At 48.8% G+C, this 50,660-nt stretch overlaps 2 protein-coding genes across 2 annotated transcripts in view; both read right to left on the bottom strand.

Moving 5' to 3' along the window:
• Positions 1–312, bottom strand: part of ZBTB44 (zinc finger and BTB domain containing 44) — a 62,062-nt gene extending 61,750 nt beyond the window's left edge. The window contains exon 1 of the mRNA XM_034754396.1: positions 162–312. The gene's annotated coding sequence lies outside the window, so the exon portion shown is untranslated. The remainder of the gene's footprint in view (positions 1–161) is intronic.
• A 19,292-nt stretch (positions 313–19,604) lies between these two features.
• ADAMTS8 (ADAM metallopeptidase with thrombospondin type 1 motif 8) lies at positions 19,605–48,391 on the bottom strand. The gene is made up of 9 exons (XM_034754751.1): positions 47,264–48,391; positions 33,532–33,771; positions 32,515–32,647; positions 31,331–31,498; positions 30,300–30,598; positions 27,254–27,437; positions 26,532–26,704; positions 26,245–26,420; positions 19,605–23,418 (listed from the first exon to the last, which is right to left on the bottom strand). The coding sequence occupies exons 1-9, from the start codon at positions 47,870–47,872 to the stop codon at positions 22,686–22,688; spliced, it is 2,715 nt and encodes a 904-aa protein (XP_034610642.1). The 5' UTR covers positions 47,873–48,391; the 3' UTR covers positions 19,605–22,685.
• Between the last annotated feature and the right edge of the window lie 2,269 nt (positions 48,392–50,660).

A 50,660-nucleotide genomic window follows, 5' to 3' on the forward strand; every position in this document is an offset into this window, starting at 1 on the left:
GGGGGGGCTAGTGCCCGTGGAAGCGGGTCTCTAAGGAAGGGGGCTCCGGAGTGGGGGAGGGGCAGGTGGCGGAGGCGGCCTGTGGCTGCCCGGGGACGAGGCAGACGCCGGGCCCGGCTCTCGCTGTCTCCCGCCGGCCCCGCCACCCCCGGCCCCGTTACCTGCAGTGGCTGGGCCCGGCGCCCCGGGCCGCGCGGCAGACCGAGCCCCTATCTGGGGCCGCGCCGGGGCCCCTGCTGGGCCATGGCGGCGGCGGGCGGGGGGGCCGCCGCTGCCTCCTCCCTGCTGGGGGGCGGCTCGCGCGGGCTCTCGGGGCGGGGGGGGGCACGCGGGGCCCGGGCGCTCGAGCTCCGCGCTCCAGCCTGGCCGGGCACTTTGTTTGTGTCCCACAATGCACCGCGGCCGCGGCCGTGCGGGCGGAGGAGGGGCCGCCTGCCATGCGCAGGCGCAGTGCGAGGCTCGCTCAGCGCGTGCCCGGGCCGGATGCTACAGCCCCCTGCGTGCCAGGGCCTCAGCCTGCTGCAGGCGCACACAGTGCAGCCCGGTGCACGCGCGGTCCCCAGCCCAGTGCAGGTACTGCAGCCTGATGCATGACTGGGCTACAGTCCAGTGCAGAACTGCACCCCGATGCATGCATGGTTCCAAGTTAGTGCAGAACTGCAGCCTGATGCACGCTTCAAGCTCATGAGGGAGGACACAGTGCAGCCAGATGTGCATGGTCCCCAGTTAGTTCAGGTACTGCAGCCCGATGCATACACGGTCTCCAGTTTGGGGGCAGGTACCCGATGCATGCACAGTCCCCAGCCTAATCCATATGATACAGTTCCCAACCTGAATCTTAACTGTCATTTCCAGCTGCCACTCCCATCACTTCAAATGGCCATTCCCAGGTGCCTCCTCCTTTATGCCCAACTGCAGCAGAACCATCTGATACTTCCAGTCCTTTTGGTGCTAAAGGAATGTCAGCCCAGCCTTGCTGTGCAAAGAGCAGGAGAGAAAAAGAGACTATCATTTCACATGACATGCCTGTTATGTAGGAAGTAGTGTGTAGATTTGCATCACCCCAGGGTCAGCTCTGAAGGCAATTGTGGTTCACCGCGATAAGCCAAGGGTAGCTCTTGGGAAGTGCAGCCACTACCTGCTCCTTAGGATAGCCCTGTTTCTTCCCTGTCCTTTTGGGGAGACTGTCACCTCACGTGGTGCTCAGGGTTCTCAGGTGAATGGAATGGCATCTTGTCTCTGCTCAGGGCATACAAAGCAAGTGAGGGAAATCTTGCCCATTCTCACACCAATGTGTATTCACCCAGGGGCCAGATCACAATCTCTCCCTTGGAAATGTATTCTGTGTTCAGCCGCTCCTGATAGTATAGAAAATGACCGAACCCTGCTTAGAATGAGAAGTGTCTTAGAATTTGGCAGTGGCAGATTAGATAAATGGTTGACCAGATTAGCCACATGTCATGCTCTGAAGCACCCTGGGGCCTCTCCAACTATGGATTTAAGGAAGTACCCTTCCTCGCTCCTTGCATGTGGAATTATTTTCTGGCAGCACGCTTCCATTCCCCACCTCCCAAAAGTCACTCTGGGTGGCTGCATATTTGATCCATCCAGGTCAAATCTTCAGTTAATTCCTCCCTAGAATTTGGTCCACATCAGTGCTAACCCAATGTAAGCATGGCTTGATTTAACTTGAGTAGTGCAACCATTTGCTACACGTTTTTGTAATAAATTCAAACTAAATTGCAGCAGGAAACAGAGTGAAAGTCCACAATCCAAAAGTATTAATCAGCAGTAAAAAATCTAAGTCATCTGCTGGAAGGTGACACACTGCTCACTGTTTTAAAGATAAAAAACAGGAGCAAGCTCTCAGTGTTGTATTAAAAATACTGGGGCAATTGGAATAGGGTCCCAGCAAAACTAGTGAGCCTTGCTGCAAAGCAGTGTGAGAGTGAGCAGATTCCAGGAATGCTCTTCCTGCTTCGTTTTTCACTTCTTCTGGCTTTACACCAATGTACAGCAACTACAATGGGAGTTTGATTCAAAACTGCCTTGCATGTTGTGTTGACATTTACACCTCTGCAAAGCAGGAATAAAACTTTCCCATGCCAATTTGGCAGCGTTAAATAAAGACCCACTCTGCATAGGTGTAAATGGAGACATAAATTGTGTGGCAGTGAAGAATCAGGCCCTGTCTGCCATGGAATATTCCTGATTTACACTGATATGAGTTGATAATCAGACCTACTTTATACCAGCCTCTACATGCTGATGCAAAAATTGCCAGGCCAGTGCATCAGCCGATGTAAACTGGCGTAGTTCACCTGATTTCCGTGGAACTACAGTTAAGGATCATGCCCGCACACGTTGAGCCTGGTTCTTCTCTCACCTATACCCTTGCAAATCGGGGTGTGGCAGATGTGGAGCTGCTATGTACTAATCTAAGAATACTATAATAATTTATGAATGCTATAGGTGACCTGATCAGTGAGGCAAAGATACTGTATAGTTGCATTGGATTATTAGGCTTTCCTATATGAATGTATTGATCTAACTTAATAGGGGGCTGTTGGCAAAACAAGCACACACTTGAAAGACAATGGGGAAAATTTAGAGGATCCTATATCCCAGGGGTCGGCAACCTTTCAGAAGTGGTGTGCCAAGTCTTCATTTATTCACTCTAATTTAAGGTTTCGGGTGCCAGTAATACATGTTAACGTTTTTAGAAGGTCTCTTTCTATAAATCTATAATATATAACTAAACTATTGTTGTATGTAAGGTAAAAAAGGTTTTTAAAATGTTTAAGGAGCTTTATTTAAAATTAAATTAAAATGCAGAGCCCCCCGGACCGGTGGCCAGGACCCGGGCAGTGTGAGGGCCACTGAAAATCAGCTCGCGTGCCGCCTTTGGCACGCGTGCCATAGGTTGCCTACCCCTGCTATATCCGGTCTCCAGCAAAGGTACAAGCCTTGTTTTGCCCCTGCTGGTAGGTAGAGATCACAAGAACAGCAAACGCTCAAAAGGGCACTCTGGCGAGAGAAGAGCAGGGACCTGAGGATGCTGTTCCTGGTGAGAACAGACTGAGATGAAAGAGAGAGACACAGGTCCAGCAAGGGTGTCTAAAAGCAACTGAGGCTTCTGTGGCTTCCAGGGAATGGTAAGTCTTAGGGAAAGACAGGCATGCACGTAGACTTTCCATTGGTGTAAGTGTTGTAGCTGTGTTGGTCCCAGGATATGAGAGAGACAAGATATCTTTTATGGGACCAACTTCTATTGGTGGGAGGTACCAGCTTTCAAACTACACAGGTTTAAGACCTGTTTTCTATTAAATGCTTTTGTTCTGAATAAATAATCATGTGCTTTAAGGAGACTGCCTGGCTACCGCTGCTCCCAGAGGAAACAGAACTGCAGGTACTGAACCCAATTCAGATCTGCCAAGAATATCTTGACTGATATCTGGGGCGCAAGGCCCAATCTGAAAGTGAGAGCATCATGTGATTCCACCCTAACGAAGGTGATGGCTTCAGGCCCGAGAGGGGGTACAGTCCAGCAAGGGATCAGAGGGGCAGTTAACCCAGATAAGGGGTAACTTTATTGATGTCCATGGAGTTACACTGTTGTAAAACCAGTGTAGAATAAATCAGACTCTCACTGCTGTGTAGTCAGTCAACCAGTTTGACAGTGGAATGCAACATATCCTAGCTTGGTACAGTATCTTCCACACAAAGTGCATCTAAAAATGCTGTACAGAATCAAACAAAGACACTGGATAGTGTGTGGCATAAGTTACTGAAAAAGCAGTGCTGGAAAGCTTGAATGTATGGTGAACAAATAAAGGATTCTAGTTAGAAAGCGATAACAATGGGTAAGGGAAATTAATAGTCATAGAGGAGAGAGAAAAGGTACATCTTCAGGTGAGATTTTAAATTAGCTGGAGCGTGGGAACATATGAAGAGTATCCCAGATAGGCGAATCTGTAGAGAAGTTTCTCACCCAAAGTGTGGCTTGTGGGAGAAGGACAATGAACTTCTGATCTATGCCATCAGTAATGATAGGTAGGTTCAACTTTGGTGGTCAGATAAATAGGGATATAACCTGTGTGAATGGTGGCATGGACTTGCCCAACTCCATTCGGATAATGGGGTTCCAGCTAAGAATTATGGCAGTGACAGAAATGCCATCACGTTACAGGGGGGTCAGAATGACCTGTAAATAAATAAATAGGACTTGTCATACTTGAACAGACCAGAGGAGCATCTCAAGCAATACCCCACCGCTGATCAGATATTTCAGAGAAAAAGGATTGAAATGCCAGTAAAAAACCATTTACATCTGTCCTTGTTTGTACATGTGCAGGCTGGCGATGAGCTATTAAAGTCAGTACAGAAATGGGAACAAAAGTGTCATGTCATTGCATGAAACAAGACATTGACAAAATTATTTAGTGAAAGCACCTGGAGGCCGCAGGCAGGCACTGTACAAACATATAGTAAAGGACTGTCCCAGGCCCAAATGACACAATATATCATAGGTAATGAGCTATCATCTTATAAAATGAGGCATGAGGAAATGAGAATGGACAAAGACTATAGGTGAGAACCTCAGTGGGTGTAACTGAGTATATTTCCATAACTTTGGAGCAGTGCTGATTTACACCAGTGAGGATCTGGCCCCATACCTCTAGGTGTTCTAGTCTGTGCATGGTAGGGAGGAGTGTGAATTATCTAGGGCCTGATCCTGCAAACTCTTACGCCCACAAGTAGACCCTTGAATTCAAGTGAGGAAGGACTACTCCTGGGAGTAAGTGGCTGCAGGATCAGAAACGCAGTTTTCTATGTGGATGCACTTGGCTTTCCACAGAAAACTCCATGAGGGTTGTTAGCACCCCCAGCTGAATTAAATCAACCAACTGTGACAGTTGCCTGAACTCTGCCAGGTCAATTAGAACGGCCCACTGACCCAGTACAGTTCAGCAGGATCTGCCAATTGCATGATGACCCCCTTGCGCTGGATTTTTCAAATCACATTTTTAGTTCTGCTTTCCCAGCCCTCACTGATTCATTTGCTCAGACTTTGGCAGATGTTTAGGACTGAAGCAAAGTGAAATCATTAACTTAACATGCACGCAGATGCCAAGCTGCACAGGTTTTAGCCATGTGACACAGTTGCTTGGTATTTACCACGCAGTCGTGCGGGGACATGACCAGCGTATGCAGTCATTCACGGCTCCCTCTTTCAGCTTCTCCCAGGTCTGCCAAATGCCCCTCACAGGGAACAAGCCTGGTTGGGAAGACAGGCAGGTCAGCATGTTTTGTGCCCTTCGCCTCCCCCCCGCCCATAGTTCTCTCCACAGAAACTTGCTTAAGGAGAAGGATTTTGATTGACTTCAATAGGCTTTGGATAAGACCCCCCAGTGAGAACAACCCCTTCATTTGTTTTCTTCCCAGTTTTCTCTCTCGTTCTTGGTGAATCCTGAAATGGAATTGTGACACCAAGGCTCCTTGGTGCCAGCTGGCAAAGGGTTCACTGCTCCAGTGGTTCTTGTCCAGGGGGCCATGAGCAGGTTTCAGGGGGTCCTCCAAGCATGGTCAGCATTTGACTTGCTGGGGCCCAGGGCAGAAAGCCGAAGCCCCACCGCATAGGGCTGAAGCCAGGGGCCCTGAGCCCCGTCACCAGGGGCTCAAGCTGAAGCCTGAGCAATGTAGCTTTGCAGGGGCCCCGTGGCATGGGGCCCCAGTAGGGTGACCAGATGTCCAGATTTTATAGGGACAGTCCCAATTTTTGGGTCTTTTTCTTACATAGGCTCCTATTACCCCCCACCCCCGTCCCAATTTTTCACATGTGCTGTCTGGTCACCGTAGGCTCCAGGCAATTACCCTGCTTGCTACCCCCTAACGCCGGGCCTGGCTTTTATATGCGGAAAGACAGTTATTGTGGCACAGGTAGGCTGTCAAATATCAGGTAGGCTGTGCAGTTTTTATAGCATGGTGGGAGAGCCTCAGAAAGAAAAAGGTTGAGAACCCCTGCACTACTCTGTGTCAGCAACTCTTAAGAGGCCTGACAAACTCAGTACACCTAACACACTACTTTCATAGTGTCTTGCAAGGTACAAATTAAAGCTGGTGTCATGTTAGTCATTAATATCATTGTGAAATGTATGGTTAATGACTTATGGGTACCTACTAAAACTATGTAGCAAGGCAGAGTTGACAAACAGGTTTTCTGTCAGTAAAAGCATAGCAATTCACCTACCACCGTCTCTGATGTAAATTAAGCATTGTAAATCAAACACAGTGGCAGCTGCATTTGCATTCCAAGTCAACATGAGGCTGTGATGTCAGCATTTGATCAGCACGCCAGGGACTTAACCACAAGTGGTTGTCTGCTCTTGGGTGCAAAGACAATTAACTTTGCAGTATAGGAGGAAGGCAAAAAGACCCTGGTTTTATCCTGCCCGTAAGGAAGGAATTGTGCAGTGCAGTATATTCATGAAAATGGGATCCCAGCCTGTCCTGTCTGGAAACACTGCAAAGATGCTTTCAGTGAGAAACTGCTTTAGAAAAAAATTTTACCCAATGAAAGTGAAGTGTAAACCCTAAGGAGTGTTATACCTTATGTCCTACGTGTAACCACTTCTGTTTCCATTATCCTTTCTCAGCATCTCTGAAATCTTTGTCTTCGATACTCAACCTCTTCAATAATAAATATCTTTAATAATAAAGGTTTCAGAGTAGCAGCCGTGTTAGTCTGTATCCGCAAAAAGAACAGGAGTACTTGTGGCACCTTAGAGACTAACAAATTTATTAGAGCATAAGCTTTCGTGGACTACAGCCCACTTCTTCGGAAGTTTAATAATAAAGTTACAATTGTTACATCTCTATGCCGTGGTGGTATCAAGGCCCTGATGCTGAGCTGTACCAATCAAGCTGTGTACATACACTGTTCCCTTGGGAATAGAAAAACCGGTAGTAACTGGGAGTGTCAGTGACAGGTGCTGGACACTACAGGGGGGCACTTCAGAAGCGCTCAGGGACTAGGGTACACCCAGTGTTACCCTGCAGGGCGAAGTAAGAGCTGGCAGAGCTCTGGGGAGATTGGCTGGCTAACAAACAGGGGGTGTCAGGGTCTTCTACTCCTCCTGGTCTCCTCATCCAACCTGCACTCTCAGATTGCTGGCTCTCCAGACTTTCTTCCTGGCTGGTCAGTTCCTACCCAAACCACTGACCATCAGAGCTTCTGTCTAGGAGTCCTTCCCCCTGGCTGGGTCCATATACCCAGTCTACCTCCAGGCCATCTACCTGGAGGCTGGTCTTTTCCCAGGCCTGCCACAAGAACCATCTTCTCTCTGATCACCCTCTTGCTTCAGGACCAATGACAGGAAACAACTTTTCTCCTCCCCAGATGGGATCTTCCAGCCCTTTATAGCAATCACCCACTCTTCCCCACCTGGGCCAGATAATTGAATGAAGCCACCCGATTCCCCAGCCTGATCAGGATCAGCTGGGGTGGTGGGATGGGAGCAGGGGATTCTGATCTGTCACAAGCCAGGCAGATCCAAACTCCCCTTAAAGAGCCAGGCAGCATGTGACAGTTCTAGAAACATTACTCTAAAAACCTACCTAATTAATAGAGAATGAGCTCCTTTCTTTGAACCATCCTATCCACCTCTATAGCTGGGCTATCGTGTTTGATTAAAATGCTACAGGATGGTTAAAGAAAGCCCATGGGAAAGCCATCATTTTCTACAGGACTTTTCCATAAAGGGTGAGCCTGATTTTAGTCTCATACTCATTTCTCAACATTACGGGCATGAGTCGTTGACATTATTGAAGTTACACTGGCATGAAACTGGAGTAGTACAGTGGTGAATCAGGCCCTGTAAATTCACTGGAACTAATTTTGAGCTCACTTAATTTGTACATCTGGAGTAACATCACCAAAGTCAATAGAATTTTAAAGGTATAAACTGGTCTGAGAGGAGAATTATGATACATTTTTCAAAAGCCCTGAAGTAACATTCAGGGGCGGCTCCAGGCACCAGCACAGCAAGCGCGTGCCTGGGGCGGCAAGCTGCAGGGGGCGGCGTGCCGGTCGCCGCGAGGGCGGCAGTCAGGCAGCCTTTGGCGGCATGGCTGTGGGAGGTCCGCCGGTCCCACGGCTTCAGCGGCAATTCGGCGGCGGGTACGCCAAAGTCGCCGGACCTGCAGATCACCCGCAGAAATGCCGCCGAATCCGCGTGACCAGTGGACCGCCTGCAGGCATGCCGCCGAAGGCTGCCTGACTGCCGTGCTAGGGGCAGCAAAAAACATAGAGCCGCCCCTGGTAACATAGTAGCCTAAATCTCATTGATTTTCACTGGAAGGCTCCTAAGTGCCTTAGTCCTGTGGTTCTCAACCGGGTACCCATGGCCCCCCTGGGGGGCCGCAAGCAGGTTTCAGGAGGCCCGCCAAAATAAACCAGAGAGCAGGGCCAGCGTTAGACTCTCAGGGCAGAAAGCCGAAACCCGAGCCCTGCCACCCGGGGCTGAAGCTGAAGCTGAAGCCTGAACCCCACCACCCGGAGCTAAAGCTGAGCCAGGATGAACACTGACCATGACATGCGCATGTGCCTGTCGAAGCCACCGCCATGTCTTGACAGAATTGGGGTGGGGGAGGGGCTCAGAAAGAAAAAGGTTGAGAACCCCTGCCATGGTCCCGTTTGAAAATAAGACCCAGGTGCTTTTGAAAGTTTTACCCTTAGGCTCAGAGGCGTGGATCCACAAAGGGGCTGTCGCATTGCTTCGCTCAGTATGCTGCTGGTGGTGACCAGCGTCTGAATGGGATTTGATGCAGGCGGCCAAGATAGGTGCAGGCAGAAAGAGGAGATCACAAGGTAAGCTTGCCCCCTTCCTCCTGGGGGGCTCCACACATACTCTGTCCCCACCCACAGCCCTCTGCATCCCCACAGCCTCAAGCAGAAAGAGGAGATCACCAAGGGAACTGCCCCCCTTGGCAGGCAAGATAAGCGCTCCTCGGCCTATCTTCCCCCTGTTCCCGGATTGCACTGGTGTTTAGGCAGTAGACAGGTGTCTGGAAGTCTAGAACCAGGGAGCAGTGCTTATGGTCCGAGGCAGAAACTTAGGCCTCTAGAGAATTTTTTTACCCTGAACATTTAGGTACAGAACAAGTTTAGGCACCTACCATGTTAGGCAGCAGCTAAGTGTGGGTTGCAGAGTGGTGCCTACAACTGGGGCTTAGGGGCCTAAATATCTTTGCAGCTCTGGCCCAGAGTTCCTCTAGCCCTTTCACACCACACCATATATGAGTTATGGTGAGGAGGGTGTTGATTCTTTGCTACCTTGCACCTGGCATATTCTCATACAAAACTCTACCGGTAGTGTAAGGGAATGCAGAATTCTGATCTGGTAACATTTTACACCATGTTGCATTCCCTTTGTGCACACACACGCAAACAAGAGATTATGTGTAATTTAAACAATTACTTTGCAGATCCAGTAGTCCCTAGTGTGCACTGCCAAAGAGTCTCTTGGTTTTTTCCCAACAACACAGCAGCTACATGCCCAGTTTTCCAGGATGCTGCTTTCTAATGAGTAGGGCTTTTGCTCTACTTTACCTAAGGGCCCTGTTTAGCTAGAAGAACTGCTAATAGCTTATCTTCTCTCAGAGCCGTTATCGGGGGGTTGCTGCTGTTACAGCATAAAGATGTGAGAACTTTTTCCTTAGATTTCCCCGACAGTGTGGCGTGAAGCTCGGGGCAGTTATCAGCGCTGTCTTGTATCACTTTCAGCAGCTTGTAGTGCTCCTTCCTGTGGAATGCTCGTGGCTTTGGGGCAGAGTGAACATTTTGTGCCACAAATCCAGGGAGCTGATTTGTTGGGTAGATCTTTGAAGGGCCTGCATCAGCGCAGTTCACTAGCGATGACACTCAAAGCCCTCTCCGTCGGGCGATGAGATTCCGGTTTCCCATCTATGCAGAAGACACCTAGGTATATCTCTTGGCCCTTTCGACAGCCGGCACGGTGTGATTGCCTTTCTGATAGCAAGGTTTGGAGGAGATGACTAATTTTCTCAAGCTGAACACTGACAAGCCAGAGCTGTGACTGATTGGGCTCTGCACACTGAGACCTCGTTTCCCCTCCTGGGCTGTTTCCTTTCATGGCAGTGCTGTTCTTCCTGCTGCCAAAGTTTCTCATACTGGAAATATTTTTGACCTTGGGTGTTTGGAGCTGCATTTTTAGGCAGGCAGCCTTAGTACGATGACAGGAATTATTCCACCAGGATGTCGCTTTTGCACTCGCTAGTCTCCTGGCTGTTTCTTCCTCAGAGAATTTGCAACCCATGCAGAACTTTCTCCCCACTTCCATATATTTTCCCCTAGAAGATCTCAAAGCACATTACAAAATGTTCACTCAGCCTCAGAGTTCTCTGCACACTCAGTGTTATATTCCCCTTTTTACAGATGGGGAAACTGAAGTACAGAGAGGTTAGGAATTGCCCACAGTTGCTCCATAGGTCTGTGGCAGACCCGGGAGCACTTCCGGCTCAAAATCTCATGCTGTAACCCTAGAGGGTACCGCCTTTCCCTGAATTGCTCACCAGTCCCCGGGTAGTGGCCTGTGTTCCTCCTGATCAGATACAGGGTGGCAGGCACGCTACTGTTGTCCTAATAAATTAGCCTCATGAGCAATCCCTTGTAGTCAACGGGACACTGTCCATTAACTTCAGTGAGGCTTGGATCAGATGCGATTCCCATTTTGATTCAGGTTCTCCGGCATATTTGAGTCCTGTACATCATTTCCTACCCAGGAACTAAGTCAAAGTCCTTACACACAACGCTCAGCGTAGGCTGTCGCCCTGCCACACTTACCCAACCTCTTTGATCTGGGTAGTTCCATAAGGAAACCCTTTTGCGGCTACCCTCAAGAGACTGCTGCCTATTTTTTGCTTTAGCCCTCAAGCTTTTAAGGCTGCCTTGTGGTTCTTCAATTCACCTCCTTGTTCCTGCCCATATTAGTCTCTAAAGGGCCATTAACTAACTTTAGATCAAGTCCACTGACTTAGTTGCTTGGCAACTGCCAATTTTTTTCTCCAGTTATGTTTTATTTGGTTTTATCTTGTGCGTAGCATGGCAGGCCATTCCCGTGCAGGACACTGTGTACGTGTGACTGACTAATTGCCCAAGGGGAATACAGTTCAGTCACCGGGCCCTGCTGCGAAAGCCATGCTGCGGATTTGGACGCACCCTCTAGTACCTGAGGGTCTGATCCTGTGAGTGCTGAGGGATCAGCTGCCATTGAATCACAGGATTGGGTCCTTAGCTGGCATTTGATAAAGAAACAACATGAGATAACAGGCAGGCAAAAACATGACGGACTGTTAAATGGTTCTGAGCCTGGACAGAAGGGGGTGGGTAGAAGGGGACTGTGTAAAAAGCCTGTCAGAATAGGACGATTAGCATTTGATTCCTGTTAGGAACGGCTCTCCAGACACGAGCGCTCTGTGTTGAACTCTCAGGCAGTTATTGGGAGACAAGATTTTCTTGAGAGTGGACTCTTTGGGGATGAAAGAGAGCCACTTGCCCCAGGCCTGTCGGATTGCCACATAGTTCAGATTGGCTTTTGAGGAAGCAAGGGTGAGAACACGGAGCGTTTGACTCAGGCAAACAGCTCTCATTGGGCATATGAAAAGAACGGCTCCTGCAAGGGGCCGACGTCTCAGCTGCCACGGACTTCATTGCTTTTCAGCCCCTTGCAAGATTCCCTGAGTAGGATTCCCTCAGAACATTACCTGAGGCCGAAGAAACAAATAATTATCCCTCTGTGATGTCACACCCCATATTCTTTATGGAAATATGCTTATGATATGGGTATGGCATAACTGAGATATATTTTATGCAAGATGGATCTTTTGTATCATCAGAAAGGTTATAATTTACTGATTGTGATTATCCAATTTGTATGCCTGTGTCATTTCTGAATCTAAAGTTAGGAATATTGACTATGTAACAATGACAACTGTGTGTGTATTTGGGAGACACCCACCAGACAACCAACCAACAGCCATGAGGAAGAAACAATAAGACTTTGAAGATACTAATCTCTCTCCTTCCTGAGAGGCATCCTGGGACATAGCTGTGACACTACTAGGTCAAATGGTCCTGCCACCTGGTACTAAACTCCATCTTGGACTTCTAGTAATTTTCCACTATAAAGGAGCGGGAGGTCAAGACTGGGCAACAAAAGATTCCTGCCCTATGTAAATCTTATTTAAGGCTGGGGAGTAAGGCAAACAGGACTCTTAGAATATCAGGGTTAGAAGGGACCTCAGGAGGTCATCTAGTCCAACCTCCTGCTCAAAGCAGGACTAATCCCCAGACAGATTTTTGCCTCAGCTCCCTAAATGGCCCCCTCAAGGATTGAACTCACAACCCTGGGTTTAACAGGCCAATGCTCAAACCACTGAGCTAACCCTCCCTCCATTACCTTCTTACCTATGAAGAAAGACGGCTGAAAGTACTTGAAGAGACAAAGGAACTGAGCAGTGGGAAAGGCAAGGGCTGAGTCCAGACTAAGACAGGAGTCTAGGCTATAAAGAGAAATAACTGGAAGTCTAAGCTACAGAAACTCTGCAACTTGCCTAAAACAACATTTAGGATGAGAAATTATTTCTTGAAACCAGTCCCTTTAAGATCTTAAGCTTAGTATGTGTGTTTTGTTTTATTTGCTTGATAATCTGCTTTGTTCTGTTTGCTACCCTTATAAGCATTTAAAATCTGCCTTTTATAGTTAATAATCCTGTTTCTGTTTATTATTAAATCCAGTTTGTGCAATTGCTAACTGCGGGGCAAGAAGTTGTGCATCTCTTCCTCCACATTGAGGGAAGGGGCGAATTTATGAGCTTACGTTGTATAGATTTCTCTACAGCGCAAGACAATATTATTGTGGGTGTACTTTCCAGAAGCGAGCTGCACTTGAGTGGTGGGTGATTTCCTAGATGAGTCTTCTCGGAGAGAACTGTTTGCAGACTCTGTGTGATTCTACAGTTGGTGCATACCTACCTGTATGTGTGCGCTGCCAGAGGCTGGAGAGCCTAATTCAGCAAAAAAAAGGGAGAGGGAGCCCAGGCAAGTGGAGCAGGCAGATTCATTGAAATCCCAATACATCAGGTGGCATCCTATAAGGGGGTCCAACCCATCACACCCTCTTCCTTCTGACCCAGGCTGGCTCTATAATGCTTATTCTGACCCCCACTTTTCCTTTGGCTTCAGTAGCGTTATTCCCCCATTTGCACTGGTGGAAGGGCGATCAGACTTACGTCGATATGGCCAACTTTTGCAAACCTGGGTGCTCAAATCCTTATTTAGACACCTACATGAAAGTGGAGTGATTTTCAGAGGCTCTAAATGCCAACAAATCCCACTGAAGTCACGGGAAGTGCAAGTGTCCAGCACCTTTGGAAACCAGTCCACTTATTTAGGGGATAGTAAGAGAGAAGGAAATCCCTGGCTGCATCCTTAACTATAGAGCAGTGATACTCAGACCTCAGTGGTTCAGGAACCAAATTGGCAATTAACATTACCCAAAAGAGCCACAGTGGTGCAAATTCATTGTTTGTTTAAATATGAATAGTACTATAGTAAACGAATCTGATGAGGAAATATTTAGTTTCTATATATATATTAGTCTCATGGCAAATAAGTTAATAACTTAGTGCAAGTTGCTAACTTAATTGGTTAATAATGTAGCAAAAGCATCCTGATTGGTTAATAACTCAGATTGGTTACTAATTAAATCACACTGTTTTAATATCATGGGCTGCAAAGAGCTGCAGGGGACACATTAAAGAGCCAACTGCGGTCTGAGCATCACTGCCCTCGTCCATTGTGAGTGTTGGGAATCTGGCTTTGGCTATGATTTTAGATGCTTGGGCTCATCTCCAGTATAGCTCACACACATTATATGAGAATGGCTACTATGTATTGTGCATTTATGGCGTGATCATGTGGGATGCTGCACTCAAGGACCTGATAGGATTAAGTGAGTAGATAGCACATTTCATCCTACAGGACCACATAGTGCTTTGCACCAGCACAGACACACGTGAATCACTTCACCCACTGCTGATGTGCAGCTACTTCTGGGGTGGAATGCATCAACTGTTTGGCACGACCCAGCAGTTTAGGATGAGAAGTGAAGGAAATGCCATAACCAAGAAAATCTGCAGTGAGGGAAGTAGGCTGGCAAAATATAATTACCTCAAACTGGAATGCAACTGAGACACTGGATAACAGCCCTAGTTCTGCATGCGAGAACGGCGTGAATCCAGGACTGGGACACATCTTCTCTCCCTGGCAAAAATAAGGTAGCGCATCTCACTGCCCGCTGTCACCTAGTCTGTCTGTTTCCCGAAAGGGAACAGCTGCAGAGAAACTCCAGTGATATGCCTTTCCTTATAGCCTCTCCCTGCCCCGTTTTTAACCTCTTAAATCTAGTTGTAGTGATACAGAGGCCTGCTTAGTTGGTAGCTTTTACCTACCCATTAATAGTCTGTCACCCATGGCTTCACCGATATGCAGCAGCACCAAGCTGACCAATACTCACGAAATTCCAGTGATAAGAGCAAAACAAAGTTTGGTTTGAAAACGAAGAGGAAACAATAGGCAAGCCTGGCTTTTTAATGAGCTGAAAGATAGGACCCAGCTGTACAGGGGCCAACGGATGTTGTCTAAAATTAGTGGTACGCAAGGTTATAAATAGGGTGTCATGCATTTCTGTGCCCATTAACACAGTGACTTGTTGTAGAGTAGGCTACCATGCACTGCCTGTGGTGGAGGACTAACCCTTTCTGTTTTTCTTGGTCTGAGACCAAAGATAGTAGCCCACACCCTCTGCCATCAGCACCATTTGCCCAGTAAATCTTTAGGGAAGGAAGTAAAAGCAACTGTTCCCAAACCTCAGAGGCTTGCTAGGGTACCAGCTGCAAGTACGTGCCTGAATTCATTGGAATCTGTGTCCCTCAAGCAACCCCTGGTGCAGCCCCATTGCCCAAGCTGAGGGCAGGATAGAGGAAACTTGGGCATGGAGCATAGACCATTTGTAGGCCAAGAGGGCCCGCTAGGTGGTGAGGCACCATCCCTGCACAGCAGGGCAAAGCCAGACAAGGAGTGATCCTTTGCTGCATTTTGGCTGTTCTATGCCGTACTGGCGGCCCAAGGAACTTAACCAGACTCTTCAGGAGTCTGTCCCCTTGCCTGGGAGATTCCTTAGGGTATAGATGCACCGTAGTAATACCTGTGCTACGCCACCAGTTGGGGGGAAAGGAGGCCCAGCCAGTGTGTCCCTATAGCACGGCAATCCTTCACTAGCACAAGAGCCCTTGTGGCTGTGGACCACCAGTGTGTAACCAAGGTGCAAATTAGCACCATGGGGAAGCACAAACACAGCAACCTTTGAACCCCATTCTCCTGAGCGGCACTGGCCCTACCACAGGGAGACCCAACTACCCCAGCCCCATCCAGCGTGTCTCTTTGTTGGCAAAGAAATCGGAAACTGGAAAGATGCAAAGAAGCCATTTCAGAGGTGCTCACTTTGCTTTGGGACCAGAATTTTCTATTCAAGTTCTCCTTGGTATTTCAAGCCCAAGGCTTTGTATTTCACTGGCCAAGTTATAATCTTGCAGTGACAACAGTTTTCAGGAAGGAACATGTTGAAATGTATGGTGTGTGCTGGTTTTATCTTACCTTCCATGGATGGCATGTCAACCATCCCTACGGCTGGGATCTAGGTCTAAACAGAATAACAGATAAGCAACCATGTAATGCAAAGAAGATAAACGTTAGCCTCTATACGATGGACGGCTGTGTTTTTGAAGAAGGCTTCTGGTGACAGTACAGACTACAGAAGCAAAGCTTGTGTGAATCAACCATGGAATCAGACATACTCAAGTAGAACATAAGCAGAGTAATGGGTCAATTTCTGCTCAGAGACACTGGTGTAAATCCATAGTAACTTCACTGAAGTCAGTGGCATTAGTGTTTAATGCTGCTAGGTAAATTCAGAAGGGATATATAAGACACAAAGGGATGCGTTAGACTCCTACTGACTTGGCAATGTAAGACCCCAGTTGAGCACAACACCTAAGTACGTGCTTAACTTTAAGCATGTGCTTAAGTGGTTTGTTGAATCAGGGCCTAAGTCATTTAAGGGAAGGTAGAGGGAATCCAGCTAACATGTTCCTTGAGAAAGGCAAACTATCTATATTATATGAAGTGAGACACCCTCTAAACTCAGTCCATACATCCAGATAAGTTTGCCACCTAATATGGCGTCAGAAGTGCCAAACTTTAACAGCTGTATTTTTAGAGGATGATGCTACATTTATAACAATAAGGGCCAAATTCTGCTCTCTCTGACACCAATATAAATGCTGAGTAATTCATTTGGCGGCAGAGTTAAATGAAGAACACAGCGGTCCCCCTATTTTAACCACTAGAGCATATTTCTTCTCAGATCTAATAAGTCACAGAGTTCTGCAGTACCTACTAGCACAGCATAAGCAACCTGCAAAATGTAAACAACTCCACAATTTCTCACAGATTTATTTTGACAGCCTCCTATCGTAATGTTTTGTTTCATTAGTTTAAAATCCAGAGAGACATTTCTGAAAAGTTACATAAAGAAAGGTAAAGCAAGGATCAGAAATAAGGCGACATATAAAACACACAGAGGAAAGTATTCATGAAACCAAATCTAACCAGTGGAAAACAAAAACTGACAATGTGGTAATTTCCAGGAAGTCCTTTATTAAGAGATAAAGGCTAGCATTACAATTGGACTATCCATTTTCAAAGATTAACAGAACAAAACAAAAGCCAGGATAAAACAAGAAAATGTTTCTTCGTTAAAATAAAATTAGAACGTTTATTTCTATTGGTTTGTTATGATTACAAAGCTTGATTGGAAATCGCGTCCTGATTTGCACACCAAACAGTAGTGAGATACCAGTTGTGTAACTAAGCAATTAGAAAGATTAGCGAGATTTCCTCCCCCAAAACTCCACTGCGGGTGTAGGATGGGGGAGGACAGCAGCATCATCTTAAAACACAAATGGTCACACCTTCTTTTCAGACAGCTACTGTACAAAACAAATATTCATAATAAATATTTTACAGAAGAGGCTCAGTACACTGCTACAATCCTTCACTGAAGGGAAACATATATACATCTCTCTCTATATATATATCTCCTATATATAACTTATTTGACTTACATCACCATAAATGCTACATGTTTCTAAGAGAAGGATAGGTCAGGAATTCCAAAACAATCATCACCCAGTGAAATGTATGTATCAGACCTGGGCCCCAATGCCCGGGATCAAAACACCCCATAAAGAAGTTCTGATCCTGATCCAAATTTTGTGCTGAGAGCGAATCTCAATCTACAGTAACTAGAAGAGTGAGAACAAGAGACCAAAAAGGTCTGCTTAAAATAGGATTGACATTGGCGTGAATGAGAAACTGGCAGGTTTCCTGCCCTTGTCACCTCGAGGTTAGCTTTACTTTTCAGTGGTCAGGGCTGGACCTCACATGCTGGCGTTAAACTATTAACCCTCAGTAGCAGGAATGCAGCTGCTGTAAAGAATTCCCACTTCAAGCTTAGAGACACAGGCCTGTGCTGAATATAAAACAACAGTACCAGTGCAAATGCTTGCTATAATGTTACTTCCGTATCAGGGACCAATACAACAAAACACCACAGTATTTTTTCAACAGAGCTTTATATACCACAGATGCATTCTCCCCCTCATGATCCAGCGAACTCATTTGAAGTCCATTGGACTACTCACATGCTTAATGCCAGATGTGCTCTTCAGTACCTTACTGAACTGGGGACGAAGAGTCCTCTTACACTATTTAGGACTAAGGGGAACACAAGCAGAGCTAGAAAGCAATTGGGGAGTTAATCAAAATATCATGCTGATTGGGATTTGTCTATAACCGGGAACTTGCACATGGAAGAAGTTCTAGCTAATGAACTGCGCCATGGACGTGAACGGAGGAGATCTCTCTGCTTGCTTGACACCAGTGTGGGCTTATTATTAGTGCATATGTTTTCCTTGGCACAATCTCAGGGAAATCTCAGACTGCAATTTCTGACCTATCTCAAATGGGCACTACAACCTTGGAGAAAAGACACATAGTTGCTTTTGAGTTAAACACTCACACATGTGAAGGAAAAAAAATACCAAAGCAAGAAAGCATGACTTCAGCATCCAACGATTTGTTGGAGCGTGTGAGATGGTTTAAATTCCTGGAGCTAGAGCAGCGTTCTGTGTGTGTTCATTAGAGAGGCCTGAATTGAACCTCAAACTCTGGGAAAATTCAGTGCTGGATCCAAACTTTGCAGCTGTCCATTACCTCCATAAAAGGGGCCTAATAGAAATTCTGGATTCTTCACGCTGTGAACTTTTTCAAAGTCTGGACCCTGACGTGCACCCTCTGGCTCGGGTCCGACCATTTTATATATTGTGTAACATGCCAGTAAAATGATATTGGAGGAGGGCGCTATTGAGTTCATGACCTGCTCTGCATACACATTCTCAGATCAGCAAAGGGAAGGTGAGAAACGCATGAGTCACTGTGTCCTGAAAGAAGCCAATGAGGATTTGTAAAGATTTCCCAACATATCTGGAGGAGAGCAAACTTGAAATTCAGTAGTTTGATTAAAGGAAACAACCAGATCAGCAGGGGTCTTCTCTTCCCTTCAGCTAAACCCCCAGGATAAGAAAAACTTCACTGGGCTTCAGTGGGAGTTATCCATATCCTGCTGGAGGAAGATCAGGGCCTGAATGTTCTAGGTCTTCAAAATTAAGCTAGATGTCTAGTGAGGACTGGCTTTCTGGAAAGATTCCTGGTGCAAACAGCCTTTCTCATGGTATTTTGGCACATCTGCACCCAGAATCTAGAAATGAAGAGGCAGCAGTGCTAAGGTTCTATCTGGGTTCAGCTCAGGTTTGGGTCAGTTTTTATTAAGACGTGGGTAGGACCCAACCCTCCTTACTCCAATTTCTGATAAGAGTTCAAAGCTCAAACCTCTCTTTGTAAGGGTCTAGATCCAAACCCCAAGGTTGAATAGGCCACACTTTTGGATCTGGATTTTGAACCCCTAAATCAGGAGCTTTCGGATCTGGGATTTTGGGTCAGCCCAGTATTGAGATACTGGTTGAAATATTCAAATGCGACCCAAGGATTTAACCACACACCTTCGAGCGAGCTAGCTAGATTTCCTAAAAGAAAGTGTTAGAGTTTAACTGAAGAACCAAACTGTTGGTTTTAGCACTTCTATTCCTGCTGCCCCTTGCATTAAATACGGTGCAGCCAGCAGGCAGACTATTCTTTATTCAAGATGAACAAAACGGGCTTCTCTTTCACTGTCCCAACTCCATTCCAAGCAGGGCCGGTTCCAGGCACCAGCTTACCAAGCAGGTGCTTGGGGCGGCCACTCCGGAGAGGGGCGGCATGTCCAGCTGTTCGGCGGCAATTCGGCGGATGGTCCCTCACTCCTGCTCGGAGCGAAGGACTTCCCGCCGAATTGTCGCCGCAGATCGCGATCGCGGCTTTTTTTTTTTTTTTTGGCTGCTTGAGGCGGCCAAAATCCTGGAGCCGGCCCTGATTCCAAGGTGGAAGGGTCAACCCCCTTCCCTTTTTCCTTGGCGTGGCTGTTTAATGGGGCCCCAGGCAAGGGTCTCCCTTTCACGTGGGCCAGGCTAGCGGCATGTTAACTCTAGTCTATGCAGGGAGTGGGTAAAGGCCGGGGAGCCCCATAGCAGCAGCACATGTAGCAGCTTTAGTTTGAAAGGTCACCGACTGCAGGAAAAAAGGGTGACCCCACTGTGGAGGTCGTCTTGGGGCACACCCCTAATGAGGTTGCCAGAGCACATTCTGCATGGAGTGCCAGCCTCAGGAGGAGCAGCAGGTCAAAGATGCATGAGTCAATTTCTGGCATAATAAGAATAACAACGACGAAATAAATAAATAAAAGAATGGCTCTTACAAGGGCTCTGCAGCCGCCCACCCACTCCGTGCGCCCTCCCTGCTGACATCTGTGGCTAAAATAGCTTCCTCCCGGCCTCATCAAATACTCTCATTCTGTAACAATACGTTGCTGACCTTTAAGGAGCTGACCTCGGCCAGGCCTCTCCTATACAGATAAAAGGCCTGCGGCATGGCTGCAGGGCAGCTAGCCTGCGTCAGCTGATTTGGGCTCTCAGGGCTCAGGCTGCGGGGCTAAAAATTGCAGCGTAGACATTCGGGCTCAGGGACCCTACAAAGGGGGGTGGATCTTAGAGCCTGGGCTCCAGCCCGAGCCCAAATCTCTAGGTTGCTATTTGCAGCCCTACAGCCAATCCCTGTGAGTCAATTGACCTAGGCTCGGAGACTCGGTGTCACAGTGTAGACGTAGCCACAGGTACAGAGAACAGAAGTGATTTCCCCAAGGTCAGAAAGCAGCTGCAAAGTCAGGAACAGACCCGAGGAATCCTGCCTCCTAGTAACCTGCTCTCACTACTGTTCCAATGGGGAAATGCTGGCATGCCCCTCCCTATAGTACAGGCTTTGCTTTAGCTAGAAAAACCTAGAATTAAAATACAGGGAAAATAGGGTCAATAGGTTTGAGAACCCCTCCCCTCCCCCAAATAGTTTTCAATGATCACAGAATCTTATCCTCCAGGAGGGTCACCCAGCCCTAATTAGAAAAGGACACACATGAGACAGGCAAAGAGAGAGACAGACAAATGGAGATCTCTTTAGTTCGCTGGGGTTTGTTTCCAACAATTAAATGGAAGCCGTACACACAAGAGAGAGAGAGTGTGAGAGCATCAAAAGGGAGAAAGATGCTTGGGAGTCCCCAAGGTAGGGGCATAAGAAAATGGAACTTCTGGGTAATATGAGGCTCCCCTATTGAGAAACTTTGATGAAAAGTAAATTTGCACATTTTCCTTAAAGACAGAGGCTGCTGCTAGGTCTGATCAGTCTCACCGGATGTGTAGCACAGGGAGCTTGCTTCAAAAGGTGAAAGTTCAGAGACTGGCCAGATGTCTGCACTGGGGACAGACAACATCTGGGTCGGAGAGAGAGAAGAGCTGGCTGTGTTACTTAGCTCTGGCAGCAATCCCTGCTAGGGAAAAAAAAGGACTCCAGCATTGGGAGAAGCTGTTTTAGATGTCCTAGTCAGGACTGGTCAGATGGAGGACAATACTAGGGCAAAGTGGTGGGAGAATTGACTGAGAACCGAGGAGGGTTTCTATGCGCAAGGAAACACTAGCTCGCACCCTCCTGGTCAGGAGACAGGGCATAGTTGAGATGCAGCATCTAGCTTATATCATGCAATAAACATTTCGCTCTTCACCTTCAAAGCACTGTACAAACATCAGCTAATCCTCATGACATCCTGTGATTCAGGGTAGTGCCAATAGCCCCGTTTTACAGCTGAGGAAACTGAGGTTAAGTGACTCATCTAAGGCTGCATAAAGGAATTAGTGTCCTTTAGACTCAGGAGTAGCTGGAGCTCGGTCCCCTACTCACAACACTCTGCCTCCTGCAACAGTTCATTGGTTGTCTGTGCAGGCTAACTGAGAGAGACAAGTCGGAAAGGTTCAGATGGGCATGTGCAATGCTGGGTTTGACTTTGCAGGCTGACTTTCCACGGGGCTTCCACTGCATTTGTGCACCACTAATGGACTGACTTTGTCCCCTCTCCTTTCATCTGTTCAGATGGTGGATGGTTGTATATAACCATCTAAGAATAGAGATGGCCCTGAACAAGCCCCCTGGATCCAAACACCCCCAAACTTTGGGACAAAGGGGACTGAAATCGGAGCCACAATCCACAGAAGTTTGGCAAAGGGGCCCAGCTTCAAATGGGCTGAACCAAAGCCCCAGGTCCGAACACCACTGAAGTTGGGACAGGGCAGAAGGGCCAAATTGTGCAGCTTAAACCCCTCTGTAGTAACGAACCCTAATGGAATTTGCCAAATTAGTATAAGGTCATGTTTAAGGCTTCTGCTCCCACAGTCTTTACTGAAGAGCATGGGAATTCTACCTGAGTAATGGTGGCAGGATCAGGCCCTTCATCCCATACAGTTTTAAAAAACAAACAAACCTGTGTTAAACTCAGGAGTGCTGGAACAATTTGTATAGTGGGGGTGCTGAGAGCCATTGAACCAAATTGTAAACCCTGAACGTAATGGAAACCCCTTCAAGCCAGGGGGTGCAGCTATCCTACCCCTCAGCCTCCCTGCAGATGAGTCTCTCAGGCCACATATGGTAAATAATGAAGGAGAATGGGTGGGCATGGCTGAAACTCAGGTCATCCTTTTGGGAAATAGCCTAGAATAGGATTACTCGCTCCTTAAATTAAAATTCATCTGCTATTGACCAGTAAAAATAAATCACTGGACTCCTCCCTTCCCCTGGACTATTTTCCGCCCCCTCTGAGGTAGATGTCTATTGGCGGGGGATGGAACCAGAAAAGAGTCTTCCAAGCAGGTCTGCCCCCGGGGGCCTGCTCAGGTCAATTAGTGCACGTTCACTTTTAAACCTACGTCCCTGCTTGACTTGCCAAGCCAGGTCTGGTCTGGTTAGTAGTTGGCTACGTTACGCGTCTCCGATGCACTAGGCCTGTCCTGGCTCAGCATTCTTGCAGTACGCAGGCGGCGGTCGCTGCCTGGGGCGGGGGCGAGCTGCATTTCTCAGGGGCTACGATCTTTCCTGCATAGTCAATGCAGGCGGCGCTCCGCGTCCGCACTCCCTCGCCGCAAGTTCGGGAGCACGGCGACCAGGGGCCGACGCGCCAAATGGGGCACGGGAGGTCGCCGCAGGGCTTGATGTCCTCAGGCTTCAGAGCCTTGTCGCAGGTGGTGGAGGCCTGGCCCTCCACATCCCGGCATTCCACCGTTCGCCTCTGCCAGCCAGAGCCGCAGGTTTTGGAGCACTCGGACCAGTCTCCCATAACCCACTGCGAGGTCAGCATGGGCTGGATAATGTTGGCTGATTTCTTTTCCTTGACCTTCTGCTTGCTAAAGGGAATGTCCTTGGGGAGGAAGAAAGTGTACTTCACCTTGGGCGGGAAGACCTCACTGGAGACGGTCAGCAGTTGGACAGTGAGAGATTCCGGAAGCTGCCGGAAGCTCTGGAGCCGCTCCAGGGTCGTCAGAGAGCCGCTGTACTTCAGGATTGTCCCCTTCACCAGGAGGTCTTGCTCCATGGCTGAAATGGCAAAGTCTCCATTCAGGAGGTACTTGCCGTCCAGGGTTCTCAAAGCCAGGTAGTTTCCATCGTGACGGACCCCTCGGTGGCTGCGTTGTTTGATGTCAATGTTGGTAGCTCCAGCAGGGATCGTGACGATGTCATTATATCCATACCTGCGTGGATCAAGAGGAGATGGTTATCATCCTGAACTTACAAATTAGTACAGGGATGGGATAGCATATTGCCTGTGACAAGCTTGACCTAATCAGCACTCCAGTGCCATGGATGGAAAATTCTGTGACAGCTTCCGATAAATGTTAAACGGGAGGATTTTTCTGAACAAAATGTGAAAATGAGCAGTGCAATCAGTTATTATTTTGATATGAAATTCCCTTTATTTTACACTGCCCCTAAATTTTTACATTGCAGTGGGGCTGCAGAGTTTTGTTCTGGAAGCTCAGATCTGCATTGGGACCTCATCACAGACACAGAGGAGGGTTTCGACAGCTGGACACGAGGCAGCTGGGGCTTTTGGTACCTGGGGAGGGATCGGTGACAGTTTGGAACTATAGGATAAGAACACTGGCTGGATGTTTCTGCTAAAACAATCAGCAGTTAAGCAGTTGGTGATATTGATGTTTATATTGTCCTCTTTAGGTTTCAGAGTTAACATCTCTTGTGAGATGAGTGGGGCAGTTCACACCTCTGAGGTTTTTTTTCCAGGCCATCTGCAGATTCAAGCAGGTATCTCCACATTGGTTGCACTTGGTTTACGTTTGAAAGGTTTTCTTTGCAACCATCAGAGATAGCAACCGAGTTTTAAAAAAATGAAATCCGAATCTGGAGCGCAGTTTTGCCGCTGGGCTGGATTCCATGGCAAATTGTGTCGCTGTAGAATTCTGGAGTATGCAGGGGCCTAGCGACTGCAGTGTGAGCACTGAGTCATGGCTATGGACTAAAAGGCCTTTAAGTCAGGGACTGTCTGTCTTTGTGCCTTGTACATTGTCTGTGCTGAGCAAACAATAATGATCATTTGTGACATGTGTGAGGCAACACACTAGAATCCAGCACCTGGCACAAGTCAGCACCTGTAGCTGACAGGAATATTTACACAAAGCTTTCAAGGGCTTGTGTTGTGGCTGGCAGTTATGCATAGAGTATTTTGGAACAAAGCCTTAGGGTTGAATTTTGCTGTCAGTTGTGCTGGCATCCTTATTCCTGATCTTAATAGGATCTCTTGTAGGTTAAATCCTTTTGGCTGTCATGACCATGTTAATCTCTCTTTAGTCAACCACAAGCAATTCATTGGCAAATGGAAGTTCCATTCATTGTGTTCCCTGGAAGGAAACCATTTAGGAAATCTAATTTGACCCCGGGAGTAATCTCGCCACATGGAATTTGATATCTCAGCCCTTTGTTACTCTGTTTCCAAGAATCAGAGGGGTAGCTGTGTTAGTCTGAATCTGTAAAAAGCAACAGAGGGTCCTGTGGCACCTTTAAGACTAACAAAAGTATTGGGAGCATAAGCTTTCGTGGGTTCTTACCCACGAAAGATAATGCTCCCAATACTTCTTTCCAAGAAGTCTTTTATATTGGACTCCGATGGCTAGCATTATTCTACTTGGAGTTTAACCCGTAAACACAAAGGGCCAGCTCTTCAGCGGGTACAAATTGCCACAGTTCTATTGATGTTAGGGGCACTACATGGATTTATACCATCTTTAGGCTCTGGCCCAGACAACAAAACTCGCCCATGTGTCAGGCCAGCACAAGATCACTGAGCCATTTAAGCATGGCATAGGTCTTATGCTGGCCCACTGCACACGGGTGAAATTCAACCTCTGAGCTTAGACTGTAAACACCTCAGGGCAGGGACTGACTTTTTTATTGGTGCCTGGTAGAGCACCAAGCACATGGTAGCGGCACCAGATAACGTTTGAAGCAACAGGCACGGCTTGGGTTACATAAGGAATAAACTTTGCAGAAGTTTCATGGAGTTTGGGGCAGAGATAACAAACATTACAGGGTCACTTTCCTGGATTCTGAGCCCAATTACACTAGTGTACATCCAGGTTAACATTATGGAAACTGATAGAGTTATGCCTGATTTATTCGAGTGCAAATGAGGTCAGAATCTGCCTGACTGACAGGTAGTTTAGAGAGAGAGAGAGAGAGAGTGTGTGTGTGTGTGTGTGTGTGTGTGTGTGTGTGTGTGTGAGAGAGAGAGAGAATTGTTTTTCCAAACCTTAATAATTTCATGATACATTTAAAAGTTAATGTTAAGAGGTATTTTTTTTTAGTTTTTCCTGCAGTTTTGGCATCCGCAACGTTGCAGCACTTAGATAGCGCAGGAGAATCAGAAAGGGTAACAGACAAGAGACAAAAGGTGAGCCTGACCGGGTCTGGTTTCACCGTCCAAACTGATTCAAGAGTAAAATTAAAACAAACGGGGGAAGAGTCATCTGGATTATTAAATCTGAAATCATTGTAAACATCTGACATGCTGCTGGTCGTCTGTGTAAGGAAATATGTGTTTAGGAACGTGTGGGTGTATTCTTCCCTCTGCTACCCCCTGTTTGAATGCATTAACGTCAATGAGGTTGCAGAGGTGTAGCTAGAGAGAAGAATCGGTTCAGAGGCTGGATTCTGAGCTGCTGTAGGTCAGTGGAGCTCCACTGAAGTCCAGTATTTGGCCCCCGGGGAAAGAGCCTTGGAAACAGTGACTATGTTGGATGATTAAACCCGTTTTCTCTCTGGACTTGATCCTGCAAAGCTTCAATTAACTGGAATGATGTAGAATCAGGCCCTCTAAGAGCATCCGTCCGGAGTTTTCAGGTTGTTTGGGGTTGCAAGGTCAGGACCATTAGGGGGTGAAAGCCGCTGCTCCAAAAACATCCCCAGGAGAGACAAACCTCTCTCACTTGGTGCCACCTTTATGCTACAATCATCTCCTTCCGTCACCCCCCGGAATACCAGGCTTCAACCTCCCCAGGACTTACTTGGATCTGTTGAGTGAGCCAGATATTTTCCTGCATGTCGACCCATTGCCACCGCACACCCCACACTTGTCCAGCTTCTTGGAGGAGCCAACCACGTGGTCACAGCCAGCCTTGATGCACTGCCCATGGACGCAGATGGAGAGGGTCTCTGGCCCACACAACGTCCCATCGATCACCTGGGCCAGAAGAAGCAGACAATAATGAGACAGTTCCATGACCCCAGCTGGGGCCTTTCATCCAGTTATATTCCAGGTAAGGACAATAATAATTAAAGGCAAGTGTCTTACTTTGGCCTCAAATACTTTGAATTCGCTCCTCCCTCTGGCTCGGCAAAAGAGCTTGCAACGGTCCCGGGGGGACACCCCGGAATACTTGGGGAGCCACTCCAGCAGATTCCCGTCCAGATCTGTGAAGTTGTAGCTGTTGTACTTTGCGCACTGCTGCTCTCTAAAGCTCTTCCCTGAAAGGAAGGGGAAATGTGACCCGACAGCAACCCAAGGGCAATGAATCACTTGCCTGAAATCTTACAAACGGCATCCGGTCAGTGAGTGAGGCTTGCTGCTCATCCATGCATGCACACTGCAAGTCTCACCACTAGACCCTGGTGGAGCTGGTAGCTGGGTGGATACCCCTGCCAGAAGACTGTGGCCAATTAACCTGCCAATGGCTCTTGGGGAAACGGTGACTGGGAAGGAGTGGTTTTGGTAGGTTTGGGATGGAAGGCCGTGTGCTGCCTCCAGAATCTGGGTGAGGGATACTCTGATTGTCTCAGTGGCAGACAGAGCCCTCCCTGTCTCCAGCAGCGCCTGGCAGTCAGATCTCAGCAGACAGGCTACTGCCATAAATAATGCCTCGTAAATTATATCGATAGCTGTACAATGGCTCCTTTCACGTCCGCCTGAGCTCCCCCGCTGGGAAACCCATTACCCGGCCGTTCTCTCTGGAGCGTCTGCAGACGGAGCCAGGGATATTGTGCAGAGGGTAGTGTGACTTGCAAACAGCGGATTACCGTCCGGCGGGCATTCCTCTGTGCGGCATGACTGATATTTGGCTCTCTGACCCTCGCAGTATTTTCCACCGTTCTGAGGTGCGGGGTCGTTGCAGTCCCGGTACGAGAAGTGGACTCCTCCTCCGCACGTCCTGGAACAGGCTCCCCATGGGCTCCAGGGGCCCCAGTTCCCATCCACCACGGGCTGCAAGACATTGCAAAGGATTCTGTTACGGAAGGCTCTCGTTATGGCAATGAAAGAAATCAGTAATAACCCTTAGCTCTTATCTAATGCTTTTCAGCAGTAGCTCTCAAAGTGCTTTACAAAGCAGATCATCTCCATTATACACATGGGGAAACTGAGGCACAGGGAGGGAAGTGACTTGCCCAAGCATTAAGCCAGCGGCCAAGCCAGGAACAGAAGCCAGCTCTCTTGAGTCCCAGTCCAATGCACTACCCACTAGAGAGGCCATTTGTGGGACGTTCAAAAGGGTTGTGGGTGCCAAAGATAGGCTTGTCCGTTTAGGCTGAGTTTTTCCAAGCTGCCGAAAGGACATGGGGGAAATTTTTCCAAGGCACAAATGGCAGGTAGGTGCCGAGCTCTCAATAGGAGTTAGGCCCCTAACTGCTATTTGTGCCCCCTTTTCCCCACTGAAGTGATTGGGAGTTGGGCACGCAAATCCCCAAGTTGGCTTTGCAAAACTCAACCGTAAGCCTGAGACCCCGCCACACCGCCAGCAGAGTTCAACCGGGCGGGGTCGCTCGTGACGTTGGCTCCAGGGTTTAAACTTCGCACAGCCAGTGGCAGGCCCGACGCAGGGGAAGGCCCTCGCCTCCAGAGCCCCTGCCCTCTGGCAGCTCACCAGAGCCTCTGAGCCATCACGTTCCACACCAGAAGAGAAGCCGGTGATGTGCTGTAACAACCATCCCTGGCTGAACATGGAGCAGAACCGGGGCCCGAACTAGAGTACTGGACCACTCCTAGAGTAGGTCAAGCTCCCGTCCTTCAGGCAGCTGTCATTGTCCCTTTCAACCTTGTACAGGGCTTAGGGCTTGACTCTCAGAGGGGATGAGCATCTATTGAAGTCCATGGGTGAAAACTTGGCCCCACTGGTATCAATGGGAGTTCTGCCATTAAGGCCAATAAGGGCAGGTGTCACCCAATGGGAATTGACAGAGAGAGGGAGAGTAAGTCGTGGCTGGGCTTTGGGTTCATTTTGTGCTCGGCACTGCGCTGCTGATGGTGGCAGGCCATTGAAGAGCCTAGAGGTTAAGTTACAGCGTGTTTATCGGTCAGTCGGTGTGTTGCTGCAGGGCGCACGGGGTAGGTGGTAGTGTTAATTTCTAACTAGATAAATATGACAAAAAGGTGTCGTACAAAACCTGATGGAGGTAGAAATATTCTTTTAAAAATGCAGCCAAGCCACTGTGCTCTGGTTGAGGTTTAAACATCCCCTGTGGCGTTTGCAACCCAAACCTTGCAGCATCACGGGAGAACCAGCCAGGAAACAAACCTGTGGTGCCCAAGTGAAACTGAGCAGTCCACGTCCCTCGTGAAGTGCAGAAAGCAAACAGTGAGCAGCAAGGGGGGGGGGTAACATAAATATGATTGTTTGCACATTAAAAGATCGCTATGGTAGCAGCAGGAGCCCACAAAGGACAGGAAACTCACAGTTAAAGGAGTAAAGCTGCGATGCTTTGGCAAAACAGGAGAGGTGTTCTCTCCTCAGTTCATAGCCTCTGTGCTCAGTAGCAAGGTCACGAAGGCCAGAGGAATCACACCAGAGGAAAACTGTTGTGAATTATGACTCAGCCTCGTGATTTTTATCCTGACATTGATCCTGTCATGTAAATATGGAGGGCAAATAAAGGGCTAAAGCACCAGTAAAATGACCCCATATGTTGCTTCCTAACAGTGCTGGCTGGAGGCCCTGATCTATCAAAGCCCGTATGCACCTGCTTATCTTTAAGCACGATCAACTTTAATGAACCTATTCACGTGCTTACAGTTAAGCTCGTGTTTAAATACTTGGCTGCACTGGGCCCTGATTCAGAACTAGTTGATTTCCATGTACGTTCCCCGTGGGGAAAGGAAATGACTCAAAGGCACAAGGACAATCTGCTCAGTCTAGTTCAGACCAGCGCAAACCATAATGAAATTCACTGCAGAGTTAATCTATGAGCTAGCCTTGTCCAGCATGGGCTGAAATAAAAAATATCTCAGCGTAACATGCTATCAGAGGAGATATTCACAAACCCCTCCCCAGGCAAATCAAAAGATATGGGCCCTTCCTGGATACAGGTTAGGATGGATGAAGATAAGGGAACTGCCCCCACGCCCCTGCCAATTTTGTAACATGAGGTGCTTCATTTATAAATTGCCAGCCGTCTAGGAACCCAATTCTAATGGGCATGAACCTGATCCACAGGGATCCACATTAGCAAACTGGATTGCAGGATCGGGGCCATCGACACTATCTGCAGTTAACACTCATGCCCAGAGTATTTGCTCATCTTGTCTCTTCCTTGAGAGGCGGGCAGAACTTGCTTGGTGTTTGAGTTCACCCTCCTTGGATGTAGGCAATGAGGAAGTAGGGTCTAGCGGTCTGAGCACGAGGCTGGGAGTCAGGACTTCAAGATTTTAATCCCATCTCTGCTAGTGAATTGCCATGTGGCCTTGGGCAAGTCATGTCGGCTCTCTGCCTCAGTTTCCGCAACTGGGGTTAACGAGACTTCCCTGGTTCTTAGGAGGAATCATGCATGCAAGTGCTAAGTATTAACTCTACTTAGATGGCAAACTGTTTGTGGCAGATGCTGTCTTTTTGTTCTGTGTTTGTACAGCACCTAGCGCAGTGGGGTCGTGGGCCATGACTTGGGCTCCTAGTGCTACCACAATACACATAATAATGATAAGGCTGGGCAACACCTAAAGCTCAACTGCTTTTTAAGATGATGGTGGAGAGGAAGATCATGGGTGAGGGCCCGGCTCTTCAGCCGCATTCTTGGTGAATAGTTCTTTCACCTGGGTAGAGACAGATCATCTCTTTCCCATCAGCCATTCTGTTACCTGGGGCTTCCTCGCATCTTGTGCCACGCAGCTGCCATCCCAGCACAGCCTGCCCGCTCCACAGGGCGTACCGTCTGCCCATGGCAAGCTGCCATTTTTGGTGTGACACAGGGGCTCCCTGGTGTCCATTCTGCACCACAGCTGCGCACAGATGTCCTCGTCTGTGGTGTTTGGGCAGTGCCGGAACTCCTTGCCGAAGATCTGCTGGCACTGGCGGTCCAGGTCGTACATGGCGAGTTGGCCTGGAAGGTCTGTGGGGAGGACGATGGGTTCAGCTGGCGCATCAAGCAGACAGTCACCTGGTCAGTGAACAGGGCAAAGCAGAGTGAAATAAAGTTGTTTACCATTCACCTAAGGCATAGCCCTGAGGTCCTAGGGGCCAGCTCCATTCTCTCTTGCTGTCTGGCAGAGATGATTTTATTATCCCTACGCTGTCCCTGATCAGTGGGCGTCTAAGCCGTCAGGATCCCCCAGTGAAGCAATTCCTCAGCTGCTATTGGCTGCATGAAGCTGCCCCAGCACCTCTGCTTCCCTAGCATAACCCCTGGGGTGCGGGATGTTAAAGAGAGACGAGCAGCGAGGAAAGTGCACCGGGGACGCTCCAGTGCATGGTGTCTGTGACAGAGAGTTTATAGGCCAAGCAGGTGGGTAAACGACTGATATGGGCGCTTGGGGGGCCTCTGACCTATTCGGGCTTTGCCTGGCTAAGACGTCAGCCAGGGCCCACTGCCTCCCTTTCCCAGCTTGTGCGTTCCAACTTGCTGTGGTGCTTGGACTGGCCTAAGAGCCCTTAGAGATGAAGTCTGTGCACCCAGCTGAACAGGAGGCAGGGATATCAAAAGGGCCATATTGTCAATGGCACATAGACACCTAAGGAGGCTGGTGGGCTCGAATGGGATTTTCAAAAGTGCCACAGCAGGTTAGGTGCCTAAATACATTTGAAAATCTGGCCCTGGAGGATCTATGCTGGCCTGAGTCCCCGTGGTTTGGAACAACCCCAGCCATCCAGTGGGTACTGAATTGATTCCTACCATGTCCCCCGTCCAGAAACTCTGTGAGGTACATGGCACTGCAGGGGGACCAGGGCAGGGTCTTGTTCAAGTGGACAAAGAAAGGAGCCATCATGTGATGTTTTCCCAGGGGCCCAAAGAGCCTCTCACAGGTCTTGGAGTCGTCATGGGGCATGCTGAGCACGTGTCCTGGAAGAGGAGAGAACCTGAATGTCAGCAAGCTGTCTTCCTCCCTCCTCCCATCCTCACCAGCCTACATCCTCTCTGAGTACACCCCGCCCAGCCTCTGACACTTCCCGCCCTTCTCAGGCTGACAGCCTTGTCGTGGGTTTGAACGGGGAATCCCCGTCGGCTTCCAGGAGAGTCCCAAACACAGAGGGCCCATGGGGAGCACCTGACCTAGGACAGGCATAAGCCAGGTGCCGCCACAAGAAGCGGATGTTCAATAAGGTGCTTGCTTGCGAGGTGGAGATTCCACTGTCCGCAACTCCATCCATTAACTTAGAGGTGCCCCTGTATTTTTTGTGCCTCCTCCCCCAGGAGCGATCGAGCCAAAGATCATATCCCAAGTGGCAAAATGCGACCAACCAGACTCAGGAACAAAGCTCAACGATATCTTTTCCTCCACTGTATCTGAATTACACAGTGGGAGCTGATCTCCCGTGTTGGACACAGACCAGTCTGAGCAGGCGCAAAGGACCACAGGGAATAAAAAGAAAAGGGTTTGGAGTGCTTGGGCCAGATCCTCAGCTATGTAAACTGGCATAGCTTGACTGCGGGGGGGGAAAAAAGACGTTTGGTGCCATCATCTTGTTCACTCTGTTTGGGCGTATTACCTCTGCCCCCACCCTGTGTCTGCCTGGTCTATTGAGCTGATAAACTCTTTGGGACAGGGACTGTCTACACTCAGAGCAGTACCTGTCACAGCTGGGCCGTGATCTTGATTGGCCCGTAGATACTAATATAATGAATGTCATTTATAATAATAATTGAAGTCAATGGAGCTACGCCAGTTTACAATGGTGCTGTGTGAGTTTACACCAGTTGAGGATCTGGCCCTCCAGTTTAAACTGCCCCCTGCCAGTGCCCCTGACTTGAGAGAGACTTCAGAGCCGAGATGCCGGAGCTATAAAGACCCTGCCATGGATTCTGCCGCAGTGGTCCGGCGGCTATTCCTTCAGTGCGTGCCGTACAAAAGGAGTTACCTAGTTCATGAGCCAGGGTGTAGGCAGCCTGGAGACCCTCATCTTCAATCACAGAGCAGCTTTTGTTGGGGTCGCACATGGTGCCGATGTCAGCCACTCCCAGAGTGTCGCAGCTCTGGTGCCCACAGAAGTCCTGTGTTTGAAAACGGAGCCAGAGGAAATATAGTTAGAGAAAGCATGGGTCCCCAAGTGATTCCACAGACTCATGGCCTGTATGGATTTGTAGGTATATGGCTAACCAGGGATCTATCAATCGTTCTGTTAGCATGCCACTCCCTGGGGTCTATTCCCACTTCTAGCTTTTCCTTGTATGTTAACCTGTGTCTTGCTACGTAGATTGCTGAATGAACTGTCTATGTCTGTATGTTTGTGCCAGGAGATGGTACTGCACGTTAGACTCAGATCAACCAAGCTCTCTCATGCTTGAGGCACAGACAAAATGAACTCCTAGATCGTTGCCGTCTATAAATCCCATGGTTCTGTGATAAGTAAGACAAGATGTGGCCTATTAACTGACTACTAAGTGAGGTTCCTCGAGCAGCTGGTTTTCTGAAATTCACGGTTATGAGTCAGTGGGTTTCCAAGCAGTTTTCATCTCTTCCTTTTCTCTAAAGTTCTGATGCCGTTGCTGGGCACCTGATGGACCAGAATGAAAATATTTCATGGAGAGGAAAGACGGATGTATGGGTAAGCACTGGAGTGGGAATCAGGAGATCTAGCTTAAACTCCCAGCTCTGCCTCAGTGCCCCGGGGTTAGATCGGACAAAGTCATGTCATCTCTCTGGGTCTCAGTTCCTATCACTGATATGGGAATAACAGTCTGCATTCTATTTAGAATATAAGGGCTTTGGAGAAGGGACCATCTCTTAATAGGTGTATGTACAGCGCCTAGCACTGTTAGAGTATTGGACTGGAGGGGTATAATTCTGCCCCCTCCTTATCTCCCTCTGTGCTCCAGACCATGCCCAAGGTAAATCCCATATGGATTCTGGTCTCTCAGCGGCTGAGACTACAGACCTGTCTAGTCAGCAGGACAGCAGTGTCGTAGTGCTCTGGGTGACGGTCACTAGCAGGGTTGAAGCTCTGTTGCCAGTTGCAAAAGTTGCGCAGCGTGAGCCCTCCATTGTCAGACACTTCTGGCCCGGCCTTCTCATCCTCCACAACCAGCACCTTTACCACCACCAAGCTGACGGAGTTCTTTAGGCTAGGGTGCTGGTAGATCCGAGCGGCCACTGATATCAGGGTCAGAATGTGGTTCTGAAACGAGAAAGGCAGACGGGCAACCAGAGGGTTAAACCTTGCGGAGGGGAAACTTCTGGGTCCAAAGTATACAGCGTGAAGCCTGCCACTTTCTGTTCTCTCGCAGGGGCCACTACTTAGGGTTTTATTAAGTCCTGGGCACTAGGGATGAAGCAATACAACCTTCATGATCACTCCTACAGCGTCTAAAGTGGGCACCTAGCAGACAGCATCCTCAATCCAATCCATGGGCCGCCTTTTCCATTGCCCTGCGCCTTGGGCAGTCGTTTACACCAGCCCAGAGTGGGCGTAAAATCCTTACACCTGCTCTGTCCTGGTTTAAATTACAACCAAAGGTGCAAGACAAGGGAAAAATCAGATCCCCGGGCCTAGATCAAGGTGTATCTCAGTCTATGTCTGTATTGCCTTTTCGAGCACTGCTGATCCTCTGTATTGCAAATAACGCACTGCCATCTGCAGCTGCTCAGGAGAAGGATGTCAGTGATCTGAGGGATGTGTTTGGGCATCCTCAGTTGTAGCATGAACCATGCCCTCATTTTTCAACCCCAGTCCTCTAAAGCCAGGAACCAATCAGAATGTAACCACTTTAACTATACATTTTCCATCTCAGTGCTGTGTATGTAACACCCACATATCTATGTGGTCAGCAGGGTTTGACCCGAGGGCCTTCAGCTCCAAACTACAGGCCTCTGCTAGTTGACGTATATCAAGAACTCTCTTAGCTAGCTGCAGTAGCAGGTTGTTAACCTCTATGTGGACCAGCCACTAGAGGGGGCATGACACATACTTTACAAGCATTTTAAAGATACAAAAATCTACATTATTGGATGTATGATTGCAGTATGAACATGGGGGGGGGAGGGTGGAAAGCTGAAGTAAAATCAATATAATTGTGTTGACTTTAATGGAGCAACACCAATTTTCACTCGCTGAGGATCTGCCCCAAGTCTTCACTCTACCGTATGGAGGAGTATTTGCTGGCCTTTACACTCAACTTCAAATATGTGCTCTTTAAACACATTCTCCACTCCTGAAGGGTGGTCAGCACGCCTGGCTCAGAGATTCCTAGGAGGTACGAGCACAGCAGGAAATAGCCGCGTTCGTTCCAGCAAGCCCTGAGTGCTGCGGTACTTTAGTCCAAACCGTGTGTGGGCGTTATACTCCGGTGTTATTATTTGTGAATGGGATTTGTTCCTATAGCACTTATGCAAGCTGCCAGGCATTCACTCAGGAGTTCCTTCTGCTTGGGCGAACAGGCGAACCAGAGGTTACTGAATACGTCAAACGCTCCAGCAATGTTTAGGTTGAGGTAAACATCTTATCGGCGCGTTGAAATTCCTCCTCTGTTTGGCACCGTCTCACGGAATCATATTCATGAGAAAAAATATGCAATCATTGCACAACAGCATGAGTACTGAGAAAGAGAATGTGGCTTCTCTCATCCCAGGCAAATTACACTTTGCGGTCTCACCTCAGTGACTTTAGCATAATTATTTAATTAGATTCGATTCAGACATAAGGACTGAATTTTGCCCTTTCTTACACCTGTGCCAATCCAGAGCAGCTCTGAAGTCAGAAGAGCTCCTACAGATTTACCCCAGCAGCTGAGACCAGTGAGTTTAACAATCGCAGCTCTAGCTAGAGTGAACAGTATCCCGTAGTATGGAATGCACCAAATTCTTTGCCTCAGTGGGGAATAAACAGCTCGCAACGCTCACAGCCTTTCCTGGGCCAGTGATTTGCATGGGAGGAGCAGAAGCGCCATTTGCTTAGAAAATTAGTAAGACTCACCAATGCACACATGTAAATCAGTGGCCATGATGGGCGTCTCGCTTGCATCCCAACATTCAGTGGATCTGAGGTCTTGTCACAACACAGCGCCTCTGATGCACTTTGCAACGTTCATATATAAATAACATACATAATGACTTTCATCCCCAAGGATCCCCAGGCACGTCACAGACTGTGTGTGGAGATCAGTCATTGCTGATAATGCAGCCACCTCTGGGGTGGAATGAGAGAGCTGTTTAACAGCAACACTGCACAATACCGAAGGGAGTGAAGTGAAGAATACCACAATCAACTGCAACTGCAGGGAGCAGCAAGATTGAGGAGGTGGAATGTAATTAACTAAACAGAAATGTGGCTGACACACTGCAGTCAGCGTATCCCTATTCTTATGAACAGTGCCACTCCTAATTAGCAAAATGCGGTCAGGAGCTTGGATTTATGTCTCTTCTGAAAGACTAATTGATGCACTGGGGCTGTCTTGAACCAATGCCATATAAGCAGGACATTCCTAGTTATCTTAAATCATTCTGCAACATATTATCCTATTACAGACTAGCCACGCGAACAGACGTCTAATTTTAGCAATATGCACGTTAGTCAAATTCAGTGCATTACATTCTAGCAGGCACCAGAACGAGTGAGGGGCACACTCACTAGACCTGTTTATTCAGACTGGCCAGAATTCCATAATGTGACATACAGTTGCAAAGCACAGAGCAGATGCAGCAAAGAATTCACTATTGAGGCAAGAAACATACACCAGGCTATGCAACTTGCAACATCCAGCTGTTATTGTTCCAGGGGAAATGTGAGAATTCTTTATCTCTGCCTTGAGGTAAAGTCAAAATGCGCACCCTAATAAAAAGGCCACAGAGCTGTGGAATAATGCGTCTGAAGAGGATTCCATATTTTCATAAGACTGGGGTTGAAGTTGGCATAATGATCTCCAATTTAAAGCAGAAGGCTCCCTGAAGCACTTGAATGCATATGCAAACCATCCAGGGGTTCACATCACCCACCACTGAAGTGCAGCTGACTCTGGGGTGGAATATGGTAGCTGCTTAGTAGAATATAGCAATGGTTTGGCGGGAGGGGGATGAGGTAACAAGGTAGACTGGAACCAGAATGAGAATTTTGAAGGGTCTGAAAATAATTATCTATTTTGAAATGGCTCAGACACCTGGGTTTACATTTCAATTCTTGCAAAGAGTGCTATGAGATCTTGTCTGAGCCCAAAGGTGCAGGATACAGGAGCATGCTCTGGTGGGGTAGGCTGGTTTGGCAGACCTCACAGTGGGGCTAGGGGTTAAAATCTTATTTTCTGCCTGTATCTGCAAACATAGAAAAGAACTGGAAGGCAAAGACGGAAAGTGAACTGAACAAACAGCTATTTAGTAAAGATTAAAAGGTCAAATTCACTTGTTCCACCATCTGGTGTCTATTTATACCAGCGCTCGGCCTGTGCAGCGCATTCTGTTTCAGCATGCGAGCAAGGGCTTCTGCTGACCCGTGATAGGAACCTGGCTGCTCTTGGGTGAGAAGCAAGCCACCTGCAGAAAGTCCATTTGACCAGCAGCGCCAGTTCAGAAACATGTTGGAATCCAAGGGGTTCTGCAGACGCCGATCACTGTGTTTCACAGCCAAAGACAACATTTGAAGTTGTTTGATCCTGCTCATCCACCTTCCTTGGGTTTCCCTTCGTGATGTCCCTGCTTGCTGAAGAAGCAGGATTAGATTTAGGAAAAGGGTGGAATCAAGGCTGAGGGGATCAGATCTGATGAGGTTACAAATCTTGTGAGATGATTTTTGCCACCTTGATTGGCATTGTGGGATCAGGAGTGTTCTTGTGAGATTTCTGCCATCTTGCTCAAAAAAACTGCTCTCGAGATTTCACTCACATCTTTAACTAAAGCGAGACAATTGGTCCTTTTCCAGTCCTGGATCTGACCTAGAATTAAAACGGGAGGGGCAGGTTCCAATCTGGGGAGATGAATCTGGATCTCTATCAAATTCTCAGAGGAAAGAGAGAGGAATCCTTCCTTTTCACCCAGTGCATTGGTACAGCTGCCTGGGCAGATGCAGCAGGATTTGGCCCATACTGAAATAAAGCGGTAAGTTTCCACTGTTTAATGAAGCCCTCGGTAACTTTCCACCTCCCCTGTAGTGGTTGTGGATTCTCTGCTGATTGCTATTGCGAGAAAACCAAATTCCATCCAATTCCCCCAAAAGGAGAAACAGACTGGGGAACACATCAGAAAATGCCACTCAGTGACCCTCAGTAGCAGACACACCAGATTTAGGAAGTTAAGTGGTGCCTCAGTTTCCCCCTGGGAATAAGGTTTCTTAATATCCCTAATGAGGCGCTTGAAGATCTACGGCTGATGTACTGTGGAAGCCTAGATATTAATTATGATTAGGTATTATTATGCTCCGGTAGTATTAACAGCTCTGCTCAGCTGAGTTACAAAGCAAACAAGCTGCCTTTCCAGCAAGGAACCCACGTGCCCCATCGGTCAGGCCAGCAGCTCTGCAGCTGACCGACGTGAAAAGCACAAACCATTACAGATCATGAGACTGCTGCTAGCGTACAGCACAACACAGGGGGAAGGAGATAAGATGAGAGATAAGAATGTAAGTGGTTACGTTTAATTTGATCACATCTAAGGGTTTCATGTGACTGTAAAGAGTCTTGCGAAACGCCTCTCTGCACACGTATTTATCTGAAGCTGCACAGTCCGCTGAATATGGTCAGGGGGAAGGGTAAAAAAATGAATGAAACTAGACACACACCTCTGTTGCTGTAGGGTTGTTTCAGTAGGACACGAACCCACTCCACCTGGTTTTTTATGGTCGGGTTAATTCTGTAGGACACCCCCCCAGTTTGATGTGTTATTGTAGGATCTGCATTCTGATTTGCTATTGGAGGGTTGCTTTTTAAGCCAAACATCCTAACCGGCAGTGAGTTTTCTCCTTAGAAGACAGCATTTACTGGAGGGGAAATAAGTCCAGGGCATTCTGTATGCCAGGGCTGGCTCCAGCATTTCTGCTGCCCCAAGCAAAAAAAAAAGCTGTGATCGGCGGCGGCAGCTCAGCAGCAGGTCCTTCGCTCCTAGAGGGAGTGAGGGACCTGCCGCCCCGAATTGCCACAGGTGCCGCCCCTCTCCCTTAGCCGCCCCAAGCACCTGCTTGCTAAGCTCGTGCCTGGAGCCGGCCCTGATGCAAACAGACCACGGGAAGAAGACAGGTGGTCGGTTTTTAGGACTGACGAGCTCTGAAAAGGACCTTTAAAAGCCCCCCCAGCAGCAAGCACTGATTTGATACTATGCAGACAGATTTTGTGTGGAACTAGTTCCCCGAGCATTTGTCCCTACGGCTGCAAAGTAAAACTCACTCCCTGCTGGTTGTCAGGGCATTCATCGGTTGGTGCGTGCAGCGTGGAGCCGTAGGACTGGCTTGGAGCTCCTCGGGAGACGGCTGTTCCATAATGATACAGGCTAGCGGGAACCAGAAGGACATTCCAGCCCCAGCTGGAATCCCTGGTGGGTGGGGAGCGGGGCAGCCTCCTCAATGTTTACCAAAGTCTCTGGGAGTTCTTGGGGTTTCTGCCAGGGCCTTGGCTCCTGCCTCTCACACAACACCTCCTTCGGCAGTTTGATGGCCGAGCCAGGAATTTCCTAGCACAAAGCCAGGCTGCAGCCAAAGTAAGTTGTGGGCAGCACGGGGCCAGGAGGCAAAGTGAACCCTGGCCAGTCCTCCTGTTTGCTGCCCTGCTCATATTCCTCTTGGTCCTCTTGCTTCTCCAGCTCCTCTCCTCCCTCTTTTCTTTGTTCCTTCACATGTTTTCCCCTTTCCCTTTCCTCCTCTGCCCCATCTCTTCCTTTCCTTCATCTCTTTCTCGTCCTTTCTTTCCCCCTCCTCCTCAGCTCTGTCTCTCCTCCCTCCTTTCCTACTCTCTCTCTCTCTTCCTCCCACTCTCCTTTCCTTCCCTCCTCGCTGAATGTTCCATGCTTAAGGAGTTGGGGATGCTCCGATGTTCTTATCCTCTGCTCAGAGTGTGCTCTTCATACACCCCTCCCGCCCCGTAACCTGACCAAGTGCCCTGGGGAGGTGGCTCAGGGTCAGTACAGCTGGGCCTGGAATCCAACCTGCTTTCCTTCTCCTTTGAGATGACAGCATTTCAGTCACCACGGCCCTTTCCTGATCAGCTGACCCACCACCCATGGCTCCGAGGTCAGCAAATACCATTATCCCCATTTTACAGGTGGGCAAACTGAGGCACAGAAGGGTTAAAGTGACTTGGCCAAGGTGACTCAGCTTGATAGTGACAGAGCTAGGAATAGAACCCAGGCGCGCTGACTCCAAAGTTCCTTGCTCTCACTACAAGAACACACTCCATCCCAGAAGTAGAACCCAGGAATCCTGACGCCTTGTCCCATCTTCTAACCTGCTAGACACACCAGATCGGAGAGATGAAGCAATGTCTGTTTTCTGACGGAGCTTTGGACAGGAGCACAGTCACGTTTGTTTAGTCTTTTGCCACCACTGTAATTATTCCAGGCTAGGTTGTTTTCTCAGCATGTGGGAGTTACGCACAGATCCTTAGGCAGGAGACACAGAGTAATCACAATGATCTCTTACACTGTGCCTTTCATACCAAAGTGCTTTATAATCAACAGTCACTTTGCCAGCAGCCACCTCTGGGGTCAGCTGTGGCAGCTGTTTAACATTATGCTGCAGTTCAGGAAAGGAAGTGGAGAAGATTCCCACATCCAGTGGGCAGAAATTGAGAGGAGGGGGGAGAATATATTGGCCCCCTCTGGATTATGCCTCTTAAACTCCTTGCTCAACCTCATCCTGGACTTCTTGAACCCAGAGTTCAGGCTGCCAAAGTTATCTCACTTCCATGTGCAAGATAAACTCCAACCAGGAGCCCTGGAGCGGATAGGCCAACGCATTGATGTGCTCAGCCACCCACTTCTCTTGCTCTTCCTTTTCCTCCCGGGCTGCAGTGAAAAGCAGCTGGAAACAGGCAGCCCATGTTAATTGACCCTTCAGAGATGGCCCCCATGGATTGCAGAATGCCCCCTTTATCCAGCGATCAGATAAGGAGGGCTGGCTCCTTTTGTCAAGGGATTAATTGAACTCTATTGTGCAAACGGTGAAAAATCCTGGCACAAGGCAGTCGTAGCTCCATCTCAATCACATCTGGAGCCATCTGCTGTCACGGCCAGAGAGCACAGGGTGGCAGAAAGGCAGCAAAGCAAATATCTGTTTCCTCCTCAGAGAGCTGCGACTGTCTACCTGCACCAGATGGAAGCCCAGGGTGACATTTTCAAAGCCACCTAGGGGTTCAGACATCGAGTTCCCATTGGAATCAGCAGGAACTGTGCATCTCATTCCCCTAGGAGACTTTGGAAATGTCACCCTGTAACTTTATGGGACACAGAAAATTCATCTGAGCTGGAATAGCCACTTGGTAGATGGGAACTGCTAGAAGCAACTCTACCAGCAAGATCTGGTTGGGTTTAGCTCACCTGCAAGGTCACTTTGAGGATCAGTTGGCCTATGTAGAGGGTGTGCCCTGCTTGTCTGCAATAGATGGGACTTTGACTGTAATCTGATGCAATACAGCCTTGCTCCACAAACTGGGTCCAGCGGTTTAGCTACTGGCTGTTCTCAAAGGAACCAGATTGTAGCAGGCCCAATGGAGCTCTAGTGCAGATCCCAACTGTATGGAGGAAACGCTACAGTCAAGGGTAGATCTTATGACTTACTCAGAGCTGCTGATTTTATCGCGAGTCTTGTGATATTTGATGCTTTTTTTTCAAGCCTCAGCTGCTGGAGTCAGGGGATACCAAGAGAGTCCCCCTTTTCTTTGACAAGAACAAAGGAAGTTACAGAAAAAAGCTTGAAGACATGACCCCAGTGCACCCTGAAGGCTCAGAGACCAGATGGCAAAGAAAAAGGACCCAACATTTATTATTGTTTGAAATCTCATGATTTTTAAGACCAAACTCGCGATTGTGGAACGCTTGGGGTTGGCAACACTGTGCCCACAGCCAAAGCCCTTACTCCTACCAGGCCAGCTGAGGTCACTCTCAAGTGAACTGGGCACGCTAGTCAAGAGACTTGCATTTGAGTCCTGACTCTGGCACTGACTGGCTGTGCTGCTTTAAGCAAGTCAAAGAGACCACTATTTTCAAACACACCCATTGCTTCGGGTACCTAACTCCACTCCCCTTGGGCCTGATTTTCAGAGGCCCCATCGAAGTCAGCGGCAATTGCGGGTGCTCAGCATCTCTGAAATAATTAGGCCCTAGTCCTTTCCATGCCTCAGTTTCCTCAACTGTTAAAAAAAAAAAACAGTTGCGCTAATGGTGTTCACCCACCTTTGTAAAGTGCTGTGGGGTCTCTGGAGGAGCCGTGCCGTGCATTGTGTGCCTGGTGCGGGTGTTTGCATTTATCACTGTAGAATCTAGGCACGGTTCATCACGGCTTACGCCATCTTGTGAAGGTCTGAGCGCCTCCCAAGAGTCGCCGAGCGCTCCCAAGGCCCTGTTGAGCGGAAAGCGCTCAGCACCTCTCAGGAACAAGCAACAACAAATGCCCACTGGAATAATCTGATTCAGAGAAGCGATGAGAAAGAGAGAGCCTTAGGGCCCGGTTCTGCTGTCACCTCCCCCGCGGATGTCAGGACAGTTAGTCCTGATTTACATCAGTGTAAAGTGGGAGCAGGATCAGACCCCTGCTGTCTGAGTTAGGCTAACAGCTGAACTACTTGAGGAAGGATGGAGCAAATGGAATGGAATGAATAAAATTTTGATAGAACTTCCTGAATAGCAGCATAAAATTGATTATAACTTACACTGCTCTGACCCTCCCGTTTCCTCTTATGTATATCCAATGCCTGATCTGTTACAGCTTATGTAAGAAAATAGCTTCTTACTATAAACAATGCTTTTGACCTTTAATAAATATTTGGTCATTAAAGTGTTGTTACAAGAAGAAAAGTAACTATGTAAATACGGTCCCTTCTGTCTCAACATTTTTGCTCCCTGTGCATCTTCCAGTCAGATGTGCTGCTCCCACCGACGCAAACAAGTTTGCATTCCCGCCAGCTCAGCAAAGCCAGTTCAGCTATGGGAGCGTGAGCTGGATTCTCAGCCGCCTCCTGGATTGCCAGCTGAGTTTCAGCTGCAGAACTCTTGTTACTGATCACGCAAGAAGCCAAAATAGAGCCAGCGAGTGGGACCATTTTGAATAACCGCCCCGGCGTGTGTAAACTCAGCACTAGAACGGGGTGGGATTTTTATATTCAAACGTTGATTTTTTTGATCATTTTCTTTCCACCGGAAAAAAAAATATTGATTTCTCTTCCCCCTCCCCTCCAAAATAAGCATCTTGAAAATGATATTTCCCTCCCCTCCCCCTTTTTGGGATTAAGCAGAGAAATCAGTGGGAAGGGGAAGAGGGTGGGGCAGGATGGGGAACTGAATGAGGATTACTAGGATATGCTCTGCCCCAGATGCTCCTCTGAGTTACACCTCTAAATCCTGAAGACCGCCCCTGAAGTCAGTTCAATCTGGCTTTTGTGAAAGATGAGCCAGAATCTAACCTCAGTTGCAGAAAATGGAGTTACGCCATATTCCCCGAGAAGCCCTAATGCTTATGGTCCCTTCCCACTAAACAGCTTGGCAACTTCCAATAGTGGATCGGGAGAGGGCCCCTTCCACCCTTTTACACACTGTCCTGGGATCTCCTGGCTGATAAGCAGCCTGTTTCCATGGGCCTCTGGTGGCATCACATTCCTTTAAACCACGGTAACTGGCTTCTGGATTTGTCCCAGAGCTACATCCTTGGCATGCCAGCAGCCCATCGGTTCCAAGTGCAGCTCAGTGGCCGTGGTGCCATGGAGAGCTGCCTAGTGAGAGCTCGATCACAGAAACCCAGCGAGATCAGTTATTCGCTCAGATTTCATCAGCGTGTCCGTAGACAGCTAGGAGCAGCTTCAATAACCAGCTGGGGACAAATCCTGAAAACCCTACCGCTGTTTTCAAGCCACTTCTTGCCCATTTGAAAGCAAAAATAGGACATGGAAGATGCAAAACCTTATTATTACTACTATGGTCTGCACTGGTGGCCCCTCTCAGGGCTGGGATGGGAAATGCAATGGTGGGGTGACATTCTTATCCAAGGCCAAGTTTTTTGCCATGGGTCCAAAACCTCAGGTTCTTGCATTCCGAACGCTCACTGACTTTGTCTGATGAAGAACTGAGCAAACCAGTTGGGACCTTACGATTTGGGTCACAATGTTGCATCTAATAGGACCTGATCTACTGCTATTTTGAGTGTAAGCTCTTCGGGGCAGGGACTTTATCTATACAGCACTGAGCACCCTACTGGTATTATATAAACAACAACAAACGAGGGCCAAAACCGGAATCTTGGATCTTCTCAGGATTAGGACCATGCGTGCTGGAACAATTAGTATAGCAGGGGCTGAGAGCCATTAAACCAAACTGTAAACCCTGGATATGATGGAAACCACTTCAAGCCAGGGGGTGTGGCAGCCCCCCCAGCACCTGTGATCAGGTCTCAACTGAAGAGAGCAGGAATGAGAATGTGCCCCCACTGGGGAGAACATGAGGGGAAGCCTTTGGGAAGGGGTCCGACCCCACCTTAATCCTGCTGGCTGCTTGCTTACTTCAGTCAAAATGCAGCACATGGGTTTCATCTGGCTACAATTTACCCACCCCTGTATCCCATTGCTTCAATCTGAGCTCAGGACCTAGGACTACTGCAGAGTCAGGCTTTGTCTTGTCTCTTGCACATCCTCCCCAGTATGTGTGTGTATACAGCCCCCCATGCCCACACTGGTTATGGACCATTCGCCATTAGTATCAACTGCTGCTATCCTACAGACTTTACTGTTTAACACACTGGTGCCAGTCTCTTGCACTCTCTGTCGCTTTAGTACCTAAAAGCACGAGCGGGTCACTCAAACCACGCGATGACAAACCTAGAATCAGTCCGGCCTTCAGTGCCAGATCCACCCTCTGCTGCAGAATACACGCCTCCAAAACAATGGCAAATACCTGCACAAGCAGGTGGCAGGGTAATATACGGAGTGGTGTGGATTCCACTCGGTGCCAGTGATGGCCGGGGTATATTTGCCTCATGAGGCATGGTCTCCTTTCCCCCTACACTTGGGCAAGTCATGTCCCTCTGTGTACCTCAGTTTCCCCATCTGTAAAAAAGGGGAGAGGGATACCGACCTCCCTTGCAAAAAAACTATGAGATCGGCAGATAAAAAGCACTATAAGACCTAGGGATTGTTATTATTACACTAATGGAAGTTATACAGGGATTTCCGGGGGTAGATTGTGTTCTGCTGTCTAAATGTGCCATATGCCCCCATACAAGAGCAGGTGGATTTCATGCTTACACTTGTACAATTGCTTATGGTGCATCTGATGGCTGAGAAGGTGAGTAGAAGTTGGGTTTGGCAGAGACTATAGGCCAAGGGTTTGAAAAGTGACAGTGCTGGTGACGGGGGCCCAGACTGACAGCCCTGGAGACAGACACTCTCTGTCCATAGAGGAGGCTTGGCAGGGCATGCACCTTGCTAGAAAGCATCAGTCCTGACCTGGAGGGTGAGAGGGGAGATCAGCCTCCACAGGTAATTCAGTCCTTTGCCTCTCCATTCAGACTGAACACGGGGCCAATCAGTGCCATTGGTATGTTGCTATGGACACGTGAGACCTGGACTCGTACCAGGCCAAGGACACCTCTTCTCCCACAGAAGAGAGAATGTTTCCCAGGGCAGAAGCATGGGGAACAGTCTGTTTGCCTCATGGCATGAGTGTGTTCGTGTGCAGGGAGGGTCTGCGCTAACTGATAGCAGGTGGCTAACCCCAAGCAGGCTAGTGCATTGTTCCACTGAGGCTTGCATTACTCACCGTGTTAAAGCTCCAAGAGGGAATTCAGTTAATCCCCTTGTTTTGCAGCAGAGCACTTTCCCTATATATCCAAGAGACAGAGATATTACCCCCTTTTCCCCCTCTCCCCTCCAAACCCTGATGAACCAGGTTTCAGAACCAGGTGAAAAAGTAGCACTTTCTCCTTGGTGAGATGCAGGCCTAGACACGGCTCACTCCATTGGCCAGAGACACTTCCTTCACCTCCTGCTACAACAGCGTTTCCTACTTCCCGGGCTAGCTCTGTAGCAACATGAAAGGTATTAACCCATAGCTAGTGACAATGCTGTTACAGTTAAGGGTGAGGGCAAATCAACTCAGTTGCTCAGAACAGTCTCCACAGTTTTCCTTTTAGGCTGAAACTGCATCATTTGTCAGCTCAAGAGTGCAACAAAGCTTCATCAAAACCCATGCAGCTAACTTTGAATGGCTCAGATAAGGAAAATACTATTAATCTGGTTAAAACACCCCAAATCACTCCACAGTCATTTGTGTGTGTGTGAGAGAATGCACAAACATCGCTTAACAATAGCTGAGTTTTAAAATGCGTCACACTTGGGATGTAGCTGGACCTCAGTGAGGGATATGCAAGTGACCATCCTCATTACAGGTTTGAAAGCCCACGTTACAGATGCTGTAGATCAACTGGGCATAACCAGGGCTGGCCTGGGAATGGGCGACAAGGGATGGATTCCCTGTTCTGTTCATTCCCTCTGGGGCACCTGGCACGAGCCACTGTCAGAAGACAGGATACTGGGCTAGACGGACCATTGGTCTGACCAAGTCTGGCCGTTCTTATGTTCACCTTCAAGGATCATCTCTTTCATTTGATATCTATGTCTCAAACTCACACTTCAGGGACACTTAGGATCTGAAAGCACTTTAGGAACATTAGTTAACCAGCCTTAGGTCAAAAGCACAGAGAATGTAATGGAAGACAATACACTTGTTTGGAGGGGGATGGGGGACCATGCTATAGTCTCTCATAGAAATATATCCCTGCTACAAAATTCAGCCAGGTGGGGCCAAGACCCTATTGAAAGGCGCTCTGGTTTTTAGACCGATTTCTATAGCAGCCCGTTATTTGTCTGATCATAGGATGTTTCCATACAGGTAAGCGTCACAACCCGCCCTGGGAGCTGGGGCACTGGCCATGTTTAGAAACGCCCGTGGTCACCAGAGGGTGAATTCAGTTCTCTCCCTCCCCACCTGCCACCCAGTCGGGGTACCCGGAGAGGGACGAGCCGCAGAGCCTTTGCAAAGCAAGCTCGTGGACAGTCACCAGCAGCTCCCAGACCGGAACCCCTCAGGCTCACCCCTGAGCTCAGGGTATTTCTTCTCGGTGGCTTCAAGTGTGGAGACAGGACCGAGAAGCCTCTAGCCCGTGTGGGGAGCGCCGCGCTAACACCGGGGCTTGGTTTCTGAACTGAGACAGCAGGTCTCCTCGAAGCTCCGCTCCCTCCAGGGGGAGACAATAGGCCGGGTTCCTGGGGAGGCGGCTCCTCGCCCTGAAGTCAGCGCGACCCCTGAGCGTGGCTGCTCCCCAGTGGGGCTCACCCCCGGATCTCTGATTGGGAGGCTCCCCCAGGAACCAGAGATGCTCATCGCAAGGGGCTGGATCCTGCCCCCTCTCATTCCCACGGGTGTCAGATCACGCGTGGAGGGTGGAAAGGGACCTGCCAGGGGCTGGAGGCGGGGTGGGGGGAGCAGCATCTTCTTACCTTCAGCTCTTCCCCGTAGAACTGGACCATGGACGCGTCGGCCACCAGCAGCGTCTCCACGAAGCGGGCCGCGGACACGAAGCGCTTGGCTCGGCGGCTGGTCCCCACGGGCAGCTCGCTCCCGGGCTCGGGAGCCCGCCTCCTCTGGAGCCGGTGCGGCTGCAGCAGGGGATCGCCGCCCCTGCGGGCTGCGGGCTGGACGAGGTACTCGTCCCCGTCCACCAGGAAGGAGCCGCGGATGCCCCGGCACAGGCTGACGGCCGCCAGCGAGCCGGGCTGCGAGTTGACGGTCCCGGAGTAGAAGCATTTCTTCAGCCCCGCCTCGTCTTCCTCCGCCCGCGGGCCCGGCCGGCCCAGGCGCTGAATCTTCAGCCCGGGGGCGAGGAAGCGGGCGTCGGGCACCAGCTGCAGCACGAAGTCCCGGCTGAAGGCGGAGAGGCAGAAGGAGACCTGCTCTCCGCCCCGCGGGTCTGGGATCCGCACCGGCACCACCTCCTGGGAGTCCCCGGGCTGGCGGGGCAGCGCGCGGGCAGCGCCCAGCAGCAGCAGGAGGGGGAAGGCAGGTGCCAGCCTGCCAGGCAGGGGCGGCTCCCGACGGGACAGGGGCATGGCTGCCACGGGCTTGGAACCGGACCAGTGCGACGGGAGACCCAAGTGCCACCCCCGGCAGGGCAGGGCAGGGCGCGCTCCGCAAGCCGGCGTGGGACCGGCGCTGGGGAGTGAAGCCAGATGCAATAGAAGAGGGAGAGTTTAACGCCGGCTGGTTTAATTACCAGCAAGAGGAGAGCGAGAGAGATGGGGAAAGCTCCGCTTCCCTCCGGAGCCCGGACTGGGGGTCAGCACCAGCTCCCTGCACCTTGGCAAGCCAAACACCCAGCAGCAGCAAGTCAGCTGGCTGCTTGGGCAAGGTGCTGAGCCGGAGGGGGCTTGGGGAAGGGGCTTCTCACTCTCGCTAAGAGTTTGCTTCCCGCCTGTCTTCCCCTGACGCTTCTGGCCAAGCTCGCCTGGAGCAGCCCCTCCAAAGCCTTTGCAGCCCCAAAGCAGGCTGCCGACTTCTCAGTATTTATACTTTCTTCCCCCTCGTTTGACATAAGAGGTTTATTTTTGATCTCGCACTATTCCACTTTCCCCTCCCCTGGGACCCGGAGAAGCAGGAGGAGGAGAAGTGAAAAAGGAAAAAAAAAAAAGTTTTGGATGGAAGTGGAGGCCAATCAGGAGCCAGAGGGACCCGCCTCTCCTGTTTAAGTGTCAACCCCAGCATTCCCCCCCCCCCCTTTTACTCGCTCCGTATTAACTCCTTCAGCCCAACCTCTGCCGAGATCAAAGAGCCCGCTCTCACAGCAAGAAGCGCCTGGATTTCAGGGGAGTTAGTCCTGATTTACACGGAGATCAGACACAGACCCCCCCCCCCCCGCTTACACCAGTTTCCCCCCCACGGAGTCCAGAGGAGTTGCTCCAGATTGCCATGTCAGTGTCAGACCCTTGGGGCCTGAATCGGTGCCCACCCATTGCAGGAGACCCACCGAGAGCAGAATCAGCCCCTTACCTTTCAGACAGCATTGTCGTCAGGGCTGAAGGCAAACCTATTGCATCAAGCTTTGACTCTGTAGTCCACAGTCCCCCCCATATATCCGCCAGCGGCAATACACCCTGTGGTCCAGAAGCAAATGCTGTCACGCAGGGAATGCGGTCTCTGAACAGACCATCACACAAGCAGCTGAATCCTGAGGGTTTGAACGAAGCTGTTTTCCTAAAGCCAAAATAAAGCACCAGGCTTTATGGACTAGTTGGTAAATGAGATTCTTGGTGTGTGCCTATGAGAATAAAATGACCTAAACCACATTGCTCCTTCCCCACGTTTTTTTGTGTGGTGTGCCCCGAGGGGGGTATTCCTGAAACTATCCCATCTCATGATTTAGAGAAACAGAAATCACAGCTAGCTTGATGTGGAGGGTCTTCCTAGGGAGTGGGATTCCTAGATCTGGAAGCTGCAGGGGCAGGTAAGTCACCTGTTAGCATGTGCCCAGCAAGGAGAATGCAGAACACAGCTCCAACAGAAAGCAGATGTTCTTGGCTGGGAAAGTTCTTAGAACCAGGGAGCAGCTGTTGTGAAGGCAGAGGGAAATCGCCTCCTTTGATATATTGTTTCTTTCCTTCTAAGCCCCTTTTCCCACTTAGCCCCAGAGATACCAAAGCTTTGCATTTCTCTTCCGCTCCTATTAAAAATCCTATGGAACATCATTGCAGGTGCTCCTTCTGCAGCCAACTCTATTGGCAATGAGCCTCGTTTTTGCAAAGCACACCCTCAATTCTCATGAGCCTCAGTGGAGTTGCAGGTGCTCAGGATTGGGCCAAAACTTCCTTTCCCCTCCAGCGCATGAAACCCCAGAGATCAGCCAATGTAACCTGTGTTTTAAAGTCTAACCCTTCAAATATTTGAAAGGCTAATGCAGCCTTTTGAAGCTCTAGCTAGCAGGAAATCAAATTTTATGGCTAAGACTTGAAGGGGAGGGGGCAGGATCATGGTTTACAGGCTATTTTCCCTACACAAATGTCTTAGTGTGAGGGGTATTTACATCTGCCCCTCTCTCCGATGGTCTCTATTTAAAAACCACATCTCTACCTATATAGTAAACACACAGCAGTGTCTCTAAATAGAGTGCTATCCAGGGGCCAAGTTTCTAATTACTGCTTGTCTTTTTAAAGGGAGCTGTAAAAACAACATGGTGGTGATCCATCCGTGACCTCTCTCTCAGTGGCTCAGTATTAAACGTGCTCAGTTTACAAATAAGGGTTCCCGCCAGCTCACTATGGGATCTGAAAGTCAAGCTGGGGCCTCTTTCACCCACCCAGTAGCATCTACAATAAGGAGGCTACTGCTGCTGGATCTTAGCTGCTAATCCTGTTGCTTATGACCCATGAGCTAGAATGGACTCCAGCGTGCACTCTCTGTGCTTCAGAGGGGACAGAGTACTAAGATGTATATTTATTAAAACAAACAAAAACAATCACAAAAAACCAAGGAGTCCAGTGGCATCTTAAAGATTGAACAGATTTATTTGGGCATTAAGCACTTCTTCAGTTGCATGGACTGAAAATTACAGACACAGGCATAAATATATATTTATTTTGTAATTAAAGCCTGCAGGTCTGAGTCTGCTGCACATGGCTGGGGGTGTTAGAAGAGGCCATTTTTACATAGTGATTTTTCTGGAAGAATGTCACTTTCAGAATCACTTCACATTTCTTAAAGTAACCCAAAAATAGCAAAGTTCACACTTGCAGCACGGCCCTTCTGTTGTGTCTTTCATCCAAGAACCTCAGCACACTGATGACTAGAGCTTCACAATCTGTGAGGTTGATATTCTCATCCCCATTTTAAAGAAACCGAGGTACA

This window comes from Trachemys scripta, chromosome 21 (genome assembly GCF_013100865.1).
Source record: "Trachemys scripta elegans isolate TJP31775 chromosome 21, CAS_Tse_1.0, whole genome shotgun sequence".
NCBI classification, from domain to species: Eukaryota; Metazoa; Chordata; order Testudines; family Emydidae; genus Trachemys; species Trachemys scripta.

Excerpts from the sequence above, each read along its gene's own strand:
- ADAMTS8 (XM_034754751.1), bottom strand. The coding sequence starts at position 47,872 with ATGCCCCTGTCCCGTCGGGAGCCGCCCCTGCCTGGCAGGCTGGCACCT. Across the intron at positions 33,772-47,263 it reads TCTACGGGGAAGAGCTGAAG|AACCACATTCTGACCCTGAT; the intron begins GTAAGAAGATGC and ends TTCTCGTTTCAG. Across the intron at positions 30,599-31,330 it reads GTTTCTGGACGGGGGACATG|GTGACTGTCTGCTTGATGCG; the intron begins GTAGGAATCAAT and ends TTCACTGACCAG.